The sequence below is a fragment of the Mesocricetus auratus genome, unplaced genomic scaffold (genome assembly GCF_017639785.1).
Source record: "Mesocricetus auratus isolate SY011 unplaced genomic scaffold, BCM_Maur_2.0 Super-Scaffold_15014, whole genome shotgun sequence".
Taxonomy (NCBI): domain Eukaryota; kingdom Metazoa; phylum Chordata; class Mammalia; order Rodentia; family Cricetidae; genus Mesocricetus; species Mesocricetus auratus.
Genome location: NW_024429186.1, coordinates 29,724,807 through 29,784,478, shown reverse-complemented (window position 1 = coordinate 29,784,478; position 59,672 = coordinate 29,724,807). Strand labels below are relative to the sequence as shown.

The 59,672-nt window shown below is 42.7% G+C and overlaps 3 protein-coding genes and 1 non-coding gene across 5 annotated transcripts; 1 reads left to right on the top strand and 3 right to left on the bottom strand.

Annotated features, from left to right (window-relative positions):
* Window positions 1-8,182: 8,182 nt before the first annotated feature.
* On the bottom strand, window positions 8,183-23,340 carry Alkbh1 (alkB homolog 1, histone H2A dioxygenase). Of its 2 annotated transcripts, none has more exons than XM_040742681.1 (6): window positions 23,117-23,339; window positions 20,951-21,059; window positions 19,837-19,999; window positions 12,642-12,732; window positions 11,210-11,403; window positions 8,183-9,407 (listed from the first exon to the last, which is right to left on the bottom strand). In XM_040742681.1, the coding sequence occupies exons 1-6, from the start codon at window positions 23,297-23,299 to the stop codon at window positions 8,978-8,980; spliced, it is 1,170 nt and encodes a 389-aa protein (XP_040598615.1). In that variant the 5' UTR covers window positions 23,300-23,339; the 3' UTR covers window positions 8,183-8,977. The 2 variants fall into 2 exon arrangements, 1 of the variants encoding a protein (XP_040598615.1); XR_005876200.1 differs by having other exon boundaries at window positions 9,271-9,407; window positions 11,210-11,348; window positions 23,117-23,340.
* On the bottom strand, window positions 18,793-18,927 carry LOC121139610. The gene has a single exon (XR_005876520.1). It is a non-coding gene; the product is annotated as a small nucleolar RNA SNORA58 (small nucleolar RNA).
* An 18-nt stretch (window positions 23,341-23,358) lies between the features above and the next one.
* Window positions 23,359-27,605, top strand: LOC101837372 (SRA stem-loop interacting RNA binding protein). The gene is made up of 4 exons (XM_005083996.4): window positions 23,359-23,502; window positions 25,166-25,224; window positions 26,978-27,085; window positions 27,489-27,605. Exons 1-4 carry the CDS (start codon window positions 23,406-23,408, stop codon window positions 27,558-27,560), a joined length of 336 nt encoding a protein of 111 aa, XP_005084053.1. The 5' UTR covers window positions 23,359-23,405; the 3' UTR covers window positions 27,561-27,605.
* Snw1 (SNW domain containing 1) lies at window positions 27,602-56,267 on the bottom strand. The gene is made up of 14 exons (XM_005083995.3): window positions 56,179-56,267; window positions 52,392-52,545; window positions 47,548-47,709; window positions 42,070-42,165; window positions 41,874-41,980; window positions 40,068-40,172; window positions 38,678-38,747; window positions 38,109-38,174; window positions 36,034-36,150; window positions 34,748-34,889; window positions 30,947-31,043; window positions 29,444-29,561; window positions 28,329-28,492; window positions 27,602-28,249 (listed from the first exon to the last, which is right to left on the bottom strand). Exons 1-14 carry the CDS (start codon window positions 56,190-56,192, stop codon window positions 28,051-28,053), a joined length of 1,611 nt encoding a protein of 536 aa, XP_005084052.1. The 5' UTR covers window positions 56,193-56,267; the 3' UTR covers window positions 27,602-28,050.
* Between the last annotated feature and the right edge of the window lie 3,405 nt (window positions 56,268-59,672).

Genomic DNA, 59,672 nt, shown 5'->3' with positions numbered 1-59,672 from the left:
ACCAAACTCAGGGATATGCTGCTGTTAAATGAAGCGAGGCATTTCCATGGCAACACATCTCTCTGCTCCCAGCCAGATGCCAAGCCCTTAAATTATATTTTTCTGGCTGAAAGCACCTCAATTGCTTCTAGTCTCCAAAGCAATGGGACTGTGGGGACACCAGATGCCTCAGCCTCATTTCCAACGTTCAAACAAAGCCTAGGGGGTGATATGTAGGGGCACAAAGGGGTTTCGTTTGGGGGGAGGCCTGTAAGTAGCCATTAGTTAAGGGGGCTGGAGCGGCTCCATGTCTGCCATCTCTTAGACCAGTGATCTGGGGTTAATATCTTCCAGCACTTCAGTCTAAAAGGAGGATCTGTACAACAAATGTGGACAGAGATGTCAATAATTTATTCCAGCAATCCTGCCAATCCATTGTCTTTCTTATGCTTTTGAAGAGTTGGGTCCTATGTGCCATCTATCCCTGCCTCCTTGGTCATAGGTAACTGGTTTGGGGCACACAGCTGACCCAGAGGCAGCTGAGATGATCCTTTTCCATCCATTCAGGTGAGGTAGTGGCTGCTCCGTGAAGGTGTCCATCAGAGTTGCACTAAGACAGCAGACAAGACACAAGGTGGCTAAGACCACAGAGGGAGGAAGTTGAGGAGGGGAGGAGACAACCGCTTTCCTGATTCTACTTCCAGGAGGCTACGGTCTATTTCCTGCAATTGGCTGTTTTCTGTTTGGTCCTGTGACATGCTCCCTAAGGGCATAAGTTCTTGGGTAAAGTTCAACTGGTGATGCCCAAGGTGCCTTTTCTACTACAATCCTACCCACAATAACAAAGACTCCCTCTCAACAAAGGAGGGTGCTTGAAAATGGGCAAATGCAAAATGATGGCTGTTGCTCTCCCACAGCTGCTTATTAGCAAAGAGTTTTGTGGGATCAATGTCATGGTAAGACAACGACCCAGGAAGTTTTCTTCACTTAATGGTGCTTTGTTGAACAGCTACTATGTGCTGCATACTGTTTTAGATGTCAGCGAAGCAGCTCCAGGGGCCTTTGTGGAGTTTATTCTCAGGAGGGCACAAACAATTGGTGAATAAAGGCTGTGGGCTATAAACACAGCAAATGCCTCTCAGGATATGAGTTTTGCATAATCGTTACAGTAAGGAAAAAGGTGTCCACAAATGTTGCCAGGTGCTTTTGTTTTCACAAGAGGGATGAAACAGTCGAGATAATAAGTGCCCTTTGGCCCAAATAATAGCAGGGTGAAACCAAGTTTTGCCTGGTGTCAGTTTTTGCATCGTTTGCTCCAGGAAGGCAGGGCTTCAGCACTGGGTTAAAGGTCTTTCGTATTGCACCTTGTGCCTGGCCCATTATCATATGCTTATGGTCATACAGGTGGTTTCTCCACTCCCTATGGGACCAACAGGTAGAGCTGATGCCTTCAACACTCATCTAACACAAAGATCCGTCACCGATGCTCAATAGTTGCTGGAAAAATGAACACCAGGATTGGGTGCCTGATCAGCAACAACTCTTGTTTTGTTTTGTTTTTGTTTTTGTTTTTTAAGACAACGTTTCACTGTTTTTAGCTCTGGCTGTCCTGGAACTCACTTTGTGGACCAGGCTGGACTTGAACTCACAGAGATCTGCCTGCCTCTGTCTCCCGCGTGTTGGGATTGGAGAGGTGTGCACCTCCACGGCCCGGCTTCTTGTTTTGTTTTCTGTCTTTAGACAGCTCTTTCACATAAGACCCTGCCTGACTTAAGAGCAAGTGGTTAATGGCTCAGCTAGAACATGAGTGGCTTCAGCAACACAGAAAGACTGTTCAATCTTTCTCCATGGCTGAACCTGGGTCTCCTCTGCTAAAACGGAAGAAGCAGAGCCTGTAGGTCCAATATCCAGTGTTCTCAGAAGTGACTCCCGCTGACTGGGCACATGAATGTGCATGGTCACAGAGCTACAATGCAAACCCAACCTCATCTAATACCTAACCAGAATGAGGCACACCCACAGTGGAGCCAGGGACTGTACAAACTCCTCCTGGTGTGTCCAAACGGCAGACAGCTTACCTCTCATCCCTTCTGCCATCAACACAGGGGACATGGAAATGCAAAATCTTTGGGCTCTGTGGTCATCAATGCTGTCTGCCCAGGCACGTCCCCAGAAAACAGTACTTCTTTTCAGGACAGTAATTCTTAGGGACCTTACAAAATGGCTCAACCTCAAATGCGATGTCTCTGTTGCCCTAGCAAGCAAAGCCCAGGTCTGGTACTTGCATGAGGGTGGCAGACCAAGGCTGGTGGGCAGAGCAAGCTGCTTGACCTTGGGATGCACAAAAGCAAGAGGCTGGTGCTCTTGTTGGGATAGGTGGGACCACAATTCTCCAGCCAGCCTGGCAAAGGAGCCAGAACCGCAGCCTGCTGTTTGCAATCGACACCAGATCTTATTTATAAACAGAATCGGGGTAGACTGAGCTGGAGAAGGGCAAACCTCGCTTTTACTTTTATTACTGATTATAGTGGGTTTTCTGGTTGTTGTTTTTTTTAAATTATTTTTGTTCTTGGACAGGTCTTACCATGCAGCCAAGACTGGCTTTCTAACTTGCCACTTCTACTTCAGCCTCTAGAATGTTGGGATTACAGGTGTGAGCCACCATGCCTGCACTTCCGCATAGCATTCTTCATAAGGTTTTTTAAGTGTAATTAAAAATACAAGCCGGGCGTTGGTGGCACACGCCTTTAATCCCAGCACTCGGTAGGCAGAGGCAGGCGGATCTCTGTGAGTTCGAGGCCAGCCTGGTCTACAAAGTGAGTTCCAGGACAGCCTCCAAAGCCACAGAGAAACCCTGTCTCGAAAAACCAAAAAAAAAAAAATCCACATATTTATTTATTTGTTTTTCGAGACAGGGTTTGTCTGTATTGTTTTGGAGCTAGCTCTGTAGACCAGACTGGCCTTGAACTCTTGAGTGCTGGGATTAGAGGCATATGCCACCAGGCCTGCCATTTTAATACAATATTATTTTGCATTTCACTAATTTATCTTTTAGAGTGCTTTTCTCAGTATATTCTTTTAAAGGAAGGGGTTTGTAGTATTTTTTTAAGACTGATTAAAAAAAGATTTATTTATTATGTATACAGTGTTCTGCCTGCATGCCAGAAGGTACCAGATCTCATTACAGATAGTTGTGAGCCACCATGTGGTTGCTGGGAATTGAATTCAGGTTCTTTGGAAGAACAGCCAGCGCTCTTAACCTCTGAGCCATCTCTCCAGCCCCAGTTTTTTTTTTTTTAAAGATTTATTTATTTGTTATGAATACAACATCCTGCCTGTATGTCTGCACGTCAGAAGAGGGCACCAGATCTCATTACCGATGGTTGTGAGCCACCATGTGGTTGCTGGGAATTGAACTCAGGACTTCTGGGAGAGCAGTCAGTGCTCTTAACCTCTGAGCCATCTCTCCCGCCCTCCAGCCCCAGTTTTTAATTAAAATTATTTTATGTGTGCATGTGTGGGTGCACAAGTGCCAGAGCAGAGGTCAGAGGACCTTTTACGTATACAGCCTGCTTGGTGGCAGGTATCTTTACGTGCTCAACCATTTCACTGATCACATATCAGAGAGGAGAGAGACAGAGACACAGGGTTTCTCTATGTAGTCCTGGTTGTCCTGAAACTCTCTCTGCCACGCCACCACCATCCTTTTTTTTTTTTTTTTTTTTTGAGACAGACAGCATCTTGCTTTGCAGTCCCAGATGGTCTGGAACCAGGCTGGCCTCCAACTTTCCATCCTCCTGCTTCTGCCTCCCGAGTGCTGGGTTGACAGGTGCGGGCTACCATGTCCCACTCAGCCTTAATGCTCTGTAGTGTGGCTCTATTAGCCTGTTTGCTATCAAGTTTTGGGTTGCTACCAGTTTTTCATTATTAGGAGTATCTTTTTAGACACTGTATACCCATACAGAGGCTCTATAGGGAAGAGACCTAAGATGGCTGGACTAAAGTTTGTCAACACTGACAATGAGTTCCAGCTTACATTCCCACAGTAGTGGAACACAGCCTTCCCACATGCCCATGCCATCACTGAATAGCTATGTGCAGGCTTTGTTCTAAACACAGAACACAGATCTATCTGCCTTGTGGCACTGTAGTCTAGAGGAGGGGAATAACATAGTATTTAACATATATCCTTCACATGTATTATTTAGTAACCTATGCAAAATAGAGAATGACCAGAGGAAGAATGAGGTGTAAGTAGCTGGCAGCGAGAAGCCAAGAGACATCAGGGGCCAGCTGGAAGGATTTGTAGGTGAATGATGGCACTCTGCCTTGGACTCAGGGAGAAGGGTCATGAATGGGAACAAAAAGCAGTCAGGCTGCTATCGCAAGAATCTAGCTGAGATGGCATTGGCCTGGGCCAGGGTAGTAACAATGACTTCAAGTAGAAGGGGTCATAGACTGAAAACTTTAAAACTAGAGCTTCTGGGGAGGAGGACGGCTCAGTGGGAAAAATGCTCACCAGGCAAGCCTGATGACCCCAGATCCTCATGGTGGAAGGAGAGAACCAACTCTCTCAAGGCAAGTGTTGGAACTGTTACTAAAATTTAGTTATTTCATTTTACCTTCTAGTAAATCATCTTATGTTAGTAAGAAATCCGACTTACCAGTGAAACCAACTGAGAGGCAACAAGCCCATCTACAGGGGAGCCCAAGTTGGGACAGGTAGTTGATCAAAAGGAAAATCAGTTAATAATGTACCAGCCGGCTAGGTAAGTAGACCTCTATCGCTCTTCACACTGCTACCCTGTGAAGCTGGATGAGGGGGTCTTTCCTGCCTGGCTCCTCCAGCCTCTGGGGCCTGCTGATATCAGTAGACAGCCCCAGGCCCCTAGCAGCCTCATTACCATTCAAATATGCCTCAGTTGAACCCACCCAGGGTATTAGGGCTTTCCTTTTTTCTTTTTTCAACTCTAATAAACAGCCTTGAGATTAAGGGGAAAGGGATAAGACCAGCTTATCTTAGTGAAAAAGGACCTCAGAAAATTGGAACATGGGAAAGCTAAATCTTGCTGAGTCTGCCTGGTTTAGCAATACATCTGTGTCTCACAAAGGCCCTGGGACCCTTCTAGGGAAAACCAGACAGCTCTTCTGATACAGGCCAAGAATGGAGGGTTTAGTTAATCATGTGGCCTTCCTGACTGCTTTCAGAAGAGGACCCACAACATAAACTTCACTGCTAGTCAGAGCTTCCCAGCAAGGTTTTTGTGTAAAATCCCAAGACCTGGAGAGAGGCTGTCAGAATGAGCAGGAAGACATTAGGAAGGACATCTGAGTGCAACCTTTCATAAACTTGTTAGTGCTGAGCTCAGCATACGTCACAGTCAGCCCCTTCAAACAATTTCCTTCATAAAGGCCATCCACATTGCAATTTATCCTGGCTACAAAAAAACTGAGAATATATGCCTTTTCTACATGTATACCCACTTACAAATATTAATTTTTGTTTTGGTTTTTCCATACAGTTTCTGTGTAGCCCTGACTGTCCTAGAACTCATTCAATAGATCAGAGACCCACCTGCCTCTGCCTCTGGAGTTCTGGGATTAAAGGGGTGCGCCACCACCGCACCACTAAACATTTGTGAGTGCTTGGCCTGCACCTATGTCTATGCATGCATGCCAGTGCCCTCAGGGCCAGAAGTGTTGCATGCCCTGATCAGGAGTCAGATTGTGAGCTGCCACGTGGGTTCTGGGAATTGAACCCTGGAAGGGTTCTCTTGAAGACCAATCAGTGCTTTCTCAACTGCTGAGTCATCTAGAGTACACACAGTATGTTTTCTTCAGTTAACATTTTAAGCATTTCTCCTAATTGTGAAAGATACTGGTACTTTCTGAGGGTTTTTTTTTTTTTTTAAAGACAAGAGTCTTACTAGGTAACTCTGGCTGTTCTGGGATTCACTATGTAGACAGCCTGTCCCTGACTCTCAAGTACAAGGTATGTGCAACTATATCTAGCATGATTTTGTATTCTTAAACATAAGACAATTTTTTCTTTTAACCAGACAATGCTGTTGTTCCTAGATTTGCTAAGGTAGAGGTGTAAGAGTTATTACACTTTCCAGGTTGGGGAGACAGCTCACTGATTGAATGTATTTTATTGTTCTTCCAGAGGGTCAGAGTTTGATTCCTACCACCCACACAGTGACTCACAAACATCTCTAACTCCAACTTTTGGGGAACCATCACCCTCTTCAGGCTTCCACAGGCATGAGACAAGCAAGTGGTGTACAGACATATATGCAGGCAAAACACTCACACACGTAAGGAAAACTAAATTACCACCTTTTAAAAGAATAGAATTTTATTTTTTAAAAATAATTTTAGACGATTTTCAATGTAAATCAAAAGTACAGGGAAGCACAAAAAATTCACATTTTGACATTTTTTTCTTTTAGAAACAGGTAAACAGGATACCAGGAATACATATATACAGGCAAAAACACCAATAAAATTTAAATAAAAACGAATAAATATGTAACATAAAAAATGTTGCTCTGCATAGTTAATGATCAGACTTTCACTTAAATATAATATAGTCACCCATTTTCCTACTGTCCTGGGAAAGGCAGTAGTATGTCAGCAGAACCACAGTTCCAGGAAGGGAGCAGCTCTGCCTGGTCACAGGAGTTGCAGAACCATTTGTGGAGAAACACAATCTGATCAGCCACCTCCTGCTGCTGGACATGAGGCGTGTTTCAAATCTTCACTCTTGGATAAACATTCTTGAACAAAAGCCTCCTGAGTAGCTCTGATGCCTTTTGTAGACTCAGTTCCCAGAAGTGAAATTTACTGGGCCCAAGGATATACCTCTGAAAACATTTCGAATAGTCACATAATTTCCTAAACTTTATCTGAGAGGTAGAGAGGATACAATCTGGGACTATGTCCAACAATGTACACACCCGAGGCCAGCACTTTACATCATCTCCAGCAGAGTATTAGGGTGCCAGTTCCCCTAGCTCTACTGTCCATACAGCGATACCATACCAATTATACTACCTATGCTACATTTTTATCCTTTGACAAGCGACGAAAGTGCTTACTTAAAAACAGTACTTCCCATTGACTCTTCTCCTTGGTGTCAGGCTTGTTTCTGGGGTCTTGTCTTTGGGTGTAGTTTCTTAGGAGGCCAGTCTTGTTCTGTCAAGGTGCAGACCTTTAGGTCCTATAGCAATTCAACTTTCTAACCTCGCACTCACACATAATCTTTTAATTCAATTCAAGAAATTTATTCCCAAAGTCTCACTTTATTTTTGTATTCAAGTGTTTTGTCTCACATATCAATGTGTGTCACATGTGGAGTTAGGGACCAGAGGCCACTGAGAGGGGGTTGGATCCCCTGGAACTGAACCGGGGTCCTCTGCAAGAGCAAGTGCCCTTAACTTCGGAAACTTCACAGAAGCTTTCTGTGTCAACTCACAGTCACTTAGAAATGGCTTGCAGACAGCGAGCAAATGAGCTGTGTTGCCGTTTGTGGGCCTTTATTACTGGAGCTCATGATGGAGACAGGTCCCTGTCCTTGGCTAGCCTATTTGCACTTGCTCCTAAACACAGGCCAATGCCTTTATCTGTTTTAACGGTAAGGATAAACTTTGTTAGATTTACTAAATGACAGCTTGTTGGTTTCAGGTGGGTCACAATTAGTGAACACTGAAGAAAACTTAAGGAAAAATTCCCAAGGGTGAGTTTCATAAAAATTTTATGAAACTAATTTTAAAATCCAGCTTACATAAATGATTTGTGTTAATTTTTGCTCCTTACAAAAATGCTATACCTGTTACTGTATGAACTCAATAATCACATGCAGATAATTAGAGGATGGGGCAGGGCAGAGAAAGAAGGAAATTAAGCAAATCACACTACAGAGAGCAGGCAGAGGCATGGCTTCCAGCCAGCCCTAGTCTCCCAGACTAACAAGCATACCCCATTTGTAGAAAGGAGCACCAGACTCCTTTTTACAAAATATCAAATGCCCCCATGGAGATGACATTAAATTTACAACACCAGTGACTGGACTGTTACAGAATGTTCTGTTACAACAGCCACAATAGTTAGGTGAGAAATAGCCAGAGGCTTCAATAGCATTAACAATATAGCCAATAAGGAAAAAAGTGAATCCCTGATACATCAAAGACAGATATGAATCTTTTAATTTCAGATGGAGTGTTTATTCTTGGGGAAAACAGTTAACAAAACACCCTAGAGACTTTTAGTTCATTAAAAAGCCACCAGGAAGAGTTTGGAAACATAAGGACACAGAGACTACTGTCCCCTTTCCTTTGGTTTACATATATTTATCTCTAAGTAAAAGCTACAGCTGTGACTACTTTCTTTACAGGGCCACTGTGATGTTTGAGAATCATGTAGCTCAGGCTAGCCCCGAACCTGTTATGTAGCTGAAAATGACCTTGAACTTAGTGCTAGGGCAGTCCTGCACTACCTGACTTATGTAGTACAAGGCATTGAACTCAGGACTTAGTGTATGGTATGCATGCAAACTAGTGATAACTCCAGCTCCTGGGAACACTTTAATTCCATTGTTTTCATGTGCATAAGATTCCTCTGAGGGCAGAGAAAGAAGAGCGAAGAAAGAACTCAAAAAATTTGATGACCAGGAGGGGTTAGGAATTCTGGTTGCTGGTTCAGAAATCTGCTGCCAGGAGGAAGACACTATTCCCTATTAATAAACCTTGAGGTAGTGACACACCACAGACTCAACTCCTTCCTCCTGTGGAGATAACATCAGAGGATGAGAAATCCAGGTGGGTCATTATTACACCTACGAGGTATGACAACCACATTCCTGCTTGTACCAAGCTGGAACTGGACTCAGCAGCATGTCGGGTAACTTCTTCCCTGCCCCTGTGTGCGGCTTGCCTTGGGGCTAGAGTGCATGGTAACACAAGCCTGCCTGAGTAAGAATCTAATCTTTAAGCCTTAGTTAGGTATCAGGATTTAGCCTCGCCCGTTTTACTGGGCTATTCTGGTCATCCAGATGGCACATGCCATCTGTAGTAATGTCTCTTTTTGTCTCCTCCATGGGTTCTAAAGGGAAGTTCTGGCCTGCGGCCAGTACCTGTCTGACAGTCATATTAACTCGGGCAGTTTTCAAATAGGTGGCACACACCTGCCAGTCTTCTGCAGAACAGGGCTCAACTAGTGAATCACTAGGGAGGACAGCTGGGAGAGGTGTCTCCAGGCAGTGAGGCAGGCATTCCCCATCAGGATGTGGAAGGACTCGAGGGACTGCATGATTTAACAGGCGACTGAAACCCGACATCACCATGATGTCACCACTGTGCATAAACATGGCTGTAGGGGCCTCATCTCTCTGGAGGCCACCCAGGAGAAAGATGGCAGACTGTCCAAAGCTACAAAAAGTAAAAACAGAAGTTTCTGTTATTAGTTACACCCATAAAAGTTACTGTGGACTGCATTCATTTCCATTTCAGCCCGACACTGACTGAACTCAGGCTATGAATCTGTGGTAGGTGCCTTCCCTTGCCAAGCCACCTCAAGACCCTTACTTACTTCTGATCTGTGTGTGCTTGTGTGGAGGCCAAAGGTTAATGCTGACACCTTCCTCCATTGTTCTGCCATCTTTTGTCTTTGATGACTTACTTTTATGTGTATGCGTATTTTATCAACATGCCTGTCTGTTCACATGGGGGCCTGGTGTTCCAGAGCCAGAAAAGGGAAGCAGATAGCCTGGACTGGAGTTACTGATGGTTGTGAGCCACCATTTAGCTGTTGAGAATCAAACCTCAGTCATCTAGAAGAGCAGCAAGTGCTTTAACCACTAAATCACCTACCTAGACCTGCATATTTCAATTTTATTTTTTATTATCGTTTCTGTGAGTGCATCTAACAGGGGTGTGAATATGCTATGGAGCATACATGGCAGTCAGAGGACATTTTGGAGTTCTCTTCTACTGTGGGAACTGAGCATCAAATTTAGGCCATCAGGTTTGTTAGGGAAATACTTTTGCCCACTAAGCCATCTTACTGACCCGTCTTATTAAGATTACTCTACCTTTTAAAAATTACTATGCTTCTGCCACAGTACACGAGTGAGAGAAGTCAGGATGACTGCTGGAGTTGGTTCGCTCCTTTCACCACGTGGGCCCGAGATTAGGCTGTAGGTTTGCAGCAAATTCCTTTACCTGATGAGCCAGCTCATAGGCCTCACCTTATTGTGTTTCTGGACAGGATCTGTCACTGAGCCTGGAATCCAGGATCCACTGTCTCCTTCCCCTACCTGCCCCCAAGCACTGGGACTAAGGCATGTTCTGCCTGTATGCCTGGAGTTTACATGGGTCAATGGTGATGGTGGTGGGGTCTGAACTCAGGTTCCCACACTTGCTACCTGCAGCAGGTTACTTAATCAAACAAGCCACCTGCTCAGTTTGAAAGTCATCCCTTGCCGGGCGTTGGTGGCGCACGCCTTTAATCCCAGCACTCGGGAGGCAGAGGCAGGCGGATCTCTGTGAGTTCGAGGCCAGCCTGGACTACCAAGCGAGTTCCAGGACAGCCTCCAAAGCCACAGAGAAACCCTGTCTCGGAAAAACAACAACAACAACAACAACAACAACAAAAAAAAACCAAAACAAAAACAAAAAAAGAAAAGAAGAGAAAGTCATCCCTTTTAAACTATTCTGGCTTGAGTTTCCCAGTGACCAACCCATGATCTGCTCCCCATACATTATTATGACAGCCCACAGACCTGCTACAAAATAAATTGTGATGCAGCAGATATGCAAAGCAAGAACTGCATTTCAACACTGTCTAAGTTTTACTGATGCACCTTTTCTTTTAAAATTTCAGTATTTCAATAAAATCATGAGTCATTTTACTATGTTTCTAATTTCTTCATTTCAAGAGATTGTTCTCATTATAAAACTGAAATCTTTACTAATTTTAGTTTAAAAATGTCTTAGGGAGGGGCTGGAGAGATGGCTCAGTGGTTAAAAGCACTGACTGTTCTTCCAGAGGTCCTGAGTTCAATTCCCGGCAACCACATGGTGGTTCACAACCACCTTGAATGAGATCTGGTGCCCTCTGCTGACATGCAGGCAAAAGACAGTATACACAATAAATAATTTTTAAAAATGTCTTAGGGAAAACAACAACAACATCAAAAAACCAACCCCCCAAATCCCTGGAATTAAGTTACCTGAAGGATAGCAAGGGTTTGGAGTGATCTAGTTCAGATCTGTCCACATGGATCCCCAGTGTGGAGTCTAGGCGGTAGTAATTCAGGATACCTGCTTCTGCTTGGAAACCCTGAAATCCACAGGCAGCAGCGACTTGCTCTGAGAGGAAAGCCAGGTCAGAAGGGAAAGGTGTATAATGATCTGCTGTGTATTTCTTTGGTAAAAGCAGAGAAAATAAGGAAAACAAAAAACAATGATCTCAGAACATAGAAAACTGTGGTATAAAATCCTCTAAGTCACTAACTACTATTAACACAGACACTTTATTAAGCTTTCCACTCCATCACCAGTGGCTACTACTCAAGAAAATGTCTCTTTTGTCCCCAGGAATCATATAGAACCACAGGGAGGGGTGGGGTTCTGTGAGATCCTCCTTCTAAGGGTTGTTTTTATTAAAAGGAAACCCAGTACTATAGTTAGCTTGCAACCTGACTTAATACCTGTCTGCCTGGTCAATCCAATAGGGTGAAATGCTCAAAACACCTGCATTAAGTCTAATCAGAACCAAGGCAGGACTGCCTTTTCCAGCCATTTGTATCCTTAATTTCCTTCCTTCTTAAAAGTCTTTTTGAGAGAGGATTTCTCTGTGTTAACCGCTCTGACTGTTGTGGAACTTGCTCTGTAGACCAGGCCTCAAACTCACAGAAACCTGCCTGCCAGTGTTGAGATTAAAGGCGAGAGCCACCACTGTCTAGCCTGTTTTTTAACATCCATGTTCCACCAGAATGACAAGTCCACCACTAGGAGTTGGGGCTGTGCACATCTGCAGAGGCTGGATGCTTCTTTGCTTTCACTTCTTCCTGTGCTAATTTAAACTAAAATCTTATCAGAAAACCTAATTTTTGTCTTAAAAGTACACCAGCATTCTGGTGCAGCTAGTTGAACCAAGTCAGAAAACTGGCTAGAGTAGTAGAACCAATTGTAGGTGCAAAAACACCACACCAAAGAAACAAAAAATCTTTTCTGTAGGGGGGGAGTCTATGTGGATGGCCTTCCTTGTTTGGTTGGAACTTCTGTTTTTAGTGTTTTTTCTTTTAAATTTACTCAACAGCATGTAAGAAAGGTTTCTTTTTTTTTTTTTTTTTTTTTGGTTTTTCGAGACAGGGTTTCTTTGTAGCTTTGGAGGCTGTCCTGGAACTCACTTTGTAGACCAGGCTGGCCTCGAACTCACAGAGATCCGCCTGCCTCTGCCTCCCGAGTGCTGGGATTAAAGACATGCTCCACCACCGCCTGGCTCCAAGGGATATTTAAAGGAGGCAATATACCATAGCCACTCCCTTAAACGGTCCATTCATGCTCCTGACAGCCTTTGCTATGGCAGTAGTGTTTCAAGTTGTTCAGGAAGAAACCCAACTACATGGGCCCAAGAACCTATAAATGTAAAACAAATACCTTACTGTCCCAGTTATAATGGTACCCCAGGGTGACCCAGCGCAGTCTCTCTAGTAAACTTCGGGGTCTCCGTTTATTCACCTCTTTAGACCTGTAAAAATTGTAAACAAGAGAATTTAGTCATCTTAAACGACATCAACAATCCTTTCTAAGTCTATGCATTTAGTCTAAGCTGTTAACCACGGTTTGATAAGCAGGCTGACATTAAGAGTATTAAGACCAGAAATGAAGAGCTTTGTTTTTAGAGTCAGAATCTTATAATGTAGCCTAGAATGGCCTCAAATTCAAGCAATCTGCCCACCTCTGCTTCCTGAGTACTAGAATTAAAGGTGGACACCACCGTTCCTAGCTTGGAATAGAGGTGCAAGCATCCAACCAATCTTTGTCATTACCTAAAATAATTTCCAATGTTTTCAAAAACCCACAGCTCTAATTACTGGATTTCACAAGAAAGAGAAACATGTTACACCCTCTGTCCTCGCTGCTTCCTCCAGGAATTAGCAGGGTGATGGATGGGTGGCTGGCCACTCTCTGCCCTGGCCAATGTGCTCACACAGCAGTTTTCTGTGTTTATCATGGCTAAGTAAGTGCTTTATGTAAGTGTAGGCATTTTTCTCAGCAATCATGTTATAATATCATTGCTTTCAAGTGAACCCTAATTGTGTGGAAATGAACTGTCCAGTTGTCCACTCTACATTTTCTTCCCTTATAAAGCCACTAACCTATGACAAAACAATGTCAGCATCCTACTGTAAGGTTTTTTTGTTCATTATTTTTAAATATTTAAAGATTTTATTTTTTATATTATTTACTACATATATAGTGTTCTGCCTGCATGTATGCCTTCATGACAGAAGAGGGCACAACAGATGGTTGTGAGTCACCATGTGGTTGCTGAGAATTGAACTCAGGACCTCTGGAAGAACAGTCAGTGCTCTTAACGTCTCAGCCTCTCCAGCCCTTGTTCTTTACTTTTATTTTAAGGCACGGTAACTATCTTTCTTAACTATTTCCTCAGAGACCACAGCTTTTATTCAACCTTCCTTTCCATTGAACTTGGTCTTTAAATTTTAAAAAGATTTATTAATTTTATGTGCATGCATGCTCTGTCTGCACACGTTTGTGCATCATGTGCACCTGGTGTCCCTTTAGCTCAGAGAGGGTGTCAGATACCTGTAGTGAGATATCTACCCCGCTCACACCTGCAGTGCTGACCATGCCAGTTTGGGCACGGTCACAAGTGCAGATGTGATGGGTGGGTTTAGGTCTGGGGTTCGGACAGGTGGCTGGCTCTTTCTTGTCACAGAGGGCAGCTAGGGTTAAACAGTGGAGCTGAACTTGTCAAGGTCACCTGCTTCTTGTGTAAGTGCATCCTCCCTGAATAAACTTCACTTAACCTGTACTGAGTCTTGTTAAGCTTGATCCCCACACAATAGATACCCTAGAACTGGTTTAATGGATGGCTGCTAACTACCATGGGTGCTGGTGCTAGGACTAGAACCTGGGTCCATCAGAAGATCAGCAAGTGCACTGATTCACTGAGCTATCACTTTAGCCAGGCCCAAACCTGATCTTTAATTTTCTGTCTCCAGAGCTATGTTCAGTTTTAACCTGGATCTCTTAAGCACAGTGAACATTTGGTGTGGCCATAGTTGCTAACATCCCTTTGCCTTACTCTTCCAGCTTCTGCTTTATACCGTTATGCACTTCAGCCTCTCAGCTTTGCCCATGTCTGTAAGGTGAACGACAAACACAGGTACGATCAAACGACACAGGCAAACTTTTACAGGCCTCACAATACGCTAAGCAGTCTTCTCCCTGACTCCCCTACTCATACTATACCCTATTACCTTGATAAGCCGTTAATAAGCCTTTCTCCACTGAAGATCTTTCTTCTCACACATTCAACCCACCCTCTGTGACTTGTCCCCTCCTCCTCCTGTTTTATTTTATTTATTTTTTAAAAAAATTATGTTCATGTTTATGTGCCTTTGGAAGTCAGGTGCTGATCCTGTGGATCTGGGGTTGTGGGTGATCATGAGCTTGGATTCTCTGCAAGAGCAGTACGTGTTCTTAATTGTTGAGTCATCTCTCCAGCTCACCAACCAAAATTTTAAAAGGGGAACAAAAGGGAAAGGACTAATTCTGGTTCTACTTGGATAGAATAAATGGTAAAGTTTTCACTCACAAAAAATAGAACCTACACATAAAAACCAAAGCTAAGCTGCTGTAGTTAAGAGTTACATTTTCTCCCCTTATACTTTTATTTTGAGACAGGCCTGTCTGCTTACTCTTGGCTGTCCAGGAACTCTCTATATAGACCAGGCTGGTCTCAAACCCAAAATCTGGGTTTGAGGGTATCCGCTTGTAATTTCAGCACTTGGGACCACAGGCAGGAGAATCAATCAAGTTTGAGGGCAGCCAGGGATATTTAAGTGAGTCCTTGTTTAAGAAAATTTTTAAAAAAAAAATATAGCAAGAACAGGGCAGGGCATGGTGGCACACACCTTTAATCTAATCCTAGCACTTGGGAGGCAGATGAATCTATGAGTGAGGCCAGCCTGGTCTATAGAGCTAGTTCCAGGACAGCCAGGGCTACACATGGAAATCCTGTCTCAGAAAACAAACAACAAAACAAATATAGCAGGAACAGCTAGTACAAAGAACCTAAGCAGGCCTGATGTGTTTAAGGAACAGCACTGCAGGCTAGGGTAGCTGTAGAGAAATAAATGATAAAGAACAATTGGAAATGAATTATATGGAGCCATATCAGATTACCTAGGTCTTACAGGTTATAATTTTAAATTTCTAAAAACACGATAATGCCAAGCATAGGGTCACACACTTTTAATCTTAGCATTTGTGAGGCAGATGCAGGAGAATATCTGTGAGTTCAAGATCAGTCTAGTCTGATAGCAAATTCCAGGACTACACAGAAACACTATATCAACCCCCACCCATCCTCCACACTCACCCACCCAAAGCCAAACCCATGATGGTGTCATATAACAAAGGATCTGACTAGCCCTTTGCTTTGGTTCTGGGAAGGCAATTTCTTTTTTATTCCTGTTCCTGGGGATAAAAACTCAAGAACCTCATGCATGTTTGGCAAATCCCTGAGCTACACCCAGCCTAAACCCTTAGAATTTCCTGATAGCAGTCCCACTGTTAATCATGGTAGCTCCTTGTATCACACATGGGTTTATGCTAAGGAGCGATGATTTAGGATGTTGGCTACATGTGATTAGAATGAAGTTTACGTCAATTGGTATTAGTTGGATCTCCAGAGTGGGCGGTACCTCAACACTTCAATCACATGGCTAATGGCTTACATATATTCAGGTTTAAGTGCCCCCTTCTATGTATGTGGATGAGCATGGAGGCCAGAGGTCAACTTGGGAGCCATACTATGGAGGTGTCTACCTCTTTTTTATTTGACAGTATCTCTCTCACTGAAGCACAGGGCTCACTAATTAGACCAACAAATGAGTCTCCCAGGGATGTCTGTTTCCCTTGTATTGGGATTATAAGTAAGTGCCACTATGTTTTTTCTTTTTCTAATGTGGGTATAGTTGTCAGGCAGTGTTGGCGCATGCCTTTAATCCCACACCCAGGAGGCAGAGGGATCTCTGAGTTAAGGCCAGCCTGTTTAGCACTTTACCAAGTAAGCTATCTCCCCAAGCTCCCCAAACTCTCTTTGTTGAGACAGGGTCTCTCATTGTCCTGGAACTTACCAAATATGCTGGTGAGCTCCAAGAATTTGCCTGTTTGTGCCTCCTCAGTGCTGAGATTACAAGTAGGCAAGGCCATGTCTGTTTTTTTTCCTCTCCCTTTTAATTAAAACAAAACAAAACACATGGGTTCTGGGAAACTGAACTCAGGTCATGAGTCACCTACCTAGAGTACATGACTAATGATTTAACCAGTAGTGACTATACAACAAAATGCACTCCCCCAAAATTCTGAACACTAAAACTTGGGAGCGCACTAGCTGGTAGAAACACCAATGTGTTATGAGGAAAGGGCACACAAGGCATTACACCCTGGCCTCACAGCCTTAACTTTGTGCCACTGGAAGCACAGCATTTTCCTGAGTTCTAGGGGCTGATCTAGTGAATCACAGTACAAGGGGTCACGAAACCCCCCAAATCTAAAATCAGTGGTTTTAAGTATGAGTAGCCTACAAAGACCCCAAACCAGATGTCTGAAGTGAAGTTTGTGCAAACTCTGCATGGCTTCATCAGAACTAAACTCCAGATGAGAAATTGTGACAAAAATGACACGACTTCTACATACTATGCAGGAAAAGTTTGAAAAGGGGTAAAAAGCAGATTGACAATGGTAGTTGGGTTAAGTACAGTGGGAAATGATAGCTTAATCTGACTCTAATGCCTACTTTGTCTCCAAGAGATAGATTTAAGGTCTTTTAATGGCTATAACTACTTCTGGGGCAGGCCATGACTGAGTAATCCGGTCTCCTGATGATGAACAAGGGGCTTGCACTTTCTGCACACACCCCCATACCACACTGAAGAATAAGGGACTAGATAAGCGCTCAGCTATACTCCCAGCCCTCACTGCAGTTGTGTATAAGATTCTCTAGCTATACCTTCCCAGAACAACACACAGAACTGAAATGCAATCATTTGGTCAACTCCCATTTTTCTAGTCCATTCATATACTACATCTTCATTTCCTATTTAAAATGGCCATAGAGATCTAAGGAGATAGAAGCTGAAGGATCCTAAGACCCTCTTCCTGGTTCTCAATGTGGAAGAATGTTGGGGACAATCAGAATCTCCAGGGGGTTGGGGGGGGTGGAAGGAGCACCCAAACAGTAGACCCTCTCTACTCTAACAGACTTTGCAAGTGGAGAGTTTCACGTATTGCTCACAGGACTCTGACAGACCATGACTCAAACACCTGGGCGGTTTATCCCACCCAACACCGTTATTTCCCATGTGAGGAAATGGAAACAGATCACATAGTGACACAGGATGGGAACCAGAGACCGAATTGATTCTCAGTGCTGCCAGCACAATGTCTCAGACTATCAGTTTCTTTCAGCCTTGACAACATAAGGTATAATTACCACCATTTTTACTTTTGCTAATTTATTATACAAAAAAAGTATCTCCTCATTGTCTATTGAAGGATATATTGGAGGCTCATGTGAGCTATCTTAGAAGGCAGCTGTGGTTTCTATAGTCATATTATCAGAAGGCAATTATTTGAAATTATCAGAATTATTTGAAAACACAGTCTAATTTTTGTTTTAAACAGAACCCCATCTTTTTTTTTAAAATATTTATTTATTACATATTCAATGTTCTGCCTACATGCCAGAAGAGGGCACCAGATTGAATTGCAGATGGTTGTGAGCCACCATGTGGTTGCTGAGAACGGAACTCAGGACCCCTGGAAGAGCAGTCAGTGCTCTTTATCTCTGAGCATCTCTCCAGCCCTACAGTCTAACTTTATTCAGTCAAAGTGCTTCCCTAAAGGTAGCACTAAAAGCTGAAGAACAGGGAAGGTTACTTGCTTCTACATCCTACATACACCTTAAGCCATAGATGTAGGAGGCTTTAAAGGAAACCCACTAAATGTTAGTTATTCTTTCTCCTTTGAACCTTTGCATTCCCTCCATTAGAATCAGCCTGACAGTTTACAGAATGAACAGCAGATAGGAGATAGACCACCAAGAGGATATATTTTCAACAAGCATCTTTTAATGATTTCTCACATATGCTCACAGAAATCAAGGAGGAACTGTTAAACAAAACAACTTGCCCCAAGGTTATCTAGCTACTACCTGGGAGGACAGGCGATCGGACTCCAGAGCTGGTGCTCTCCACTGTTAAACCCTGTACAATTTTGTTCTACTCCATCCACCATGCCTACTTACCGTATTGTCTATCCTATCCACGACTTCCAGCATTTTCTATAAATTATTCCAACCTTTCCATGCAAGTGACCATTCTCACGATAAAGCGTAAATTCTAAACTTGTAACTGCCAACATGTCTATTTAAATGTCTTTATTTGTCACATTTTCACAGAAATTATATTGTTTTTGACTTTCCCCTTTAGAACTGAAATAAAGAAACAGGTTAAATATCCGCACTCTCCAACATGAAAACTGTCTGGTGACAGAATGTTGGAGTACTGCAATTCACCCAGCTACTGATTAAGCTGGTTAGAACTTGCATGAACTCCAATTACTCTCGCATACGCTGTCCCCCTTGCCTGGCCACGAGCTGGATCAGGCAAGGTCTACGGATATGCCTGGGAAATGTTTCCTATCTTCTTTGGAATCTCTAACACTCCAACGCATACACCACGTGCTGCTCCTATTTCTTAGAACATACTGTCTTAAACACTATCTCTGCTCTGTTTGATGAGTACTCCTAACCAGACCTTTTACTATTCCGAACGGCAAATCCCTAATCATTTTGAAGAGTGGGGGTAGATCAATAGATACAATTCTTAAAAATTGTATTAAAAAAAAAATCACCCTTTCTTCTTGGATACTTCATCCTGTGTTTCCCACCGTTAAAACATTTTCTCACTCTATTGTAATTACTTCTGTACCTAATTCCAAGCCTAAGGAAAGTATCTTCTCTGTTTAAGTTTTGTGTCTCCAATGCCCAGCACCATGCTTAGTACCCAACTGATTTTTCCAATGAGTATTTGTGGAATGAATGCTGAAGCATCAAGATCCAAACACTAGCTCTTCCATGAGCAACAACTGACCCATCATAAAAGAGCTAGCAGCAGCAACTCCACGTAGATAACTTTCCCCACGAGTCTTTAAAAGAACACTTTGAACACAAACAGATCATGTGAGGATGAATGTGGATGAACTCAGATTCTAAGCTATGTTAAGACTCTAATGGATCTCATTTAATATAACTGTCAAAGCATCTGTTCAAAGGTTCTCAGTAAGATAAGTTCTGTTAAAAAACCAATGCGTCAGCCGGGCGTTGGTGGCGCACGCCTTTAATCCCAGCACTTGGGAGGCAGAGGCAGGCGGATCTCTGTGAGTTCAAGGCCAACCTGGTCTACAAGAGCTAGTTCCAGGACAGCCTCCAAAGCCACAGAGAAACCCTGTCTCGGAAAAAAAAAAAAAAAAAAAAACACCAATGCGTCCACTTTTACAGCATTTGTTCAGTTTCTCCAAGGCTGCTTAGACTTACCTTAGGAACTCTTTGCTCTGCTCCCATAGACTTTGGGTCTCTTCTCTAATCATGTGTTTGTCCAGGTTACACACATTAGGTTTCTGGGAGTACAACTTAAGGCACTGTTTTATCCAGTGCCACTGGCATCCTGGGAGGAATGGGTTTGGGATGAAAATAAATCCTATAAAAAGAAGATGGGGGGGGGCGTTTTCAATTGTTCTGTTTCTTTTTTCATATTCTTATGCCCACGATTCTGTCATGTACTTCCCATATCCATTGGTTCTGCTTAAAGTTAATGAAAAACCAAGTTTGGATGAACAGGAGACATCATGTAAATATCTGACTTTTTGGGGACACCTTCAAGAGGAACAAATAATTCCCAAGATTAGCTAGCTGTCAATGGTGCTTTTTTTTTTTGGTTTTTCAAGATAGGGTTTCTCTGTATTGTTTTGGAGGCTGTCCTGGAACTCGCTCTGTAGATCAGGCTGGCCTTGAACTCACAGAGATCTGCCTGCCTCTGCCTCCTGAGTGCTGGGATTAAAGGTGTGCGCCACCAATGCCCAGCAATGGTGTTGTCTTAAGGCAACTTTAGAACTGAAAGTTCATCCTTAGGTTTTTACCAGGTACCAATTACAGTCACACAAGACTCCTCCAAGTCTGTTTCCCTTATTGCAGGCACAGAAAGCTACTCTAATACTTGATTTAATTAATCATAGGTCTTCATCTAGTAAACAGAACATCAGTCTACTCAAATCCTAGGGGTTGGATAGGCCGGCATTTGTTGCACATATATATGCATGTAGACAAAAGTCATACATATTAAATAAAAATAAATATACCCTGGGGCTGCAAAGATGGCTTAGCAGTTATGAGTATATTCTGCTGTTGCAGGAAATGGGTGTTTGATTCCCAGTAACAATGTCTGGTGGCTCATTTGTCTGTAACTCTGGTTCAGTGATGTGGCATCTGCTTCTGAGCTGCTCTATTCTTTGGAAGCGTTAAACAGGTAACTCAGAGAAGGCACAAACAGGCCACACTCCAAGGTGGGGGCATTAGTGTGTGCTCAGGCACATGTCCTTTGTCTATCTATTCACCACTCACTCATTCCTAGGAAATCAATGACTGTACTTACCAGGGTAGCCTTCAAGTCCATAGGCCTGCCACTTGCTCACAGGCTGCAGTCCTGCCCTACAGGCATCATGTTCAGTCACTGAGGACACATTCAGATGAAATCTGACCACCTGAAAGAAGGAAACTTAAGTCAGGTGAGCCGACTTGGAGGTTAACCCCAGGAACCTCAGACCTCCAGACAGTTTGACTATAGGTCTTATTATTAGCCCTCCCACCTATTTGACCTATGGTCTTAGTTTCCTCATCTACATTATAACACATGTCATATAGTTCTGCAAAATTAAGCAAAGTGGTAATAAGATAATTAGACTAAACTGGTTTGGGCTTTTTTTTTTTGACTAAGAACAAACCTTTCTTATGAGAACACACTTCAGTAATTCCCCGCCCCCAACAGGGTTTCTCTGTCTAACAGTCCTAGCTGTCCTGGCACTCACTCTGTAGACCAGGCTGGTCTGGAACTCACAGAGATCCACTTGCCTCTGTCTCCCACTGTGATTAAAGGTGTGCACCACCAATGCCTGGCAGGAATTCAATAGGATTCATGAAAAGTGTTCCCTATCTTGGAATACCTCAGGTCACTAGTCTGCTTAGTGCTAAAACACCGCTTCTGTGGCATTTGTTACAGTTAGCAAAAGGAAAGTATCAGCCAGGAGCAGGCTGAGAAAATGGAGAGTTCTCTAACCACAAAGAAAAACTTAATTCCACAAAACGCCAGGGCCCCATTTAATAATTATTTAAAAAAGAATTAGGAGCTGATGTCTTCTTTGCACATTAAGAGTAGCTTAAAAGCTGGGTGGTGGTGGCTCATGCTTTTAGTCCTAGCACTTGGGAGGTATAGGAAGGTGGATCTCTGAGTTCAAAGCCAGCCTGGTCTACAAAGGGTACTCCAGGACAGTCAAAGCTACAAAGAGAAACCCTGTCTTAAAAATTAAACTGAAATATTCGAACCCAAAACTAAAAACCCAAACCAAAATAGAAAAAACACTACTTCATTCTTCCACAAATAATGTGTCTTCCCTTAAAATACACTGGATATCTTTTTTTCCCCCAAGAGAAATGAACTTCTTTTGTGTTGTTGGTTTTTGGAGACAGGACCTCACTACATAGTCCTGGCTCTCCTGGAACTCTGAGATCTGTCTGCCCTCTGCCTTCGGGTGCAGGAACTAATGGTGTGTGCCACCACATCTGGCTTGAGAAATCTCCAAGTATGGAGATTTCCTCACAAAATTCCAAGAAGCAGGCTAACAACAAATAATTTCTTCCTCTGTGTTGCTGGGAAATTACTTCACCACAGCACTACATGTCCAGTCTACCACTCTTGAAAAAGGCTATCTAGAACCTTCTGAGAGCCTTGACTAGATTAAGTTTTCTAGTTACGTATGGCTGATAAAATATGTTGCCATTCTCCTCTCCTCCCTCTCTCCTTTTGGTTTTTCAAGACAGGGTTTCTCTGTGTAGCCCTGGCTGTCCTGGAGCTGTCTGGAACGGAGTGAGCCGCCACGTGGGTGCTGGGACTCGAACCCAGGCTCTCTGGAAAAACACAAATGTTCTTAGCTGCTGAGCCATCTCTCCGGGTCCATTTTTCTAGACCGGGCTTCCTTTGTTTAACAGCTCTGTCTGTCTTGGAACTCGCTCTGTAGACCAGGTTGTCCTCGAGCTCACACAGATCCGCCTGTTTGCCTCTCCAGTTCTGGGAATAAAGGCGTGCGCCACCACGGTCCGGCTTAGATTTTTTTTTCCCCTAAAAAATCCTTATTTTTCCCCTTATTTGACATTTATTTTCAACGTGGGTGGAGTATCTCAAAATTCCACAATGCCATTGTTTTAGTTAACATAATCGTTTGAGACTTTATTCGATGGTAGGGTTTATTTGAAGCCGTGGGGCCACCCTAACGCCCAAGAAACCTCGCGCAGGATTTTACACGAAACCCTGGGTTCGAGCGACTTCCAGGTTCTGCGAGCGAGGCCGTGGGGCTGGGGAGAAAATGGCGGCAGGAAGACAGGCGCGGCGCAGCGCTTTGGCGGCAGAGCCCGCCGGGGAGCAGCGCGGCTCGGCGCACAGCCAGCAAGGCTTCCCTCCTCACCCAGCCCGGAGGCAGAGAAGGCCCGGGAGGCCGACCAGGGCGCCGGGCGCGCGGCGGAGCGCGCACGACTCCTCCCTTCCTACCTTGGGCACGCCGGGCCTCGCGCTTCGGACCTCATGCGCCGTCGAGAAGTCGATGACCGCTCCCAGGTCCGCCGTCCCCCGCCGGCTCTGCCGGTAGAAGCGGAAAAGTTTCCGGAAGGCGTCCTCTCCGGGCTCCGCCGCCAGCGTGGCAAACGAGGCCACGGCAGCCGCCATCTTCCTCATCTCGAGGCTGAGAACGGTCTGACCCGGAAGCAGAACTCCGAGCTCGGGATCCGGTAGGTCCTTCCGGGGTCACGACCCCGGGGGCTCGCTTCATTCAGATTCTAACATGGCAGCTTCCGCCGTGGGTCGAGCCCTGGCCCTGCGTGCGCGTGGTGCTCAGCATGTTGCTTTCGTCCGCAGAATCCCTTGGACCGCGACGACCAGTGAGTGGTGGAGATGAGGAAGCGCGCAGTCTTTATGTTTAAGTAGCTCGTAAAGCCTCTGTGGAGGACCTAAGTCAGCACGGTAGATGGGTTAGGTCAGGCGGTTTGCCTTCGTTTGTTTGTTTTAATGAAACTCGCGTGTCATCCTTGCGCAGGGGTCGTGCTGGTCCCTTTTTTTTTTTTTTTTTTTTTTGGTTTTTCGAGACAGGGTTTCCCTGTGGCTTTGGAGGCTGTCCTGGAACTAGCTTGGTAGTCCAGGCTGGTCTCGAACTCACAGAGATCCGCCTGCCTCTGCCTCCCGAGTGCTGGGATTAAAGGCGTGCGCCACCAACGCCCGGCCCCTTTTTTTTTTTTTTTTTGAAGCGGGCACAAGTGGTTTGCTCTTGAGCAAGTCACTGCGAGGAAAATTTTGCTTCCGGTTAACTGTTTAGGGATGACCCCCTCACTGCCACCCCCAGGTTTTTTAGGGTGGGAATCGACCGTACCCAGCGAATTGGTGGAAAGATTTATTGTTTGCTTTCCTTGGACTTTTACGATTAAGAGGGAACTATTTTGACCTCAGGGGAGCTTGCTTTAAATTGGCAAGAACGTCGGGGTGAAGATGAGTAAAGATTTCCTTCCGTTCAAACATGAAAACTCGGAAGCATGTAGTTTTTCAAAATAAAATTGACAGCATTCGTGCTGGTTTTAGAAGAAAGGTGTGCATTCCAGATTCCTAGCATAGACTTCTGCTTTTAGAATTTAGGACGGAAAATTGTATATTGTGATTGAGAAGCAGACTCTGAAGTCAGATTGCCTGAGTTGGAATTCCAAACTACTCATTTTAATAGTTGTATATCTGAATTACTGAAGTTAATATGGGAAAGGGCCTTCTTACAAGAGATCCTGTTTAATTTTCTAAAAAGTGGATTAAGTAATACCTCGACATGGGAATGGGGATTGGGAAAATTAGACGAGTTCATATATAAACTCAGCAGATGTGTGCTAGAGTGTCAGTACTTAACTAGTAATAGTTATTTGCATGGTTGCTAAATTGAAGCATAGGGAAGAAGACTAGTCTGGTGACAGGGTAGTTAGTTCTAGAATCACTCACCAACTTTGATTTTTGTCAGCTGCAGTTTACATCTAGGTTTTATTTATGTGTGTTTAGGTCTGTGTGGACATGTGCAGGTGGATAAAGGTGCTCCATGTCGTACAGAAGAGGGCGTTGGAGCCCTGCTTACATGTGGACCTTTAGATCATGTACTGTGAACCTTTTGAGGTCTCACAGGGAGAGTATCGATTCTAGTATGAGTTCAGTAAAGTAATGCTCAGTGGAGGTATTTAGCTCGGCCTGGAAAACGTCTTATGATTTACATCGGAGGATATTAAGAGTAGTGACTTATGGAAGAGAACCACATATACGAAGATGGGAATCCACAGACAAGGACAGAGAGTTAACTTTGCTGTACTTGACAGCGCAGCCAGGGAAAGGAAATAAGGCAGGAAGCATAGGTAGAACTGATTGAAGAGAGTTAAGTTGAGATTTTATTTGGAAATCTCTGATGCATGTGGTAGGACATTGGGCTAAGGAGATTTATGCCCTCTTTTGGGTTTTTATTTACAATCTTTTACAAAGTATACAAGATACTTGAACTTATTTTATTATGCTTTCTTCTCACAGGTGAGCTGAGAGAACATTTTGCTCAGTTTGGCCTTATAAAAAAGTGTACTGTACCTTTTGTGAGTATTAAAACAATAGCAAAAACTATTGGGGACGGGATGGGGATATATCTCTATAGTAGAACACTTGCCTGGTATGTGCAAGGCTCTGGGTTTGATCCTCAGACTCAAGATTACCAGAAGAAAAAAAGTTATTAATTCTTGATTTCTTTTATATAAACATTGTACATTATCTAACACACACACTGCTTGCTCAGTCTGTATAGTTACTTGTGTGTATGTTTTCAGGACTGACTATTCAGTACTGGATAACCAGGTGGTGTGATCTTCCCTGAGGAAGACTGTTTCTCCTGCACTTAGCATTCCTCAGTTGCCTGTAATTATGTTTTGAGGGTTGGGGACTCTTGAGCCTCCTTTCAGGTTAGCATGTCTTTTGGTGCTGACCTTGTTCTGTGTATCATAGACATTTATGTTCTTTTTTTGATTTTTTGTTTGTTTTTTGAGACAGGGTTTCTCTGTATTGTTTTGGAGCCTGTCCTATAACTTGCTTTGTAGACCAGGCAGGCTGGCCTCAATCTACCTGCCTCTGCCTCCCAATTGCTGGGATTAAAGGCGTGTGCCATCAACATCTGGCCTTTTTTGGATTTTCAAGACAGGGTTTTTCTGTATAACAGCCTCCCTGCTGTCCTTGAACTTGCTCTGTAGACCAGGCTTGCCTTGAACTCAGTGAGATCCACCTGCCTCTGCCTCCTGAGTGCCGGGATCAAAGGCATGGGCCAGTGTCCTTCCACGCTTCCGAGGTAGTTGGCAAAATTTTATGAATTGTATTTACTTTTTTGTGTGTGGGTGTTTTGCCTGCATGTATACTTATGCACCATGTGTGTGCAGTATTCCAGAAACCAGAAGCCAGGACCGGATCTCCTGGAACTAGACTTAAGTCAGTTGTGAGCTGCCATGTTGGTGCTGGAAATCAAATTTAGGTCTTCTGGATGAGCAGCTGTGCCCTTAACTGAGCAATCTCCATCCTCTGGCAAAAGTCTTTAAACATTTGTATTTTTGAGATAAGACCTCACTGTGTAGCCCAAGCTGTCATCAAAATTACTATTCTTGAATTCACAATTCTCCTGTCTCAGTTTCGAGTGCCAGGCTTACAAGCATGTGCCACCATGTTCCAGTTTGGCAGCAAAGGAGTTTCTCTAGTGTTAAAATGGTCACATGTAACATCACACTGGTGATAGTCCATTTCCCTTTGCCATATAACCTGATTGGGGTGCTGTGTCTTACCGTCTTTGCCATACTTTATATTAAAATAAGTTACATTCCTGATTCCAGTTCTATGGTATGTAATGCTCTCTTCTATGGCATATATTTACACAGGCACCTACATACAAACATTAAAACAAAGCATGTGATGACAGAGGTAGTGGTGATGAGGTTCACTGGTCTCAGAAATGACCAGATGGAACTAAGTTTGGTGGTTTTTCTAGTTCCTAGTAGGTAGTTCATTAGAAACAGGAAGTCCGTTTCCTTTGACTAAAGCCATCAGTTTGCTCCTGAATCTGTTGATCAAATGCACTGCTACTGTGATCTACGGAAAGCTTTGTTCCTATTTCCTCTATTGCCAGTAGAAAAGCAGAGTAATGCTAGGATTTAGCTTGGGTAGCCAGGAGGGTGTGTATTGAGGGTTACCAATTATGTATTATCTGTGATCTTATTTTGCAAATTAAAAAGTTGATAATTTTATCTGGATGGAGTTCAGGAAACTTTACCAAGTTCACAGTTAATCTTTTTTCTATTATATTTTCATTTGTAGGACAGAGAGACTGGCTTTCACAGGGGCATGGGTTGGGTTCAGTTTTCTTCGGAGGAAGAACTTCAGAATGCACTACAACAAGAAAATCATATTATTGATGGAGTAAAGGTAAGCATTTCTGTTGATGTGTGTTCCATGTTGCTTTTTAAAGAGTAGCTGGTGTCTTATAAGGTCCATAAGGAAAAGCCATGAAGACCCCATTTTTGATGCTATGGATTGAACCCGAATGCCACATATATGATGAACACATGCTCCAGGGCTTCCATCCCCAGGTGGAAGACCCTTTGATAGCTTATCTAGGCATACGTTAACATAGAATAGTGGAGACAGCAATATAGGCAAACAGGTTGAAATCTTGCCTTTCCCCCTCTGATTACCAGAAGGAAGACACCAACCACTTGAGACACTGGTATGAGAGTCTAATAAAATGGTATTTGTGCAAATAGGGAAAATTCTGCTTTTAATATTTCTAAAAATCACTTTTCTTATAGTGCTTTTTTTCCCTCCACAGATCTATGTTCAAGCTAGGAAACAAAGGGTTTTGCAAGAGGCTCAAACATCTGATGAAGAGAAAGACTTCTGAGATGATTATTGTACTATCCATTAAATAAATGTAACTGAGACTTTTTCTAAATGTTTTTATTTGAAACAAGAGCTGCACACTGGGCAAGACCTTAGTTTCCCCACTGCCAGGTAAACAGCACAACAGGGCGAGTGCATTTGGTGGTATAGTTGCAGTATGTGCACATTTTGGGGTGATTTTATTCATAAAGTTCTTAAACAAAATATTACCCCTGGGTTAGTGAGTGTCACATACAAGAAAGTGGTCTTAATTCTATACGGGGCAGTATTTCCTATAAGTGCTGCATGATGGGAGAAGCACAAGCATAACCCATTCTTTAAAAAAAACTAATCCAAAGTAGAATATTCAACCCCATCTCCTGGAATAAAAAGTAGTGCTGGGATCTATCGCCCAGATTCATTTTTTGTCCTGATCATTTACAAAGGGTTTCCCAATGACTTGCATCATTGGGGCTGTGAATAAGAGTCCTTTGCTTTGAAGAGAGGCCTATCTATTCCTTCCTCCGCTTCTTGCCTTCATGCTCATGTTCCTTAGGGCGACTGCTGTCAGAGGGTCTTTTAGAACCACCATGCTGTTTGGCTTCTTCCAAAAATTTGTCCAAACCAAAAGGATCTTCCTCAAACTGAACTGGTCCCTCTCGGCCTCTCTGTCTGCGGTCTGAACCAGAGAACTCCTTATCAGGAACAAACCTGGGGGGAAAGAGAAGAGGTCATGAACGACTTTCGTTTTGCTGGTTTAACCAGGACAACCAACTGTCTGTCTTGGTACCTGTTAGTCTTTATCCTGGTTTCCAGGTCATCACCATACATGTCCTTGTCCAGATTTTTACTAGGCCTGTAGATACTTTGAGCCATATCTTTACTACCTCTCCAGGCCTGATCATAAACATTGTAAATTTCGTCTTCTCCACCTGCAAATCCACTGTCCATACCCTGTGGAAAAATAAATGACACTAAATAACAATACACACTTACCCAAAGCTGAACCTGAAAGCTTGTGAATATACAGATCACTTCCATGTTTTCAGATAATTCTCAAAATCCCAATTCCAACATTTAAAAGACACATAAACTTGTTCATACTAGAGTTCTTACCTAGAGACTTAGTATTAAATTAAGGTATTCATTAAAAATTTGATTAAGCTGGCTGTGATCTATATATCAGATGCCAGGATAGTCAGAGCTATATAAAACAAGCTGTCTCAAACAACAAAAGCTTTGACTAGCCTTAAGACAAAGGACACAAAGTTGCGTGTGTAGAGAAGGTGGGGTGGATCTGTGAGGAGTTAAAGAGAGGGAGTGAATATGGCCAAAAGTCAACTAACTGTATGCAATTCTCAAAAACTAAAATTGAAGGATTCTACTGTAGGTACTTGACAATAATGCTGAGAAATGTAACCTCGGCTGCCTGAGAACGTCACTATCAAAGCACAAGACAATTAGGTTCTCAAAGAAAAATCTTAAAAATTTCACCCAACTTTGAAAAGCTGTAAGCTTAAGGTTTTAAGAGATATATATAACCTTGAACTGCTTAAAGCATGGATGTAATAAAAAAAAGCTTTGGACTCAAAGCTTGAGTTTGAGGTCAGCCTGGCCTACAGAGTAAAGTTCCAGGTCAGTCAGGCCTACACAGAGAAACCCTGTCCCAGGCTGGCCTTGAACTCTATCTTCCTATCTAGCTTCTCAAATGGGCCACCATGTCCACCTTTCATTTTTGTCTTTAAGTAAAAACATACAATTTGCAAAATTTTCCTGTCATCACTCCACCCCTGGCTAGTCTAAATCCAACTCGGAGTACTTTACTCCAAGGAAAGACATCTGTACCAACATATAAGATAATCCTCTGGTTATCCTAGGAGTTTAGATCTTATAAGTTCCTCATACCTTGGTTTGGTTGAAGAGCCTTTGGTCATACTGAACTTCATTGGATGTACGAGGATTGGGTACACCAAGAGCAATGACTTCACTGATATCTCGATTTTCATTTCTCTGTAGTTTTGACCTATTTTAAACACACAATCATTAACTGAACACATTTTACAGACAAGACTGATATATGCAATATAAATGCAACCACTCTCAGAAGCACAGGAAATGAGTTATGTTTCTGTCTCATGAACATACATTTTTTGATAACTGTTACCAGCAGCTCTTAACAGCACTTCAGATGCAAGATTAGAAGGTAGGCAGGAGTCTACAATTAGGACCCATTAGCTCAAAAGAACATGCAACAGGCTGATTCTTGGATGCATCACACACCATCAGTCCTTTTCAGCAGGCCACACTCAGCTGTGACATAACTATATGTAGTAATTTTTATCCTACGAGGATCCTGAGGAAAACATGACAATGACTAGATTACTCTGTATGGCTTCTGACATTACATTAATTCCTCTGCTGTTTTAGTATGAATGTAATCGGCATCTCAATGAAACCATGGTAACTGTCACCACTTTACAAGATGCTCATGTCTTAAAATATTTCTGTAGACAATTTTATTTTCATCCAATTACAAGTTCACAGCTTTTCTCACAGCCACTTTACTGGTTTGAAAAGCCTTATTTCTGTACAGAGCCACTGTCCTTTACAATGTAGCAAGTCCAAGTCAATGACCATGTTGATACTTCTCTCATTCCTCTCTCTTCAACTGGGATTCAATTTCTTGACTAAACTTATCCAGAAAGAAGAAACATGCCAATTAAATAAGGACCCACCTCAGCAGAGATGATTTAAGATATAAGATCTAAACTCCTAGGATAACCAGAACATGGAAAATTGCTCATGCTGGAAGAAAATGTTTCACATTTGCATTCAGCCTGAACCCTGAATTCTACCTTTGCAGCACAGCATTTTCTAGACTCTGAAACAACAGAAGTCCTAGGGCACTGGTGTATTTCAAACTTCCCTGATTCCTACTTTATGTCCCCCATACTTATAATGGGTCCCACTTCATTTTGCTAAGGTTTTCCATTTGTAGAAAGCTCTGTTCTGAATTTTAAAATAAACTACTCATGGGAGTCCAGAATCTTCTTTCAAAACTTCTTCTCCTTCCAACTGTACTAGGTAGAGTAAGGATGCGGCTAAGGCTATGACAGCTGGTGTTCTGTCTACACACAGGCACGCCAGCTTATCCCACCACTTGAGTAGGAAAAGCACACACCCGAATAATTCTCTTCTCTCCTTTTGATCTGGATTCCCTTTTCCTATTCGGTCCATTCTCCATACTAAATACTAGGCCTACAAGGTGATGGAAGAGCAGGTTGCCTTCTAGGGAGAGTCACTTCTGTTAAGACAAAGTTAATCTCTAATTTATTACCAAGCTTGAGAACTCTCAGGCACAGAAATGTCCTTTTTCCTAATGTGCAATTATGGCAAGCAGCAATCTACCTCTTATCAGGAGCTGCCCTGGAAAGGTTCCGGTCGTGCTGTCTCTCTTTTCGCCTGTCATGACGGATTTCATCCCTTTCACGTGCTTCTCCATCCTCTGTGGACACAGTTGAAAATTACATCATCAATGCATTAGCTATTCATATTTTGCTTAAGAGGCTCTTTAACCTTAAGAAATGCCGTACTTTTCTATTTTGAGACAGGGCACCACATGGCCAATGCTAGCCTCAAACTCTGGATCTTCCTGCTCCCACCTCCCTGCTGCTGGGATATCAGGTGTGCACCACACTTCTCTGTGGTCACACTCAGCTTTAAAGGGTTACTTGCAGTCAGTTTAAATCCAATCAGTTTGTGGACTGTGGTCTCCTATGCCAGCTGCCTTCCACTTACTTGGAATGCACCTAAGTAGAAGGGGTGGAAGGAAAGGTGAGCCTACAGGTGCAGAAGAAAATTCAGTACTTGTAATTGTGTGTTTGAGACAGGGTTTCTGTGCAATAGCCCCGGCTGTCCTGGAACGCAGAGATCCGACCGCCTTTGCCTCCTGAGTGCTGGCTTTAAAGATGTGTGCCGCCACCACCACCTGGCATGCTGTTTTCAAAATTAACCACAGCATCTAGGTGAAGTGAAGCAGGAGTTCATCATGCATTGTTTTCAGTTGTTCCTTATGTTTGAAAGCTGCCATGATAAAACATAAAGGGCTGACTTGGTAAAGTGCCTGCTGTTAACCGAGTTTGGATCTCTAGCAGCCAGGTAAAGAGCTGGACATGGTGGTATGTGTTTCAAAAGCAGACCTGTCAGTCAACTGGTGAGATTTTTGGCTCAAAAATAAAAAGTAGAGAATGACTGAGCAATGACAATGTCGACCTTTTGCCTCCACATGAACATGTAATGGACATATATACTTGCACACACCCACATCTACAAATACAGATGCACACCACACCAAGTCTTTAACAAAATGGAAGGAAAAAAAGAACCATGTGCAGGTTCTTGTTGAAGCCACCAGCTAGCCTAGCCAAATGTATGAGCTCTAAGCAAAGAGACTATGGAGGAGTGTTCCCCTTTCTCCATAACCTCTCCAGCATAAGCTGTCATTTGTGGTTTTGATCTTAGCCATTCTAATTGGTGTAAGATGGTATCTGAGTTGTTTTGATTTGCATTTCCCTGATGACTAAGGATGTTGAGCATTTGCTCAACTATGTTCATAGCAACATTATTCGTAATAGCCATATCTTGGAAACAACCTAGATGCCCTTCAATTGAAGAATGGATACATTTACACAATAGAGTACTACAGGCAGTAAGAAACAATGACATCTTTCTCCAAGTGCTGGACCCCACACACTACAATACTGACCTATCTGGCAAGAACCCACTGGTGAGACAGCAACAGGACTGTCGTGGGGTTGGATCCCGACTACTCTCTTCTATGTATAGAATCAGCCTTTATAGTCATTTATCTTTCTGTCTAGGACGTTCTTCTCCAAGGATAGCCACACAGTTCACTTACAAGTTTTTGTACAAATGTTAGCATTTTTGAAGTAAGACTTAGTCTGACAACTCTTTCCTTCTGGTACTTTTATAACCATTATGTTCTATTTTTCTTCACTCACTATATTATACTAAATGATTAACTTCATTTACTGGTTTTGTTTGTCTAACACCAGGTTTCTCTGTTTAGCTCTGGCTTTCCTGGAATGTAATCTGTAGACCAGGTTGTACTCCATTCAGAGACCCGCCGGCCTCTGCCTCCCAAGTGCTGAGATTGAATTCTTGTTTTGGACAGAGGCTCTTACTATGTAGTCCTGGTCCTGGCTGTCCTCAAACTTTCCATCCTCCTCAGTGCTGGGAACAGAGGTGTATTACCATGTGATTAGAAAAAAACAAACAAACCTCTGCCACATTTCCCCCCCAGATATAACAATACAAAAAAAAAAAAGGAAGAAGAACCAAAAAACAAAACCCTGTCCCCCTTCTCTCCTGACTTCCTGAGACACAATCTATGTAGTTCAGGCTGGCCTGGAATACCATGAAGACCAATCTTGTCAGGAACTTGCAATACGCCCACTTCAAACTTCCACAGGCCAGGATTACAGGCACACAGGGCCAACTTTCCTTGTCTTTCTGTATTCAATGTATGTCCACTGATTTTATTTTGCCCTGTCCTACCATCAAGCCGAACAACTGTGTCTAAAAGGAATGTGACATGGGCTGAAGAGATGGCTCAGAGGTTAAAAGCACTGGCTGTTCTTCTAGAGGTCCTAAATTTGATTCCCAGCAGCCACATGGTGGCTCACACCCATCTGTAATGAGATCTAGTGGCCTCTTCTGGTGTGCAGTAATACATAGAGGCAGAACACTGCATACATAATAAATCTTAAAAAAAAAAAAAAAAGAATGTCACACACCAGGCACTTGGAATGAACCAAATCTTTAGGTCTGTCTTAAAAAACAAAAACAAACAAACAAAAAATTCTCACAGCTTTCCTGATTAGAATTACAAATTCACTGTAATTCTGTAGGGCTAGTGGCACATGTCTTTAATTTCAGCATCTGGGAGGCAGAGGCAGGCAGATTTCTGAGTTCAAGGACAGCCTGGTGTATAGAGCCAGTTTCAGGACAACCAGGGCTATACAGAGAAACCCTGTCTCAGGGAAAAATAAAAAAAGGATTACAAATTCATCTTTCCTCATAATAAACTTGACACACTAATGTCAATTACTAAATAAGGCCAGGCAGAAACACTGGCAATTTTAATGATTGTAAGATACATTGGTCTACAAATTAGTAAAACTCCAGATTTGGCAGATTGACTTAGTTGGGAATTTATTTTTTCTTTCTAAATTTTAAGAAAACTACAGTGGGATTAAAAATTGATAAAGCCAAGGGGAGGGAGAGGGAGCTGGGATTGACATGTGAAACAAGATTGTTTCTAACCTAAATAAAAAGAAAAAAATGATAAAGCCTATCAAATAGATTAATGTAAATTAAAAGGTATAATTGTCTGATTGGGTGTGGTGGCACATGGCTTTAATCCCAGCACTCAGTGGACAGAGATAGGCAGATCTCTTTTGAGTTTGAGGCCTGCTGGTCTATATAGGAAGTCCCAGGACAGCTGGCTGTGTCAAAAATCCACCCCCCCCCCAAGACATGGTGTCTCGCTATGACAGCCCTAGCATTAGCACTGTAGACCAGGCTGGTCTTGAAGTCACAGAGATCCACCTGTCTCTGCCTCCCAAGTGCTGGGATTAACAGCATTCGCTACCACCGCCTGGATAAAAAAAAAAAAGTTTTTAAGTGTAACTGACCCACAATATCCTGTAGAGGTTAGTTCCTGGACCCATACCCCATGTGTACTTTGACTGGTAAATGTTCAAGTCCCTTACATAAAAATGCTACACACACAACTGACAGGCCATATTTTCTAGGGAATAATGGCAGGAAGAGGCCTGCATAATTTGGGTGCAGATGCCAACTGCTCAACCTAAATACTTTCAATCTATAACTCGTTCAGTCTGTGGCTGAGGATCTAGAGATACACAGGACCAACTGTAGATTGATCAAAACTAAGAATTTCTAGTATACTTCCACATGGAAGACCCATTCAAATATGTTCATTTTTTCTAGTTCAGCTTAATAAGGAAGAAGGTACACTCCACTTCTACATTTTTCTGAAATATCTAAAGTTTTCTTACACATACACTCTGCTTGTGTATGCTGTAGAGCATGTCTCTCTCCCCCATTCTAAAATGAGATACATACATTGCTCACCAAGAAAACTTCAAAATGAGACTGTCATACCTTTTTCCACATGGGTTTTGATTCCAGCTCTCCTCTCTCTGGCTTTCTGGGCCATTTCTCTAAGTTTCTCTTCATGCTTCTCCTTTTCCTTTTGAGCCATTTTCCTCTCCACTTGGGCTCGCATTTCCACAGCTTCACGAGCCTGTTTAATGAAGTGAGATGGTAAGTGGAACACATCGTAGTATAAATATTTATAGCTATATTCAAATTGCCTTCCTGAAGTTTGTCACTACTGAAAAGACTAAGGCTCTGGAAGAATGGCCTATTGTCTGTGGGGAACATTTTGATGGTTGCAGCTACAGTGACCCTAGTTGACTTTATAAGTCAAGCACATTGCTAACGCTGTCTCAGAAACAATCTAAAATGAAACACTAGCTGAGCATAACATCGAGCACAAGTAATCCTAGCAGACACGATCATCTGAGTTTACAGGTATAAAATCAGACTGGCATCAGCTGGGTGTGGTGACACATGCCATAAACCCTGGCACTCGGGAGGCAGAGGCAGGTGGGTCTCTTTGAGTTTGAGTTCTAAGACAGTCATAGCTATGTACCCTGTCTCAAAAACAAAACAGACAGAACCACAGTGAGAATCAGTCTCAAAATGTAAGTAAATCAGTAAATAAATGTAGCTGGACATGGTAATGCATACCTGCAACCTAGAACTCAAGGAGGCTGAGGCAGAAGGATTGCAATGAGTTCCAACATAGCCTGAGCTTGAAACTCAAGATCCTGTTTCAAAATACCAAAAATTTAGGTATGACTTCATCTTAAGACAAAACCATAGTCTACATTTGAAGATTTTAGTCAGATCCTGTCTTAAAAAAAACCAAAACCCACCAAAAATTTAAGTATGACCACTTTATGACAAAACCTAGACCTCTATCTGAAAGACTTCAGTAAAAACCAAACACAAAACAAGAGCCCGCTTACTTATATGTGCGTGTGCACATTAATACAACACTTCTTTGTAATATTAATAGCTGATGATACCACGAGTGCAGCATTTAGTCAGATTATTTACCTAACATCTACATCTAAAACACAAGAAAATGATGTACAACAGTACCTAGCAGTCTCCACAAAATGAGGTCAGCCTAGGAAGCCATTATTCTGGCATGCCGTGAGGGAGCAGGGATCACCACTGCTGGGTGCAGCTCTCTTCAGATCTGTGGCTAGCTCCTGCTATCACCATCCCACACACAAGTTAGTGTCTCTCTAGTACCAGAGGGAGACAGATATGGACACACAGATACAAGAACATTTGGCAAACTGTAAATGACCAACCTTCCGATCAGCAATGTATAGAGCTTCAGCCAGTTTGGCAAAATTTTCGTTTATGTGTACGGTCTGAAGTCCTCTTCCATCAGCAGCCAGCCGTTTATCCAGAGGAATTGTATAACCCTGAAGTGAAAGCAGAAAGCAAGTCAGCTCAGTGGAGCTACAGTCATCACTTAATATTAGCCCTGTGCACGCCCAATTTGAGAACCATCACATTTCCACTTCTCGCACTTCTTATACGGAAAACAACTAACCATAGGTGCTTTGGATAGAGGGCCCACTTCTAATCATCCTAGTAACTACACAAGGCTGGTAACAGCATTCTCCCCATCACAAAGGAAGATGGGTTGAGTGTGTGTGATGGTGGTGGCAAGTTCAGAGTCAGTAAGTGGGTGATCTAAGACTGGAATGCCAACAGTATGAAGCAAGAGCCCAAGCTTTAAAAAAAGTGATGGTGTTAACAACTGTGGATCTATCACAGTGACAGGAAATCACTGTCCAATAGCCAAATAGCTGCTCCAGGAGTGAAACTAACAGTCATAAACATGCAGACAAACTGCTATAACCAGGGAATATGCTGAACATGCATGAGAATTTCGGACCTGATTTTATTTTTCCAGATTCCTAACTCTTCTCCCAAATACTAATCTTATACCCATTGTCTCCTAACATAAAACAGTGCTGGCTACATGTGGGGGTACACGTCTGCAACCCCACTTGAGAGGCTGAAGCTACAAGTTTAAGACCGGCTCAGCCCACAAAACAAGTTCTAGGCTACAGAGTGAGACCATGGCCCCCAAACCAAAAATAAGAAGCTCCCATCTAAAAAGAATCCACAAGCTTAAACAAAGTCCCACAGTGTTTCTGAATCATCATCTCAGTACAGCACAGGGTTACACAGACATGAATAAACCCAGGTAAGATGGTCCGATAGCCATTCCAGTGGAGGATGAATATGTACCTTTATATTTAACTCATGGCTTAAAGTTGCTATCTTCACCCATCAAACTGTATCACAAGCTGGACTCCAATCCTCTAAGGAATAGAAATTAGGAAATGTATTCCATATTTTTCCTAACTTCTGAAAGTTATGGCAGTTAGCTGAGATACATAGAATTTTTGTTTGTTTTGTTTTTGAGATAAGGTTTCTTTATGTAGCCCCGGCTGTCCTGGAACTAACTATTAGACCAGGCTGGCCTCAAACCTACAGATTTGCCTGCCTCTGCCTCAAGGGTGTCATCATGCTCTGTTATACACAGGTTTTATTTTTAGGGCTTTCTAAGACAGATCTTGTGATGTAGCCCAAAGCAGCCTTCAACTTGTTATTCTCCTACTTCAGTTCATGTGTGCAGGAATCACAAGAATGTAACACCGTGCATACCTGGCAACACAGTGAACAGCAATGTTACACAGCAGAACAACCAGGAATTAAAGCAGTGAAGACCTCACTCACTCACTTTTCTCCTTTCTCATGTGAACACTGAGACTAGTTTAATTTCTTTGTTGTTGCCTTTTTGTTTTTGAGACAAGTTTCTTTGTGTGATGGTCCTGGCTGTCCTGGAATTCACTCTGTAGACCAGGATGGCCTCAAACTCACTGACATCTGCCAGCCTCTGCCTCCTCCCAAGTGCTGGGATTGAAGGCATGCATCACCACCACCCAGTTGAGATTGGTTCAAAGTTTACTGGAAATAATCTAACCTAGAAATTTGACCTTCATGAAGGATTATATCTTCAATCAATAGGGTCTTTTGCTCTTATTTTTCCTTTTCTATGTGTTTGATAGCTAGAATATGCTAGAGAAGTTTACATGGCGTTCAAGCACCAAGCACAGCCCCATGTCTAGTGTAACTGGAAGCATCCCATGAACCGTCTCTAATGTTTAGTGGTGCACCCAGACCTCACTGCTGAATGTCTACTCTTCTACTGAGCCATGCTCTCAGCAACTGTAACTTCTTATTGTGAATGTTTAGCTAAATGAGGCAGTAACAGTAATGTCCCAGGCTTTACTTGTGCTGCAGCTCCTTCCTGAGGAACCCTATGAGATGGTACTAACTTCAGACCATGTGACAAAATAATCACCTTTGCGTTCTTCCAGTTGGAAATACAAGGGGGGATCTTCCACTCCTGTTGTTCCTTTACAGTCATCTGAAAGACAGGTGAGGGGAGAGGCGTTGTTACTACAGCCTACCTCAAAGCCCAAACGGCCCTCCCCTCATGTCCGACACAAGAGCAAATGGCTGCAGCAGCCCCTGGAGTAGTGCACACTGCTGCTGTGGAGTGGACTCTAGCCACAAGGAGAGCTAACGTGAGAGACGCAGGTTTCAGATCATTACAAACACTGGACAGCATTTTCCCATACTTAAAAGTGCCTATTTGGAGGAGTGGGGCGATATGGCTGCTTTCAGATGAAAACCACACTTCTGCATGTCAAACAGATTATGTCCACTCCACTGAAAGCAGACGTCGAGTTACTGGTGGTAAAACATTCTCATAAGCACACTGTCCTTTGAAGTCCTAACTGGGTCCATATTTGATCTTATAAAACTAAAAAGTTTTACCATCATGGTAGCATGTACCTAAAGGCAGAGGGGCTCTTTATAAAATTAAAAATCATGAGTGAAAAAAGATTTGACAATAGCGAGGAGTACCTTCCGACTAGGAGAGTGCATTACAGGTGCAGGAGGAGATGGTGGTCCCCGGGGAATTTTCTTATTAATCCTGAAGAATAAATCAAAGTAAAACAAATAATCAGAGCATGAAGTCCTCAGTCGCTTTTCGGGTATCAGGTCCCAATCTTCCCTTCTCCTTTAATTTTTTTGTTGCGATGAACGCTCATGGGACACGCCATGCTTGGTTCTGTTAGTTAATAAAATGTGGCCACTGCCACCACTCACCTCACACTGCACAGTGCAATACACTCGTAGGTTGATGTAAACGACACACAATGAATTAGACACGAAGTGTAAAATTAATCATCTGGACAGTGAGCATCCTTATCATCTCAATTTCTGCATGTGTTGTGCCTACCCTTTTTCTTCTCCATGGGTACTCACTCATCGACTGTCTATAACTAAGGAGAAAACTGCATTTTCTAGAAGTCTTAAAATTAATTGTGTGGTGTGTGTGTGTAGCAGGGGGCTATATGTATGTACCCTGGGAAGGACAGAGGTCAGAGAACTTCACAGGAGTGGGTTCTCTCTTGATGCCACATGAGTCCCAGGAACTGAACTCTGGCCACTGGACCTGGCGGTAAGTATCTTCAACCTCTAAGCTTTCCTGCTGACCCATTTTCCAGAGTTATAACCAGAACCACTGTATTACTTGTTTTGTCTGGCTTCTTTCACGTAGCACAATTATTTTCAGACTCATCTATGTTAGTGTAGTAGTTTTTTCCTTTTCTTGGCCCAGTAGTATTACAGGTATTGATGTAATAACATTTGCCTATCTATTCACCTACTGATGAACATGTGGGATTCTTTTCTAGATCCTCATTGTACTGGTTGGTTTTGTGTGTCAACTTAAATTAGAATCATCAGAGAGGAAGGAGTCTCAGTTGAGGAAATGCCTCCTTGGGATCCAGCTGTAAGGCATTTTCTCCATTAGTGATCAATGGGGGAGAGCACAGCCCATGGTGGATGGTGCCATCCCTGGGCTGTTTTGGTCCTGAGAAGCAATCCACTAAGTAAGCAGCTTGTCAGTAAGTCACAGCCTCTGCATCAGCTCCTGCTTTGGGGATCCTGGCCTGTTTGAGTTCCTGTCCTGACTTCCTTTAGTGATGAACAACAATGCTGAAGTGTAAGCCAAAAAAACCCTTTCCTCCTCAACTTGCTTTTTGGTCATGGTATTTCATTATAGCAATAGAAACCTCAATTAAGCTGGGTGGTTGTGGCACATGCCTTTAATCCCAGGACTCGGGAGGCAGAGGCAGGCGGATCTCTCTGGTCTACAAAGCTACACAGAAAAACCTTATCTCAAAAAACCAAAAACCACACCAAAACAAAAAAGCCTCAATTAAGATACTCATGAAGCCATACTTACTTGAATCTTGGCGGCTCCATTGGATCTTTCTGCATTTCTACCATCCGAATAACCCTCTGTTTAGCTCCAGAGTTGAATGCTACTCCTTGCTGAGATGGTGTGTAGCTAAATAAAATAGATGAAAATTAAAGGTGTAATTAATTCAAGCTTTTGGTAGGCATTTATCTTCTATTACAGTTCCATGTGACTATACTTTCAATTCTTTTCAGGAAGTACTGACATAAAAGCACCATACATTTAGGCAGGGCAGACAGAAGCAGACCAGAAAGGAACAGAAATGAAATCAAACAAAATATGATGGTTAGTGACTTCTCTCTTCATCCTTTCCACATTCCACCTGGAAACACACCTGGCTAGCTTCGCAGGTCTAAACTAGCACCTGCTTTTAAGTCTACATTATGGAATAAAATTGCCAGGGCTGGAGAGATGGCTCAGCAGTTAAGAGCATTGGCTGCTCTTACAGAGTTCAATTCCCAGCACCCACATGGTAGCTCACCACTGCCTGCAACTTTAGTTCCTGCAACTCTTCCTCTGGCCTCTTTGGGCACTGGATATACAGCAAAACTCATATACATATAAAATAATAATAAATGAGTGAAAAAATTTTTAAAAAAGGAAAATAGTTACAATAGTATGCCCACTGGCAACATGCAATGTATGTTGTAAAACTACAGCAGCAGCCTTATTAACTCCAAATTTTCCCTTAACATCTAGTTCTAATCATTCCGCACATAGACAGTCCAGTGAAGATCCTCAACATTTAGCAGCATTATAAAAATTAGTAAATATAATAAAAAACTATAAACAACTGCCATTGGGTCATATACCATAGGTTAACAGTTATTTTCTACAAAACTGAAAATCAAGCCAGGTGGTGGTGGTGGTGTTGCAGGTCTTTACTCCTAGCACTCGGGAGGCAGAAGCAGGTGGATCTCTGTGAGTTCAAGACCAGCCTGGTCTACAGAGCGAGTTCCAGAACAGGCTTCAAAACTACAGAGAAATCCTGTCTCTAAAAACCAAACCAAATCAACCAGCCAGCCAGCCAGCCAGCCAGCCAACCCACCAACCCACCAACCAACCAACCATGACAAAAAAAACCCACACCCTGAAAATCAAAACCCCCAAGCCCCCAAACAAGCACTTGGAAGATTACAACACCCAACACCTTGTTTTGAGGCAGGGTCTTACTACATAGCCCTGGCTGGCCTAGAACTCAGAGAGCCATGTGACTTTGCCTATGCATTTGCCACCGTACCCAGCTTATAACAGTTAACATCTTAATGTAGGTATTTAAAAAAAAACAACAAAAAACTTCTGGGGCTTTGGAGATGGCTCAGTGGTTTGCGAGGTCCTGAGTTCACCCATGTGGTGGCTCAGGGCCATCTATAACAGAACCCAATGTCATCTTGTGTCTGATTCCCTCTTCTGTCCTGCAGTCATACATGCAAACAGAGCACTTTACACTAAATAAACCTGAAAATTAAAAAAACAAAACCCCCTTTTTGCAAACCAGAGTTAGTAGGCTTCAAAAGTCATTAAAACAGCTGGGCGTTGGTGGCGCACTTAGGAGGCAGAGGCAGGTGGATCTCTGTGAGTTCGAGGCCAGCCTGGTCTATAGAACGCGTTCCAGGACAGCCTCCAAGACAATACAGAGAAACCCTGTCTCAAAAAACAAAACAAAACAAAAACAAAAACAAAAAAGTCATTAAGATAATGCATTTGAACTAGCTTTGCAAGCTGTTGAGAGTCTTCAAAATCCCACCTATGGAGCCTGACACACAACTACACTTCCCACAGGGTGCATACCGGATATACTGAGCAGGAGCCAGCTTATCAGCTGCACGAACTGGCATGGCTGCAGCAACCTTCTGTGATACGGACTTCTCCAAGGCTACTCTTGTCTTCTCTGTTATCTGAGAGGAGAAGCATCACGTTGAACAGTTGGAGATTAGTAAGGACACAAAGTCATCTAAAATAATCATATACATCAACTCCTAGTTACCTCTTTAATAGCCTCCTCATCAGGCCTTTGCAGGTCTGGGTCATCTGCATTCATAACCTCCTTCGGAACCAGGTCAGTGTACTTGCTGTAAATGACCTACAGTGTTCAAACACAAGCAGGCTTAGGAACACATAGAATGGAGAGAAGCAACCTCATTAAGTCACTGTAGATGTCAACATGTCCTTTCAGCATATTTACACATTCAGGATACCCAGTTTTATCGTTCAGATTTTAAAACTAAAGGAGATTAAAATATGTACACAAATTGCTGCCCTGGCTCCAAGCTGATCACTTTCCTTTGACCCCATGCATTTAAATTATTTGAGATATTCTAATCAAGTCAGTATCCAAATGCATTCTGCCAACAAAATCTTATGCACCAGTGATCTCTATTTTTGAGGCTCACTAGGACTTGAAATTAATGATGACATAAATTGCCTATAGCACCATTATCTTGGATTAAAAACTCATCAGAATTTAAGTCGGGTTACTAAATAATTTCCAGATTCACTGGGCCTAGAAAATTCCATTGACCTCATCCTATTTATAATGTTTCTGTTTTCTGGAATCAATTCTATTCACAAGCTAGGAAAATGAAAATGAACAAAAGAAAAAACCCCAGAATATTTTCTTCTACAAGAGTAAGAGAAAAACAAAAATATATTTATATATGTGTTCTAGTTTCATTTCTGTCTGTTATAGCCTGACCAAAAGAAAATCAGGGAGGAAGGGATTTACTTAGCTTATAATTCCAAGTTAGAGTCTATTATTGAGAGAAGTCAAGGCAGGAACTCAAAGAGCTAGTCACCTTATATCCAGTCAAGAGCAGGGAAATTCAATGACTCTCTGCTGCTTGCTCCCATTTAGTTTTCACCCAACTCACATAGTGGGGACCTCTCTGCCTAGGGGATAGTGGTGCCTACAATGGGCTGTCTTCTTTTATCAATTATCAAGACAATCCTTTACAGACATGCCCACAGGCCAACCTAATTTAGACAAGTACTCAACTGAAGCTCCCTTCCCAGTGATTCCAGGTTGTAGCAAACTGACAACAGAAATTAATCATCCCACCAGGTAAATTGCATCAGGACCAACACCTTCCTGATCCCAACATAATGGGCTCTTGAAACAGATTACTTACTTGCCTGTTACCTATACTTCCCAAGTACTTCCACTAAAATGTACGTGGCAGACTTTAAAGTAAAAAAAGACACTAGAAATTTCAACCAATATTTTAGATTTTAGTACTTTTGTTAGAAATTGTTTGACACACATACATAAAAAGAACAACTTATGGGGCATGACAGATGACTCAGCAGTTAAGAACATTTTCTGCTTTTACAAAGGACCAAGGTTCAGCTCTCAGAACCCACGAGGTAGCTCACAACAGCCTGTAACTTTCGTTCCAGGGGATCTAACACTCTCTTCTGGCCTTCAAGGGCACCAGGCACATGCGTCCCTCATATACACATACAGGCAAACATATTTTACATGCATAAAATGAAAACAAAATTGGGCGTGGTGGCACATGCCTTTAACCCCAGCACAAATAGTCCATCTTTTTGAGTCTGAGGCCAGCTTGGTCTACATTTCTTTAAGTTCAGGCCTGTAAGGGCTACCTAGGGAGATATCCTGCCTGCCCCCCCCCCCCAAAACCCCATAACAATACCTAAACAACAAAAGCAAATCTTTAAAAAAGGGCAATTTATGCAACTTATGAATATGAAACAAAATTCCTGGTGCCTATGATCTTCAAATTTTTTCTTCAGAAGACAACTACTAAAAGCTAAAATAACCTACCATATCATCTCTTAAAACAGGTGAAAGAGGATGTAAACTGTTCTGGATTTCCCACTGAAGCAACAGTGAAGAAACTCTGGCTACTTCTACCCTGCCTGCACCTACAGCCTCATCCCCCTGGCTTACTCTCCCTCCTTCTTTCCTTCACGCTGCAGGCACAACTCTTCTGTTCTTCGAACAGCATGTATTTTTTTTCCCAATTCTGAGGGTTCAAAGGTTCTAAATCTGTGTTCCAGATTGGTTGGGGTCTGCCTACCCCTCCAGCCCTGATCACTCTGCACCTGAGTACTTTGCCTACTCTTTTCTTTTTGGTTTTTCAAGACAGGGTTTCTCTGTATTGTTTAGGAGGCTGTCCGGGAACTCGCTCTGTAGACCAGGCTGGCCTCGAACTCACAGAGATCCACCTGCCTCTGCCTCCCGAGTGCTGGGATTAAAGGCGTGTGCCACCACTGCCCGGCTGTCTACTCTTTTCAAAGCATTCGTCACACTATGCTTTTTCCAAGTCACCCTGCTAGAACAATGAAAACAATGACCACAGCTTGTATTTACTGAGCTCTGATTATTTGGTACTGTGTGGTTCTTTGTGCATGCATGTGAGATTCAGATATTTAACTTTCATATCCACCCACAAGGCTTGTCAAATCATACCTAGTTACCAACAAGAATACTCACTAATGGATTTCTGGTGTCTGCAACAGTACCTGGTCTACATAAGGCCTTCAGCCAATACTTTTATAAAATAAATGAAGGAATAAATGTACTTTTTTTGCATGTAGGGTAGGGGGAGGAGGAGAGACAGAAAACAGGGCATGTTGTCCAGGCTGATCCCAAACTACCAGCCCTCCTGACTCACCCTCCAATAAGCAGGGACCACATGCGTGCCACCAGTGCCTGGCTCAGAACTTCCTATACAAAGTATTGATTTCTCAGAGCTATAGAGGGAGTCACTATTTAAAGAATGAGAAGGATCAGGAATTTAGCACTGTCTTTTACAAGTGTTCATTGTATAAGGGACCCAGAAGCACACAATAATGAAAAAAGTAAGGTCCACTACATATAGCTAGGAAACAACCTCAAAAGTCTTATTTCTTTTCAGGGTTTATGCACCACCACAAACCGAAAACTCTCTAACACTGAGACTATGATGACTTACCCGGTTTTCCACAGTAGGCATTCCAGGGAGATTCTAAGCAAATGGCTCCCTAGTAGTCATGTATGTTCAATATAGTCTCAAGACTAATTTAGCACATAAGAGCTATTTGCTGCTTCTTATTTGGGTATTCCAAAGTTAATAACCCTTTAAATGAGTATCAGTAAGATTTTACCATCTTACCAGACAGAGTGAAGGACATCTCAAGAGCAAGATTCCTTTGTGGTAATTAACTATAAACTCCTACAGTTTACAGTCTGAAAAACAAATGTCCTGAAGAAACTTGGCACGTCTCAGTAGGCAACACAGTTGGGAGGAGCCATCTGAAAACTACAGTCTACCCTTGAAGGTAGCAACATAGACAGCTTTACTCATCAAGAAAAAAGCAGAGCCAGGCATGATAAGAACCCTCTTTTGGTCTCTACAGACATCAGGCACACATGTGGTATACATAACAGGTAAGATACTCATACATATAAAAATAAAAACATCTGACTACTGAACTGACAAAAACAGGACTGACTGAAAGGTGAGCCGCTCATCATATCCACATGTCATCTGCAAGCATAAACAAGTTAATAGCATGGAATTTATCATTTGAAGCTGCTGAGTTTAGGAGGAGAGATTAACAGCATCCCTTTGGGTACTATCATGCATGATACGTTTTCTTCAAAACAGATGCAGAAAACTGCACATACCATGGCCTTGAAGACATCACCAAAGTCTATAAAGTTCTATCAAAATGTATCACAAGAAGTGTTTCTTCTGGGTTTTCGCGTATGCACTGTACTTTCATATGTAGAGATCAATGGCCTTAGACTTTTCTCCAATAGGAAGTCTCCCCCCCCTTACACCAAAAAATTAACATTTATGGCCTTGCTCTTTCACTATTATATTTCAGTGAACACTCACTCATTTCTAAAGAATACCAGTTTCTCTGGAATAAACCAGAAACTTTTGTACTATACTACAGTACAAACTCAAACTCAAACAGGCTGTTTTCATCCTTGGACACCAGTCTCCTGAATGATGATCAATTTAAAAAATCCATTTTGTACAGAAAGTCCTTTCTCCTAGGACAGAAAGCCCGCGGTTTCCCAAGGAGGAACTCTGCTCCTTCAGGCTTCCCTCGAAAGGATCGGTACATGAACAGGACCCTCTGGTTAACATCACAGTGATGGCCAGGGGAACTGCTGGCACTCAACAGGCAGCACCAGCCACGCCACACACAGTACAGTTCTCAAGACGGCTCTGAACTATCAAGAAGCAACCCCTACCCCAGGAGACCAATGCATATGTGACAGCTACTCAGCCAAAGCTAAGTCAATGCATTCCAAAATAATTCATCCACTTTCAGCTAAAACAAAACCCCAAAAGTGTTGTATGGACTAAAGAGTGACCTCTCTAAATGACCAGGCTCTGGGTTCAGTTTTAGTGGCCACATTATAAACAAAAGACCTTTATTATGCAAAGGGCAATTTTTTGGAAACTTTCTTTGGCCACATACTGAAATCCCAAGTTCTACAGTTCAGTTTTAACAATCTAATCCACAACAAAATCTGGAAAGATATACATCACTGCAGTTACAGCTGCTACCCCTGGCAAATAAAATACCAGGAAAGCAAGGAAGGCCATGTATATTTCTGTTGTTTTGTTTTTTGAGATAGGGTCTCTCTATGTAGCCCCAATTGGCCTGGAACTCAGAGATCTGCCTGTTTATGCTGAGATTAAAGGTGAGCATTGCCACACTTGGCTCCCCACGGATTTCTTTTATCATTAGAATATACTACTTGTAAAATACAGCATTTTTACATTTTATTTACTATATGTGCACATTTGTGGGATTATTGAGTCTTGTAAGTTTGGTAGCAATTTTGGAATACAAAATAACTTTTTGAAATATAAAACAAAAAAACCTAAGTAGGAAAGCCATCGTGCTGGATGTGGCCTACAACACTGGGAGGGCAAAGACAGGAAGATCTGAGTTCAAGGCCAGCCTGGACTGTTCTAAGGGGGAGCAGCTATTACCAATTTGTGCATAATTTCAAGGCACAATGTCACTGTTGGTCACAAAGTTAATCAAGAGTGTTTTACAGCTATATATTTTATAGCAACTTTTTTGATTTTGCTGCTGGACTCAAACCCAGGGCCTTGTGCACACCAAGCAGGTGATCTACCATCAGTTAGAACCCTAACATCACTACTATTTTCTAAAAGATTTTATTTATGGATAAATATGAATGTTTTGCCTGAATATATGTATGCACATCATGTGTGCCTGGTGCCCTTGGAGGTCAGATGAGGGCATCAGAGCCCCTGAAACTCAAGTTACACGGGGATGCTGGGAATTGAACTCAAGTCTTCTATAGAAACAATTGTTCTTAACCACTGAGCCATCTCTCCAGCCTCAACGTCATTGCTATTTTTATACAATCCAAAATGATAAGTGATTCATCATTTCCACAAAATGTAAAACTTCACAAGATATTTATCAACAAGAAAAAAATAAGCAAAACCAATGAGATTACCTTGTCTTTGGACTGCCCCTGTCGAGCAATTGCATCGTATTTAATTTTCCCTTCAGGATCCACCTGAATGGCCAGTGCATTTGACATTTTCTTCTTTCGTCCCATATCCAGTGGATACTGGGCCACGTGGATTTCTGGGAAAGCACCTCCATCTCCAAAGTCCTATATATTACAAGAAAAGAAGTGAAAAGAATATTTAGTTATGGAATCTATACTGGGCGTGAGTGACAGCAGTAAGCAAAGCCAAGGCTTTCATTTTGTGAAGTTTACATTTAGAGGGCAAAGGTATAAAAACACACTCTTCGGGATAGCACATAGGAAGTACATGAAGATCATACAGGTCCTGGGAAGAGGCACTTTCATACTCTCAGAAGAGTGGCTGTGTGAGACATGTCGCCTGTGTAAAGAAATCACACAAGGGAAAGCCTCAGTGATGAGAAAGCAAACAAAGGAAGAACAAGGGAAGCATTCTTTTTTCCTTTTTAGTAAGGTAGGGGGGAGGTGTGTGTGTGTGTGTGTGTGTGTGTGTGTGTGTACAGGTGCTAGCAGAGACAAGAGAACCTAAGCTAGAGTTACATGTAGTTGAGAGCTGCCTGACAGGACTGCGGGAAACTGAACTGGGTCCTCTTGCAAAAGCAACAAGTGATCTTAACTCTCCAGAGAATGTAATGTGGGATTGTTCACTTTTGGAGGACAAAGGAGATGATGCTAACGGACAAGTAAGTAACGGACACGCTGTCTAGCCTGTCTCAAAGAATACGGCATTTTATGTAAGAGACCAGAATAAAATACACAAAAATTTTAGTACAAACTAAAGACTAGTTTTAGCATTATACACAGACATACAGAGCATTAGGCAGAACTAAACTAGGAGAAATGTCAAGAAATGCTTAGAATTAGATCCTGTTAAGACATCATTTATTCACTATTATACTAGAGACAAATAAGACAGAAAGGATCCAGAATGAGTCACCAGTCATGTCCTTGTGATAAGAACAGGACATAGAATTTGGCCATGATGTTTTGGGAGGAAAAAACCCAAACCCAAAGCAAAAAAACAGAAAGTTTTTTTTGTTTTTGGAAAGTCAGGTTTTTCTTTATTTCTGCTCCCTAAAGGAGTGCTCTCTTCCTGGAACCTATACTGAAGACATGACTGGAGTAGAAATTGGACTGGCCAGCTCACACCTCCATCTAGTAAAGCTTTTTATTAACTCCATGACCCCTCCTGCTCAGGAGCTAACTTGACCTTCTCTAAGAGCTCTACGATAAAACAAACGCTTCTAAAACTCACCCTGTATGGTCTGTGAATTTCATCCTGAATCCATGAGACACAAACCCAAAAGCTTGGGATGGCTTTAAAGGCCATTGACTTTACAAAACCCTGGCCCACCCGAACCAGTTGCTTTGGGGTTCTTGTCCTACAAATTTGAAGAATGAAATTCATGGACCACAGAGGGTGAGTTTTAGAAAGGCAATTCTGCTATGCTGGCCAGGATCACTGAGCAGAAGTGATACTGTTTCAGTTGGGATGACACATCTGCTACCACCCAGGCTCACATCTCTAATGGTGATTATAAATCACCGCAAGAATGAGAACTACAGTTTCTAAAGTAGAACAGTGTTCTGCCAATAATTTGTTGGTGTTTAACATTTTTAAAAGCCTCTGTTGTTCGAATCTAACTCATACCTGAGCATTCTTATAAGAAAAGAACTCAAGTTCACAAATATTCAGAGGCAGGAGGATATCAGGGAGTTTGAGGTCAGCAGATTTTAGGTTAGCCAAAGGCCAAGATCTCATAGCTAGCATATATGCAGAATACAAATCCAGATACTTGGACTCCCAAAAGCTTTATCTCAAGTGGGTGTGTGATGTACACGCCAGTGTGCAGGGACATGCACCCAGGTACATGTATACAGAGGCCTGAATAGGACATTAGGTGTCTACTTCTGCCACTCTTCACACTATTGCCTGAGACAGGGACTCTCATTGGATCCAGAAATTCTCTAGTTTGCTGGCTAGGCTGGCTGGCAAGTTCTTGGAATCCACCTGCCTCTGGCCCACAAATGCTGGGATTACAGCTCTTTGCGTGAGTGCTGGGGGATTCAAATTCATCTCATGTTTACAGGGCAAGTGCTCTTACCCAGTGAGTTAATCTCCCCAGGTAAAGCCAAGCTTTGTCTTTTTAAATACCCTGAAATGCCTTTCTTTTAATTAAAAAGAAAATAAAACAAAAGACAACACTTTCTGAGCAATGGCATATCCCCCTGCTCCATATTTTTTTAATAATCACCCCCCCAAAGGGTCTTACTATGTAACTTTGGCTGGCCTGGAACTCACTATATAGATTTGGCTGGCTTCGAACTTGAGATTTCCGGCCTTCCAAAGGCTGGGATTAAAGACACAGACCACCAAGCCTGACTGTCCTAATAGTTTTAAATCAATAAAGTCTGTACAAATCCTCCAAAAAAGAAACAAACAAGCAACCCCCCACAATGAAATCTGAACTACTTTTGATCCTAAGTATATTAGGTAAGGCACACTCAACTCATTTTACCAAGAATGTTAGAAAAAACACTGAAATTCATCAGTAAGAGGGTATTTATTGAAAAATACATTCATTTTTATAAGACTTTTTCCCCAAACAATATTTCATTACATCTTGGCACAATATGCTTATTTACTGGAGAGGGTAGAAATTTTTGAAAACCAAAAGAATAAAGTAAAAAGAGATATTTTCTTGTAAATTAGGCAGAAATAAAGTCTTCCTAAGAAAAGTGCTTCCTGTACCCAGACCATCAATTTGACATATGCTCAGATTTGCTGGAGTTCTTCAACTATAATCAGCACTTCAGAACTGTAGCTGTAGCATTATGTGGTCATTAAGGCTGCCAGAAAATCACAGCTTTTACTCTGAAAACTAGAACAAAATGCCTTCTTCCCAGAACAGTCACTCCCCTCAAAGCATCCCCGGCATTTTCAGATTAGCTGGCCATTTGAGTTTGATTTCCAAATGAACTGCTCTGCTCCACCAGGATACAGGAAACCTTTGATAATCAATTAAGACTTTCAAAGCTAACAGCCACCAGATGTCATAAAGCTCAAAGGCTCTCTTATATGGAAAATGAGGCCTGCTGTCCCTACCCTGTAATCTGGGGACAGCCCCCCAAAAGCACATCTATAACCTCTCAAAAGGGATAGTAACTACAATTCTATCATGCCAGTCACCACTACCTTTTGACTCCAGACAGGAAGGTATTCCAGCCTCTTGGAAAACTTCTATGTATTTTGCTGTGCATGTCACTAATTCCAGAGAACAAAATCAAGAACAAAATCCTTTACTAACAACAGCAAGACTTCCCTTCATATAGCAGGATTCATAAAGACCAGATGAAAACAGAGACAAAAACAAAACAAACCCCCAAACAACAAAGAAAACCACCCAAACCCCAGGGCTATGTTGGAGCGAGGCAGGGAGAGTCTTCTTAGGTGCTCATTCATTTTCTAGTGGGCAGAGGCATGGTAAACATGGGAGAGTGCACACAGCTTCAGACAAGACCATAAATACACCTGGTGGCAGACACCTCACCTGTAAGGCCCCATCATTACCATGTAAGAAAGTGCTACAAGGGCTGGAGAGGTGACTCAATGGTTACTACAGTGCTGGCTGCTCTTTGCAGAGAACTTTTTGGTTCCTAGGACCACATGGTGGCTCACATCCACTTGCAACTGCAGTTCCACAGGATCCAAGGCCTCTTCTGACCTCCGAGGGCACTGCATGCAAGTGATACACAGATACGCAGGCAAACACCCATACACATAAACTAACAATAACTGGGTACAAAAATGACGTAGTTCATTCATAAAGTTAGTTCAGGGTTAGAAAATGAAAAAGAAACTTGTAGGAATAAGATTGGGAAAGAGAAAAAGGCTTAACGAAAGCAGAGATTCTTTTGTTGGGTTTCTCTGTGTAGCCCTGGAACTTACTCCTAACCAGGCTGGCCTCAAATTCGGAGATCCACCTGCCTCTGTCAAGGAAATTTGTTCTTTGGAGACAAATCTGAGGTATGATCGGACCATTCTAAATTCTTCTCTGCTTATACTCACTCCTAAAGAAGTATGCAACATCATGACAGGCATGTGCTAACATTCTTGAACTGAAGATTTCGAAAGCACACAGAGAAATAACTCAACAAAGGAGACAACACCGGCTTTTTCTCTGTAGGAAAGTTACCTCTCAGAGTTACCACATGGTCTTATTCTCATTGTTGGAGGTGGGGCGGGAGAGAACACATCTCAAATGCAAGACCCACTCTGATTCTTCACCTTGCAAAGATTTCAAATGTTTACTTATTATTAAAAGTATGTGTCTGTGTATATGTGACAAAGAAGGAAGGATGGGGAAAGGGAGGGAGGAAGGGAGACACACCCACGAGTGGAGCATAGTCACATGCCACAGTGCTTGTAAAAAAGTTCCAGGGACAGGTTCTCTTTTCACTGTGGGTTCTGGGAATCACACTAAAATTGTCAGGTTTGTGCGGCAACAGCCATTGCCTGCCAGCCCATCTGCTCCTTTTATTTGCATCTTATCTCCTATTATTGTCCATGGGCTGGAAGGCCTACATTTGTAAAAGAATGCTAGTTTCTTTTGTACCAGTTCCATAGTGAAGCACAATAAGAACAGTGATCGTCTGCTGATCTCAAACTGTGACAACAAGCAAGAGGAAAAGTCTCTGGAAGGAGGAAAATGCTTTTGGAACTTACCCCCATGACTCGTTAATGAACATCCTCTAGGGTTTACATTTATTTTACAAGTGAACAGTAACAAATATCAGCCCGTACTTACCTCTAACAAGCGTGGAATCCAGCCTTTCCGATATCCGTATGGAGGAGGCTCCCTTCTCGAGGAGACCAGCGAGGTCTGTCGTGATCTCTGAGATCTTGCTCTTTCTTCAGCTTCAAGTTGATCCTGAGATAGTTGAGTAGGCGCAGGTAAAAAGCTACAGGAAACCAGAATTAAATACAAAATGAATTTAATTATTACAATTCAGCTACAATTTTCCTTTGTTCAGTCAATAGATTTTTCAATGATTTTATAGAAGCATTCAATATTTATCACTTTTTTGTATGTGTGGAAAGAAAAATACTCAGAGACACACAGTGAAACCCATTCATGACTATGTCAAGGGCAAATGGCTATTCAGACTTAAAAACTAGCAGGTATTTTTACAGCGCTGACAAGCTACCGAATTCTGCACTTCCACACTTTACACAGAAGCCAACCTCCAGTACACTGTTTCCTAAGAATTCTCCCTGACTTGTTTTAGAAAGGTCTAGTTATGTAGCCCAGGATGGTCTTGAACTTGCCCCCCATGTCAGCCTCTAGAGCTCTGAGTTTATGGATAAATGTTAACACCATTGTGCTTTCCTTTTCTTGAGACAGATACAGTCTCACTGTATAGATCTGGCTGCTTCTCCAGTGCTGGGATTAAAGGCCTGCAGCACCAGGCCTTTAATGTTTGTCATGGTACTGCTGGAAGTCAGGACAACTTGTGGGAGTCAGGTCTCTCCTCCCATCACGTGGGTCTCATGGATTATTGGCGGTGCTTTTATTCACTAAGACATCTCTCACTGGCTTTGTACCCCAAGCTTTCAAGTTACATTCTAATGCCTTAACCTAGTCATAGCATTTATTATCTGGATGAATTATTGTTTTTTTGTTTTAAACTCATGCAATCTCTCTCCTAATGGAAGTAAGCTATGTGAGGATAGTAAGTAAAAAGACACCGGAAGTTTACCGTACCATCCCACCAAATAATAAACAGAACACATGACCCCAGATACATGATGTACTTTTCCTATACACCAAGCAAACAAACGATGCTCTGGAAGACTGTAGCTGAGCACTTCCTAATTCCATTCAGACCCCAGAGATTGAGGACTCAATCCCACAAAACTGCCTCTACTTCTAAAGATAACTGCCAAGATTTGGTCACCAGTACTTTCGTTCTGGCTACAAACTGGGGTCCCCACTTTTTTTTTTCTTCTTCAAGACATGGTTTCTTTGTGTAACAGTTCTGGTTGTCCTAGAGCTAGCTCTGCAGACCAGGCTGGCCTCAAACCCAGAGATGTGCCTGCCTCTACCCCCACCTCCACCCCTGGTGTTGGGGTTAAAGGTGTGTGCCACCACCTTCTGGCCTGTTTTAAATATTAATATTCTCTCCAGGTTCAGTACAGAGATTTACTAAGATGGACTTCAGGTGACCAGGTCCCTTAATAAAGGCAGCCACTGGCAGTAGAAGAGGCTGGAATACAGTGGAGACACAGCAGCTACCAGCAAACTGAGGTAATGCCTTATGTTAATACAGGCTCCAGGGGAGAAGGCTGAGTTTAGCCTACTAGCGAAGGGATAAGACATGGCTGGCCTCCTCCACAGGTGCAGCCTCTGGACCTAGCACCAGGGTTAGATTCATTTGCTAGGGCGGCTCATGAAACTAAACAAGCAAACAAAAACCCCAACGTATTTGTTTGGTCACAATTTTTAAAAATATAGGTTTATTTCATTTTCATGTATGAATGCGTTGGCTACATATATATCTATGCACCACATACATGCTGAGTGCTTTCAGACTGGGAGAGGGAGTCAGATTCCTAACCAAGAGTTATAGATGATTGTGAGGCACCACTTGTGTGCTGGGAACTGAACCAGGTCCTCCACAGGAGCAGCCAGTGCTCTTAACCACTGAGCTGTTTCTCTAGCCCATGCCCACATTTGCTAGCCCTTATACAGGACATTAAAAAACATAGTAATGAGCGCCAACTGATAGTTGTGTGGTCCCCAGGCTATTTTGAGACTTCACTTTTTGTCATTGCTTCACTAAGCACACAATACCCACCACACCCCTGGTACCGTTCCTGAATGCATTCATTTCAAATTCTACCCTTCCCCTCATATCAGAGGGCCCGAAGAACATGCAAACGCTTGCTACATTATTAGTATGCATAACTCACTTTTTTTTTGTACTAAGGCTAGTACTACACAAATAAGCATTTTCTGTTGGTTCTAATTTCATATCTGTGGCTGTTATTAAAATTCTCTGGCAAAAGACAATGTTAAAGGAGGGGCTTATTTGGATTACAATTCCAAATCACAACCCACCAAGGAATGTCCAGGCAGCAACTCAAAGGCAGCTAGTGCAATCTCATAATCAAAAGCAAGAGAGAGGCGGACCTCTGTGAGTTCGAGGCCAGCCTGGTCTACAGAGCTAGTTCCAGGACAGCCTCCAAAACAATACAGAGAAACCCTGTCTCGAAAAACCAAAAAAAAAAAAAAAAAGCAAGAGAGACTTGCTTTCTTGCCGAGAAGGAAGCAGAGAGGCAGGCAGGCAGGCTGGCAAGGCACCATATGAACTACTGGATGGTTGGCAGACTGGCTTGTGCTCATCTAGCTTTAGCCTTTCAGGACCACTTGCCTAGAGAATGGTGCTTCCCATAGTGGATCGGCTCTTCCTACATCTGTTAGTAAGAAAAACAATTCCCTACAGACATGTCTACAGATCAATCTGATCCAGGCAATTCCTCCTCTGCTATCTTTTGACCAGGTGTGTTAAGTGGACAGGTTAGCTGTTCTGCTTTTTCTTTCTTTCTGGCCTTGGAACTCAAGAGATCCTCCTACCCACAGTCTTCCTCTGTGTATATACTTGTCCATCTTCCTGGTAGCAAACAACAAAACTTCATCCTATGTATAGCAGGACAACGAACAGTAATTCCCGTAACTAGAACATTTTTAGGATTCGTACTGTTACAAGCCAAGGAAAATATGAGAAGTGGGCTTAACAGGTGAAAGACAACGTCCTAAAATGAATACTTGCTTGACACCCAATCAGACTTCTCCTAGTGAGTTCGCATGGAAAGTTTTTCCAGTCGGAGCAACTAGGAGTTACATAACTTTTTTTGGGAAATCTCCCACTTCTTTTTCTTAAAGGATTGGAGCACGTTACATACGGTAACCAAGGCAACCAGGAACAGCAAAAGTCGGAGGTGGTTCTATGTACAAAAGAAATTCTAAGGTCCAAAGTTAAGGCGCGGAGCATTTGGTAAACAGCAGTCCCTACTGTTGCCAATTTTTTAAAAATTTGGTCGGTTCTGGGACATGCCCAACTCTTTTTTTTTTCCTTCAAAATCTTTGTTTCGGAAAAGAGAGTAGCTGGAGAAAGGGGAAAGCCCAAAGCATACAAAGCCACATACAAGACTGGCGCGCTCTGCTCAGCAGGGATAAATCGGCCGCGGCTTTGCACCGCGTATCCCCTCCACCTCAGCTGCGGTCCGCAAGGCGCTCGCCAACCCGCCGCGCTGCTTACGCGAAGCACACGTGAGCTCCTCCGCGCGAAGCCACACGGTGGCTCTCAGCCCCGGGGAAGGGGCGAACTCAACCCGGGAAGCCTCTAAAGAAAGACCCCGGCTTTGGCGCGGCCTAGTCACCAAGGAAGCCCGCGAAAGGTTCTAGCCATGTTCTCGGCCACAGTCCCTCTGTGTCCCAGGCCAGGTCACTGTTCGCGCAGTCCGGGCAGAAAAAAGGAAAAGATGGGTACTCCCAGACCCTTCCGTATCGAGGACCCAAATCAACAACCCACCTGGTGAGCGCCATCTTCTTCCGCTTCTTCCAGCGCAAGCCACTGTGTCGCGAGGCGGGTCTTGCCCGGGAACGAGGAACAGGATGGAAGAAGTGCTTACTGCGCAGGCGCCTTGGCCGAAAGGGCCTATGGGCTTTGTAGTTCTTTGAGCGGGAATTATGCTGGCCTCACAAGGAGAGAAAGTGGTTATAGAGAGCTAAAACTCCCCTAACAAAGGAAATTCCTTACATTTATAAATTTTACAGGGGAGAGGCTTTCTGAGTTTAGCAGATCAGTAGTGATGACTCAAGATAGGATATAAATCCATAATCTGACCCGGGCAGTGATGGCACACGCCTTTAATCCCAGCATTTGGGAGGCAGAGGAAGGCGGATCTCTGTGAGCTCCAGGATAGGCTCCAAAGCTACACAGAGAAACTGTCTCGAAAAACTAAAAAACAAAACAATAAAAAAACAAAACTCAAGTTCTAAAACGGAAACTTTGGACAGAAAATTCAGGAAAGGTTTGCAATGGCTTCAATACTGTGCGACACATTCTTTTATTTGCTGTAGATTTCAGTTGCTCTTGATGACATTATCGTAGGATCTGGGGTCCATGGCGCTCTCCTTATTGACGCTTCACCATGGTTCTCTGGTACAAGGTAGAGCTTCTCTGCTTTTCATCTTAGATGTCTTTCACAGATGCTTCCTATCTTAAAATTAAGTTTTACAAAGTATTGGTTAAAAGTATAGTTTAAAAAGGCTAGCCTGCAAGATTAAGTGATAACTGCAAAAGAAAAAATAACATTAAAACTTTGCACCGAAGGAATTTAGCTTAGCTATCCTCTGGTTGGTATCACTAGTCACAAGACAGTCTGACACTAGGTTTATCTAAGAGGAATGTTTCTAATTTTTTTTTCTTCTTTTGAGACAAAGAGGTTCTCACTATGTAATCTGGCTGGGGCTCTAAATTAGCTGCATAGAATAGGCTGGTTTTGGACTCACAGAGATCCATCTCCCTTTGCCTCCCCAATACTGGAATTAAAAGTATGGACCTCCATGCCCAGTGGTGTCTCTAATTTCTTATCAAGCTAGACCTAATTTCCAGTTCAGAAGAAATCCAGGGAGTAGAGAGAGATTTTTTGTTTGTTTCTTTTTCAAGACAGGGTTTGTCTACAGAGTCTTGATTGTCCTGGAATTCACTCTGTAATCCAGGCTAGCTTCAAACTCCAAGATCTGCCTGCCTCTGTCTCCCGAGTGCTGGGATTAAAGGCATTCGCCACCAACACCTGGCTTAAAATGAAAATACATTGTAAAAAAGCAAACTTTGAGGAGACAAAAGTGCATCAGTAGTTACCTATGGCTGGAATGGGAAAGGCCGATGACCGTTAACAAGTATGAGCTTGTGTGTGTGTTGAAAACTCAGGAATGGCGACAGTTGCAAAGCTCTGTGAATATACTTCTGGAAAAACCCTCTAATCTGTAGATTTTTGTCATTTTTAAAAATAATTGTTTGGAGTCTTTTTTAAAAATGTGTGCCTATGAATGTTTTACTTGCATTTATGTCTTGTGCGTGCGTGGTGCCCATGGAGGTCAGAAGAAGGCACCAGATCACCTGAAACTAGACTTTCAGACTGTTTTAAGCCATCATGTGGATTCTAGGAACAGAACCTGAGCATTCTGAAAGAGCTCCAAGTGCTTTTAACCTCTCAATCATCTCTCCAGCCCCATAATCAGGAAATTTTTAAAAGGCGAATAAAGTTGGGGAGTTGTGATGCATGCCTTTAATCCCAGCTCTTGGGAGGCAGAGTCTGTGAGTCTGAGGCCAGCATGGTCTACAGAGTGAGTTCCAGGACAGCCAGGGCTACACAGAGAAAACTGACTCTTTAAACATGCACACACAGTCGCAAAAAATTTTGTTTAATTAATTATTGTGTAACAGCCCTGGCTATCCTAGAACTTGCTCTGGAGACCTGGCTCAGTGCTGAGATTAAAGGCATGTGCCGACGCCACCACCATCCAGCTAATTTAAAATTTTTATGAGTATGGCCGTTTTGCCTTCATTTGTGTCTGTGTATGCACTGTGTGAATGTCTAGTGGGGCCAGAAGTGAGATCTCCTGGAATTAGAGTTGCAGACAGTTGTGAGCTGCCATAGGATGTTGGGAATTGAACCTGGGTTCTCTTGAGTTTTTTTTTTAATTGGAGGCATTTTCTTTGGCATTGAGTTGTCTGATATTTTTACACTTTAATGTGCTTTCACTCACTCAGGAGTGTGTTTAGGTTTTGATTTATTAGAATTTTCCACAAGGAAAAAACCTCTCATATCTTTTAATAACATTCTGAAGCTGACTTTCCATAGATTGTACACATTTCTCAGGATATGAATCCTTAGGTATTTCATCTTTTTCTCTATCATGAGTAAAATCTGTTTTTATATGATTACTAAGCATAACAGTAATTTTTATTAAGGTAGCTAAAAATGTTCTGAAATGTCAAGAGTCAAGTTTTGACTTCAGAAGACTTAGAGTTGGGGTCACCTTGCATTGGCTGGGACTCGATCCTGTACGTCCTGTGGACTGAGCTGTTCTTTGGGTGGGTGAGTAGGAGAGAAGCGTTTCTATTGGCTGCTTCCTCACAAGCTCTGAGAGTTCCTGTTTAAAAGCTCTGTGGGACTTGCAGACCCCATTTCTTCCCAGATTTGATTATTCCTTTGGAACACTGGCTCTAATCTTAAGGGAATGTGGGACATAAGAATCTAATGGGGGTGAAGCTTTAGGTCCAAGATAATGGTTCCTTTTTCTGTTGAATAGCTTAGCAAGGGAACAATTAACCCCTTGTTCTGAGCCCTGTCATTTATTTTGATCATTTTCATTACTATCGAGCCTTCTGTGGCTCAGAAGGCAGCCATGAGCTATCTGAGCCCATTCCTTTACCATTCTTTCCCTTTCCTGTAGCAATAAGACAGATACCTCATATCCTATCAGCATATGTCTGTCTGTGAGCAGAGGATCTGTAGAGGTGTGGTGTAGATGGCTATGGTTTAATTACCCTGAAGGGAAAATCATTGATACAGTAATACTGGTTGTTGGGCTGGGAAGGTGGCTCTGTAGACCAAGGCACTTGCTGTTAAGCCTACAGCCTGAGTTTGATTCCAGTGGAAGGAGAGAATAGATTTCAGAAGAGCTCCCTCTGATTTACACTCAGGCTTTATGGTAGGTGGGTGACGGCAGGAATCCAGCACTTGCTTCTCATCTCTATTGATATCAGACATGTAGGTGATGTGCAGATAGCAAAACATCCCCACATACTTTTTTTTTTTTTTGAGAAAGGATTTTTCTGTGTAGCTTTTGAGCCTGTCCTGGCACTCACTCTGTAGACCAGGCTGGCCTCAAACTCAGAGATCCGACTGCCTCTGCCTCCCAAGTACTGGGATTAAAGGCATGCACCACCACTGCCTGGCTAAATACTTTTTTTATTAGTTACATTTATTTACTTATTTAAATCGTGTCTTAGAG

Bases quoted from the DNA above. Each gene is read 5' to 3' on its own strand.
- LOC101837372 (XM_005083996.4), top strand. From the start codon at position 23,406: ATGGCAGCTTCCGCCGTGGGTCGAGCCCTGGCCCTGCGTGCGCGTGGT. The intron at 25,225-26,977 runs GTGAGTATTAAA...TTTCATTTGTAG, and splicing joins AAAAGTGTACTGTACCTTTT to GACAGAGAGACTGGCTTTCA. The intron at 27,086-27,488 runs GTAAGCATTTCT...TTCCCTCCACAG, and splicing joins ATATTATTGATGGAGTAAAG to ATCTATGTTCAAGCTAGGAA.
- Alkbh1 (XM_040742681.1), bottom strand. From the start codon at position 23,299: ATGAGGAAGATGGCGGCTGCCGTGGCCTCGTTTGCCACGCTGGCGGCG. The intron at 21,060-23,116 runs GTAGGAAGGGAG...TCCTTCTTTCAG, and splicing joins CGAGGCCCGGCGTGCCCAAG to GTGGTCAGATTTCATCTGAA. The intron at 9,408-11,209 runs GTAACTTAATTC...TACTTTTTGTAG, and splicing joins AAACCCTTGCTATCCTTCAG to CTTTGGACAGTCTGCCATCT.
- Snw1 (XM_005083995.3), bottom strand. The intron at 42,166-47,547 runs GTAATCTCATTG...TGAACACTGTAG, and splicing joins AGGGGCAGTCCAAAGACAAG to GTCATTTACAGCAAGTACAC. The intron at 29,562-30,946 runs GTAGATTGCTGC...TGTTTAAAATAG, and splicing joins AGGGCAGCTCCTGATAAGAG to GTCAAAACTACAGAGAAATG.